The sequence below is a fragment of the Mixophyes fleayi genome, chromosome 2 (genome assembly GCF_038048845.1).
Source record: "Mixophyes fleayi isolate aMixFle1 chromosome 2, aMixFle1.hap1, whole genome shotgun sequence".
NCBI classification, from domain to species: domain Eukaryota; kingdom Metazoa; phylum Chordata; class Amphibia; order Anura; family Limnodynastidae; genus Mixophyes; species Mixophyes fleayi.
Genome location: NC_134403.1, coordinates 161,214,401 through 161,286,489, shown reverse-complemented (window position 1 = coordinate 161,286,489; position 72,089 = coordinate 161,214,401). Strand labels below are relative to the sequence as shown.

At 40.8% G+C, this 72,089-nt stretch overlaps 1 protein-coding gene across 1 annotated transcript; it reads right to left on the bottom strand.

The window, feature by feature from the left end:
- Window positions 1-30,630: 30,630 nt before the first annotated feature.
- On the bottom strand, window positions 30,631-37,562 carry NFKBIZ (NFKB inhibitor zeta). The gene is made up of 12 exons (XM_075194903.1): window positions 37,254-37,562; window positions 35,877-36,004; window positions 35,482-35,509; window positions 35,192-35,289; window positions 34,389-35,110; window positions 33,990-34,095; window positions 33,465-33,611; window positions 33,106-33,169; window positions 32,787-32,956; window positions 32,557-32,667; window positions 32,204-32,371; window positions 30,631-31,519 (listed from the first exon to the last, which is right to left on the bottom strand). Exons 1-12 carry the CDS (start codon window positions 37,465-37,467, stop codon window positions 31,466-31,468), a joined length of 2,010 nt encoding a protein of 669 aa, XP_075051004.1. The 5' UTR covers window positions 37,468-37,562; the 3' UTR covers window positions 30,631-31,465.
- Between the last annotated feature and the right edge of the window lie 34,527 nt (window positions 37,563-72,089).

Genomic DNA, 72,089 nt, shown 5'->3' with positions numbered 1-72,089 from the left:
TGCAGGATTATTTTCAAGAGGTAATTGATATGGAAATGTCAGACAGTCCCTTTCCTTACTGGGAGGAAAAGCAGGCCATTTGGAAACCCATGTACAAACTTGCTTTGCAATACCTAAGCTGCCCACCCTCCAGTGTGTACTCTGAATGAGTGTTCAGCACAGCCGGGAACTTAGTCAGTGATCGCCGTAGAAGGTTACTTCCAAAAAATGTGGAGAAAATTATGTTTATAAAAATGAACTACATCTTCCACGAGGAAGGCCTTCACCATCAAAGACATCCAAGCACTGACTGTTCTCTAATGGCGGATTGAAGCGGCGATGAATTGATAGTCTGTGATGATGACGTACACACTGATGAGGGTGAGGATGAAGCTCCAGATGATGATGATAACATCTTTTTAAAACTTTCTATTTAAGTCTAGGGTGCAATCGACCCCCAAAGAGGAAAGGGACTTGGGGCATTTCCATATCACGTACCGTCTTGAAAGGCTGCTGTTTGGGCAATTTATCCTTAAGGGTAGGGTATCATACACAGAGTGACCCCAAACTGGCTTTGTCCATTTCTATTAATATTGTACAGTCTATAACGGCTGAATTTTTTGGAATTTTATGCAAGTGGAGGGGGGCCTAGAGAGACAGAAACCAAACTAGCTTTCTCCATTTCAATTAATATTGTACAGTCTATAACGGCTGAATTTTTGGGTATTTTCGAGAAGTGAAGGGGGGCCTATAGAGACAGAAACCAAACTGCCTTTGTCCATTTCTTTACATATTTAACTATAAGTGTAGGGTGTAATATACATCCAAAGATGATTCCTGCATTGCCAATATGCATAGATGGAGAGGAAGACAATCTCGTTTGTGTGTAGAATTGATGAAGGCCTACCTACCAGGAATTAAACAGTTTTTTTGATAATTTATTAGCTTTACAATTACATTACTTATCCAAGAAACAGGTGGAGCACTAAATTTGGTTATTTTATGCCCAAAAACATTCATTTTCCAACAAAATAGCAAAACAAAACCAAAACCAAAACCAAAACACGCAATGGTGGTTTTGCAAAGCCAAAACACGACGGTAATCCAGATCCAAAACCAAAACCAAAACCAAAACACGGGGGTCAGTGAGCATCTCTAATGAATAGGCTCCCCCCTGCTACTTCCAGCATTAACCTCCTACATATATATATATTTACCAACTTTTACCAGCAATAGGACTTTTTACCCTTTGATAAATTAACCCTGACTGCCATCATTTTACTTTCCTCTAGAATGTAAGCTCTCTCTGTCTCATGGCTGTACACTCTCTGTCTTTCTAGCATTCCCCTGTCATATATTATACTGAAATATATACGTGTGCTAAGCTATTTGTTTACTCACATGATTCGCACCTGTATCTGTGCTAGCCATAATTCTTCATGCATGATTCATTCTTGTTTTTCTATCTCACCTTGTTATTATGTGTAAGTGCATCCCTGCAGGTCCGCCATCAGGAGGGTACAGGGAATACAGCAGTATTAGGCCCCACAGCAGCATAGGGCCCTCCTAGCCCTGAGCCCCAACAAAATATTATGGGAGGGGGGCCTCTGCAGTGAATTAAGGAAGGTAGCAGGCTTTTTTTTCTAGGCAGCAGATGCTCCTGATATGTGGGGGTCCGGGAGAAGCCACCTCACTGACCCTCAGCAGCACACTTCCTTGTAGGTGGATTTCCCAAGATGTCAGGGGTCAGGGCCCCATGGCTCCTGCTACTTGCTCCAGTCCCAGCCCCCCAGTTGCCTGGCTCCTGGACAGAGAGCTGCGACAAGACAGTGAGGCTCCCTGCAGTATCGCTGACATGTAAATCATAACATCTTAACGCTGTCAATGGAGAGGAGCTGAAAGGAGACAACAAGAAGAAGCAGAAAGGTAAGTAAACTACTGCAGGGGTTAGATAGAAAGGGGGTTACTGAAGAGAACTAGGGTATTAAAGTAATTCTATCGTTTTCAAATAAGCATTGCATAGCCGATTGTATTGTGTTTCCAACGCACAAAGTGATTTATTTTAGCAGATGTAAAAAGTTAACAGTACAATACAATATTATAATATAATACATTACAGTACAGCCAATACCAAAAGATAAATATATACCGCTGCTATCGCATGCGTTCGCTACGCTCCCACGGGTCCCAGTGAACAGTATATCTGTTTAGAATACTGTGGTCAGAGTAGACTGAAAACTGGGAGCGCAGCTATGATTATATATACATTCAGTGTTACAGAGAGAACAATGCAGATGACGTGGCTTGCTTCTATAGGTCCAGACTTCGGGTGGGTCCAGGGTAAACAGGTCATAGGCTAGTTAAAACAACCCACTCAATGGCTGAGGTCAACGTTCCAGATTATTCTCCCGCCCAGAAACCAGTTACAACTAGTCCATTAGCATTTTACAGTCTGATACCAATCTGACAATATATTGCCTAACATCAATAACTAGAGTATGCAATATGCGATCTCTTTGGCGATGGAACCGGACAGCTGCTGATGAATAGGGGATTAGAATGATATCAGACATGACACATTTCCTATAACCTGAACCTTAAATAACACTGAAGTGTACATATAATCATAATATATAAACTAATAATAAACTAAATACTATCTGCTCATAAATTACTGTGTAACGGAACCAATATGAATATGAATTATATAAATAACTAAATGTTGTAATGCGAAGTGTACGTACGTATTTTTACCGGGTGATCGCCGTATGCGACGTGTAGCGTGGCATACTGAGTGCAATCGACCAATAAAACAATATTAACCAATATACTTTCGTTTATCCAATTATACGACTTTGACAAGGGGGATGGCAAATGTTGGGTAGAGGATAAATTAAAAATGGGGGTGGGATGAAGGGAGGTAGGAGAGGGGCCCTGCCTGTTATGTTTGTACTGCCCGCTGCAGCAGTGGCTCTTAGGGGCATATTCAATTGTCGGCGGAAAAGCCGACAATCTCGCGGTCCGTGCATTATTACCGTTATTACGGTAATAAAGCGCAGAAAAACCGTTAATACGGTAATTTTCTCGCTGGATTTCAGCTCGCAGCTCCCTAATAATAATAACGGTAGTTGTTTTTACGAGCCGCGAGAACGGCACAATTGAATATGCCCCATAGATGGGAAAATTAAGCTTCAGGTCGCAAGAGGGAGTTTTTCCAGGCAACTGGAACCTCACCCCCCCACACCAAAGTGCACACCTGATTGTCATGATGACATCACCCTGAACCATCAAAGCCCTGGTAGTCCAGTTTGGGTTTAGTTTAAACGGTAAGAAAAATTAAAAATATATATATATATTCCCCACCACGCCTTTTGTGTGGCATAGGGGTTGAAGAAACTAAAACTAAAATATACACTTTAGATCATGGTTGTCCAACCTGTGGCCCATGGGCCACATGCGGCCCAGCATGCCTGTAAATGTGGCCCAGCAGGAGTTTTGGTTGTGGCAAGGGAGCAGCACTGAAAAAAAAAATCCTGCAAAAAAAAATAATATATATATATACTTACCTTGCGGTCACGTCAGCTGGCGCTCCGGCTCCCTCCCTGGTCTCCTCCTCCGTGTGGCGCTCGCAGTGAATGTCGGGGGTGACGTCATCACACCGGACATCCATTGCGTAGCGCAGCACAGAGGAGTCACCCGCGCGAACTATCAGCAGCAGTGAAAGATTATCCAGTATCTTATTGTTGTTACTCTGAATTTGGACTTTCTGCACAATGCAATTATGAACTAGCTGTGTTCTCTGTATGTATCTAATATAAATATTAAGAGATAATTGTATTTTTAAGATTTTAAACCATTTTAAATGTGCAGTGCTGAGTAGGGTGAAAATATCACCCACTGTTACCCTCATCGGAGGCTGCTCCATGAGCCATTTTTCCCGCCACCCTATCTTTAAATCTCTGTAGATCTATTAGTCCTCCTGATGCTACCTATATCGGTGACCATTTCAAACTGGTCAATAAAAAATATGATTCATGGGTGCAGAAAGAGAGGAAAAAAAAGTTTTTGCCATTTAATTCCCTGAACCCCACTAAGGGGCAGATGCAGGTAAGTTAAATTGTAGCTGGTAATGGGACTACTGCTTTAATCATGATTTTGCAACAGGTTTCCTAACTCTTACTAACTTCATTTCCAAGTAAGTTTAATATGTTAACTATGTTTTCTATGTTTTTTTCGATGATCAGCTATCGTTAGTGTTAGTATATTTTATGTGCGGCCCAAACCAACTCGTCGTCTTCCAATGTGGCCCAGGGAAGCTAAAAGGTTGGACACCCCTGCTTTAGATCATGGGTCAATAACTATGTCAATCCTTGTATAGCATACACAAATTTGATATCCCTATAATTGAGAGAAGCAATTGATACATTTTTGTGTGAATATCAGGCATTTTCATAATTATGTGAAACGAACTATGGAAAGAATTATAGATCGTTAATAAAATAGAAATATATTTATTCTAATGGGCTACCAAAAGAAATCTGTTTTGAAAAACAATATAAAATGCACCTGTGCAGGTTAAGAAAAGAGAAGTGCCCATTTTATTCAACGTATTGCAAAATGTGACATTTGGTCTGGTCTGATCACGCAGGAGCGAAAGCCATAAGCTTTTAAAGTTGTTCTTTAATAATCAATTTATTTATACAACAATCCTATATACATTCTGTTTGGTGAGAGCTGGGACTCCAGTCAGTTGTTACAAGTGAGTTCTACTTCCAGAAGAGAAATGTTTTTTCAACCTCAACACAAGCAGAAAAATGCTGTAAAATTGCAATACTGCAACAATTGCAATGTATTGGGTATATTTCTATACACACAATTTATTGCAATTGTTGCTTGTATCTGCAAACTCTGTTCTGAAACATAAACTGTGAACCATTAAGTTGAAAAAAAATGTTCCCAGCTTAGAATCTGTGCACATTTCAAGAGCTCCCACTTTGCTACTAATGGGTATGGTTAGTGAGGGACCAACAAAATGTTCTACAGCGACTAACATGATATATTAACATTTGTAGGCAGTTTTACTGACACTGGGACTAGTGGGGAGCAATGGGGGCTACATGTTCCAATTCCTCTATTTGTACTGACAGTGGACATGACATACAGTAACCCAAGCTATGGATTTATGGAATCCTTACAGGGGATGGTAATGTGTAAATGAACATGGAAAAACAGGTTTCAAAGCATATATATACAAAATTGGATGTTTCTAAAGGTACCTTTAGTAAACGTGATAACTATCTCTGCTATAAGATTTATACATTCCTTAAGCGAGCATTTTGACTTATTGCCACACGTAAGAAGCAAGTTTACATTCCAAGTCAAACAAAAGTAGTTCTTCAACAAGGAAATCAAGCAGCAATTATTTGTTCAGGGTCTAGCACATTATATAACAATTTGAAAAGAAGCTATTGCCACAAATTATTTAGGTTAATTTAGAAGGTGTTCCTTCTTCTGTCTGGACTGGCTTTTGAACGCTACCACATTGGTTGTCCCTATATGGCAGAAGGGACAATAGGACTTTGTTTTTTTATATTCAAGATCCAGGTTTGGTCCAGATAAGCTTGTTCTGTATATTGATTTCTTGTATGTGAAGTGATCAAAGTGTGCTGGTATAAGGTGATATTTCATACCACCAATTCTCCCCACTGTCTCCAGAGCATAAGCCATAGAAGATGAGCTGTTTGCAAAGGTGTAAGTGCATTTTGGCCTCCAGAAAAATGGCTGTCGCCTAATATAACTCAGTGGAGAGAATTCAATTCCCGGATAATACCACCGGACCAAGTCTGTTACCGTTAATAAGTCTATTACTATCAGGGAGCCGCGAGCAAAAAGACGGTGTTGCAATTACTGTATTAACAGTAATTATGCTCACTATTACCATAATATTGGTAATAGTGCGCAGGACGCATTACTTTTTACAGTAACGTGGCCAATTGAATTGCCCCCAGTGTGTATATATGAGATATGGGAGCAGTGGGCAAAGGTGTATTGGGAACTTCAACTGGCCCTGAAAAAAAGTCTAAAAGTGGCCTCATGTAGGCGGGGCCAAATAAATGGTAGACGGGCCCAGTATGTGTGCGTGCTCACTGTTTTTGTACGCTCACAGAATGTACATGAGTATCTGTGTCCTGTTCTTGTCATTTTCCCTACCTGTGGCTGCTGGTGTCTTTAGATCAGTTTCTGCTTGTTTGGATCCTGGAATGTTGGCAGCCCTATCTAGAAAAAAAATGGGTACATGAATTTTAGAAAACTTCCAGCATTAAATCAATTGCATACCTGTTTAATATTTAGGCCTCCCTCCAGCCTCAACATTAAAGTAATAGTATTCACATTTGATAAATAGATCTATTTCCCTCCAACCAGACCCAACATTAAATTAATAGTATTCCTATTTAATAAATAAACCTATTTCCCTACCTCCAAACAGCGCAGCAATAAATAGCATTTAAGTTTAATAACTAAAATGATTTCCCACAACCGTCTCTGGCATTTAATAATTCATATTCACATTTAATAAATATCCCTCCTCTCAAAACTCAGATCCACATTCAATTAATAGCCCAAACCAGAATTAAATTAAAGGTCCCACCACCTCATCTTAAATTAATAGGCCCTACTATTAAATTAAATTGCCCCACCATCACCCAACAAATAAAATAGATACACCCATTACTTACCATTTACCTCACAACCACATTATATTAGCATATACCCCCTTGTCCTAACTTCCATTTCATTTCCATAAGTCCACCTGTCTTCTCCCTCATTATATTGACAGAAGCTTGCCTGCCCACACACACACACATTACATTGCTATAACACACACATACACACACACTACATTGTCATAAGACACCCTAACACCCCTTACACTCCAGCCGCAGTTCCTGCACTGCACACTTGGAACTACTCCTGTCACGTGGTGAGTGTCCCATGTGACATATGTTTATTATGGGATAGGTCGAGGCCACACATGGGGGGGCAGGATAAGTTCTGTGGCCAGGGGCCAGCCACTACCAACAATGCTGCTCCTTCGCTCCCCTCTTCCCCCCTTGATCCATCCCTGTGTTAGGCTAACCATGATTGTCGGCCGGAGCTCAGAGACAAAAAAAAAAAAATAAAGCAAAAAAAAATTGTAATGAAAAATAAATATACATCAAGCGGTCTACAGACGGCCACATAAAGCCCTCTGGCCTACCAGGAAATTTTCCGGTAAAGCCTATGACCAATCTGCCCCTGGTGGCGGGGAATACAGAGTACATTACATACATTTGGAATGCTATTATCATTGCCCAAGATCTTGCTTCCTACTTGAAGGACAGGATAGATTATATCTGACTTGAAATGGTATTGTCTTCCTCGACAAATAACCAGCTGAATTCCTTCCCAGCACCCTCTGACACCCTCTCTTCAATTGATCCCACAAATGAAAATAAATTATCTACTCTCTTCTTATCCCCCTAATCTACCACATACCTTCTTGATCCTAAAACCTCACAAATGGATAGATCCCTGTCTCCTGTGCTCATCCCACTCCTAACTATTATCTGTATTTTCTCCCTACTGGTATCTTTCCGCCAGTTTGCAAGCAAACAATCATTACTCTTATTCTGAAAAACAAATTCTGCCCCAAATTCTCTCTCAAATTATAGTCCCATCTCTCAGCTCCAACACCCCCATCAAGCTTCTCCTCATCTCACATGCTCTATTTCCTCACACAACCTATTGGATCCTCTTCAGTCAGCTTTTTTTTCCACAGAGACTGTGTTGACTAAGGTTGTCAATGACTTGATCTAAAGGTCATTACTTGCTCCTAATGCCACTGTATATATCTGCTGCATTCCACTCTCTTCTCGTGCAAACACTACAATTCCTAGATCTACAGAACACTGTCCTATCCTGGTTCTCATCCTACCTATCTAATCACTCTTTCAGTGTTAGTTTCTCTGAATCCACCTCCGCTCCACTTCCTTTATCAGTACCACAAGGCTCAGTACTGGATCGTCTGCTATTCTCTATCTATACCACTAATACACTCCTTTAGTTTTCAGTATTCTTTCTATTTGGATGATACCGAAATTTATTTGTGCTCTCCTCATCTCTTGCCATCTGTGTTGGCCCGCATAACTGACTGTCTTTCTGCTATATCATCTTGGACGTTCTCTCACCAAATGAAACTCAATCTTTCAAAGACAGACCTCCCACCCACCAACAGAAGTTACCTACCTGACATTTTTATTTCTGTTGACAATAAAGCCCACTAATAGAAAGTACAGAAATAAAAGCCGATTCAAACGAAAATAAATTTGTGCATGTCCATGCCTTTTCTTAATCGGAACTAGTGTTGAGTTTTTAATTTTTTATTCACTATAGTTGGTTCATGTCTTCATGATTACCTTGTTTGTCCTTTGTGCAAAGAGTAGAATTTTTGGGAAAAGTAACACTATTAAAACATTTTTAAACAAACTTTTTCTTTATAATTGTGGGCTCCCCGGTCTTTCTGCCGATCCCCGACACAGAAAGCTGCCTCCTCGTTACGGCAAAACAGTGCTCCTAAAAAGAAGTTGTTTACACATAGATTATCCTCTTGCATGTTTGCCACACTCGAAGCCACAAATGATGATCCCTTCCCTTGTCTGTCTGTCCTGTTAATGTCACCAACTTGCCCTGCTGTAGTTCTGCTGTTCCTCATGCTATCCATATCCTGGGGGCAATGCAGCACCAATCCTGAGGGGAAAGATGGCAGTCATTGTCTCAAGGAGCAAACTGAGACTAGGACTTTCCTTTCCCCATTTTTGTTATTCCTGCCTTATTCTTGTCTGATAACCTTTGTGCCTGTGTTCTGTTTCATGTCTTAAGCAACTACTGAAATTGAGCCCTGCTTGGCTAGCTAGCCGTTTTGGTTTTGACTGGTTTACGCCAGTATGAGTCTAAACCACTGATTCTTGCAAAGTCCCCTGTAGACCCCATTGCCGGTGGGCCTCAGAGCCAGACTAACCATCTGACTGATGCGCTCATTGACTGACCAAGCCCTTTATGAAGTCCTGACGCTCCCATTGAAAAATGTTTCTGCAGAAGCCACTGCTAGCCTAGTACAGCACTGTATTGCAAAGAGTATATATACTACTAAATGAATAGATGGCTGTCATGTTTGGCACTACAATACTGTAGTGTGTTGACAGTGATTTCTGTAGAAACATGGAAGTGTGAATGGAAGTGGCACAAAGGCTGTGATGTGACATCAGGTTATTGCAAATTCATGATGTCTGTACTGCAGATGCTCAGGAACAGGAGCAGCAGTAATGGAGGAACAGAGCAGAAAAGAACAGCAGCAGGGTAAGGTAGACACATAGGGGCATATTCAATTGTTGCGGGTTTCCGCGTTAAAACTACTACCTTTATTACCGTTATTACGGTAGTAGTTAGCTGAGCCGCGAGATGAAATCCAGCAAGAAAACTATCGTAATAACGTTTTTTTCGTGCACTATTACCATCATAACGGTAATAGTGCGTGGAGCGCGAGATTTTCGAATATGCCCCATAATATATGTTCTATTACTTTTTATTTGTTTGCTCATGATATTTGCTGTGTATGTCTGAGAGCTAAGTATTTGAATAGTGAAGGGCTGGATATGGGGTGGACACAGGGAGCAACATAATATGTGTGTATATTGAGTGAATACATATTTTCATTGTTGAAGAGGATAACTGTATAAAATAGAGAGATATATAGCAGGATATTGGTTAAACTACCGGTATATACAATGTGTGGCTTTTGGGAATATATACATAAACTTGAAGGGTATTTAATCTGGGCAGATATGTAGGGCTATATAGCTTGACATTGGTGGACTTTATAAGAAGGATAGACTAGGTTACATGGATGGATAAAAACAAGTATATGAATGGAATGTGGGAGTTTTATTATATGGCTACACATGTGAGTAGAAGACTGAACATTATGGGGATCAGGAATTATGGCTTGACACTGGGACAAAATCAAACCAGTTCATTATGTGTGAGCATAAAGAAATACTAAATACTGTATATATTTTACCTAGACATTGGGGGACACTACTTAACATTACTGGACATGTGGGGGATATATAATATGCTATAAGATGTGTGAGTTAGAAGAGGAGATCAGAGTGTGGGGTACAACTAGCTTATAAACAAAACAGAAGCTGATTTTGGGGAAGTATCAATTCATTTATTTTGGTTTCTGTGCAGAACGTTTCTTTAAGATGTACACAACATGCTATATGTTGTACAATAGAAAAAATAACACTTGCTTAACAATTTGGTGCTCCAGGGCATAAAGTTATGCACTGACGCACTGTGCCTTCGCTCACAATGGTGTACTGTAACGTCTTGGTGTAATCTGGGTGTCATGATTGCATAACAGCCAGGACCCATAATAAGATCTTCCTGGTTGCTAAATAATTCCTGCAGTGTTCAATACAGAACACTCTACCTCTCCCAAAACTTCCTTTATGGTTGCAACCACGTCAGAGATTAGCTGAACATTTTTGCATTCTTCAATAAATCTTTGCTCTAGCTCTGGGTCTACAGTCCATTCTTACTGGAGCTTATGTTAACATATACTGTGTATACTAAAAAAAAGGAATTATTTTACAGTATTATGCCTATATGCAGTGGCTATTTAATGGTGGTGCTTAGACTGCTATACAGTTAGTAATGAGACTACATAAATGAATGTATGTCTCTATTTGCCCAGAAAAATAATCATACAGTAATAATATATCAGATTGCATATTTCACTAAAAATGAGTAATGTAATTGTAGTTCTTTCATTTAAGCACCATTGCTAAGCACAGCTATTGCTCTTTGTGGGCTGGCCGTGTCCATTTTCACTTGCTGGTTTTCTTTTCTTTGGTGAGCCCTTCATGCCCCAGTCTGAGACTGCTACATGCTGTATAGTGGTCCACTCTATGCTCCTGCACCTGGCTTATCTGACTATTCTCTTGGTTGCTATATCTATCTTTCCTATATCAATGTGTCAGTCTCCATCTCTATCATCTCCCAACCTACAGGGTGAATTCAGTTCTCAGCAGTAATTTTTTTAACACCGCAGTAAGTGATTTTAACGCGGTTTTCACTCATTCTGGAGCGTGTTAACTTTACCCGTTATTCAAATCTATTTTTAACGCACCGTTTTGTTAGCGGAAATGGTACCATCACGGACAACTAGATGATCCTTTGAAAGTATAGGGAGGGAGGGAGAAGCGTTAAAAGCTATTCAATTTTTTTTTTACGTGGCGCGGTAAACTTTCAAATCGCCAGTTTTATCTCGCACCTCTCATGGCTGTGCAAAAAATTAATAATAATAAGAAGAAAACTATAGAAATCATGTAATAATGTAAAAAAAAAAAAAAAAGAAAAATTATGTTTCTCTGTAATGTATAACATGGAAAAGGTGATTTTTTATAAAAAAAAAAATCATGTAAAAAAAAATTAAATTAATAAACACAAGAATCACTAATTAATGTATGTATGCATGTATGTATGTACTAATATGTATGTACTCATGTGTTTTGTCATGGTATAGATTATTGTATAGTAAATTAAAAAGAAAAGTATAGTAAAAAAAAGTACTGTATGTAGATATTATAAAATAGAAGGTTGTGAGGTTGTGTAATGCAATACAAATGCCAATGCATTTTTTTTATTTTAGATGACCCCGCTAAACCCTCACCTCCATTCCCTTAAAAATTCACAAGCACCAATGATTAACGCACAGTGGGCGGCCTTAACTGTTTTTAAATTGAATAGCACGATTTTTTACGCTGCGGTACCTAAAAAACGTGGCGCCCACGGGTCAAAACCTGCGCGGATAATTTACATTTTTTAACGCTGTAAATAAACAATTACCGCTGTGAACTGAATTCCCCCCTACGTGTCTATGATGGGATTCTGTTCTCCCTCAATTACTGATGAGTGATTCCCTGCTGATTTTTAAAGATATCAGACACAGAACAGGTCAAGGTACCCAGACCACTGACAGTAATCATAAGGGAAGAAAAGAAGGGCAGACTAGGTATAATAAATGTGTGTGTTTTATGTTTCTTGTATACAGTGTGCAGAGTAAATAGCAAAGATACAAATGTCTGGTTATTCTGTATGTTAGATTACAACAGTGATATTTTCACCGCGTCTAGTGTTAATAGTTACTTACTTAATTTAACTGGTTACTGCAGAGATGTTAGGGTTGCTAGGCAAGGTGAGCTAATGTATTACCTGCACAGGTCAAGTACAGTAAGGGCGTGTTCATGCAATCACGAACAGACGCAGACCCATATACACCTGTCAAAGCCATATTATTTGCAGTTGGTCAAGGGCATGTGCAAATAGCAGATGATGATGATGATGATGACAGCCAATAACAAGCAATTCACCTGCAATAGAGAACCACTTATGATTGGCTATTTGTGAATGCTCCACTGACGCACGTGTATATGTTAAGCTTTAATGTGTGTGTTTAGTAAAAAAAAAATGACGTACATAAGATTGAGAGTTGTTTTTCCTACTTGAGAGGTTTTTGCCTAATAGCGAATACGTCAATATGTCAATTTCTTCAGGACCTTTGAAAGAGAACGAACATACAGATATGTGTATGACGTTTCTAAAGCAAAGAATTGTATGCACATATGTAACGACACATATGTAACGATAAGCTGGACATAACTGAACTAGTACTGGCAAAACAACTAAAGATCAAGACCACATCATGTGCCCAACCTGTTTACACTGCAGTGACCTCAGTTTGTTTCTCATGTAGTTTGATGGAAGTAACTACTACCTTGGATGAAGTCTCTTTCTCCTTACACCAAAAGTAATTGTCAATAAGCATTTATTTTCACATCTGTTATAGGTTTTTGTAACTAATTTGTCATATTGTTCTTCTGTCAGCTTATAGTGTATTCCATAAAATAGGTAGTCTTTCATAGTGTACAACATTGTGATGAGCTGAGATAAGGGAAACCCATCAGGGGGTATATTTACTAAACTGCTGGTTTTAAAAAGTGGAAATGTTGCCTATAGCAACCAATCAAATTCTAGTTATCATTTACTTAGTATATTCTACAAAATGAAAGCTAGAATCTGATTGGTTGCTATAGGCAACATATCCAATTTTCCAAACCCGCAGTTTAGTAAATATACCCCCAGATGTTAATTGATATTAGTTTTAGGAACATTCCCCCAACCCAGTTACTCTTCAGTTTCTAGTTGTGATTAGCACAGATGCGATTGCAATATCAATACTTACTTACTCACCTTTGCCCACAACTACACCTAGGAAAGCATGAGAAAAACATTCAACCACAGACCAGTAGGTTACCTTTGTCTCCAACAACACAGTGCTAAGTAAAAAAATAATATACTGCCCAGTACATATATGCCACAGTACATATACAGTATAGCCGCAATTAAAGGAACTTCCCTAGTTTGTTTTCATGTAATTATTTATAGGTTTTTATCACACAATAACTGTTGTGTAGAAATTCCACTGTAAGTTATATTTACAAATTATGTAAAATGACATCTATTTGACTTCATACTCAGTAGACTTCATTTAAAAAACACACTGGATATGCACTGCATTGTCTTGATTTTGCATCTCTGTGCTTAAATAGACTACCCAGTGAACTTTACGGTGCCCACCTATTCTAAGCTTGTAGGGGCTAGGTACACCGTACAACAGTATGAATGTCACAACAAAGTCAAACCAGCTAACACTTTAAAAACACCTCTTTCATTGTTTTACATTTTTTCCCTTTTAAAATGCCATACAGCTGAGCCTAAATATCTGCCTCAATTAATCATGAAAGTGAGGTGACATCAGTACTAAATTTATTGAATGTGGCAATTTTGTGTAGCGCTTTTTTTTATTAGGCAAAGTGTTCAGAGAAATGCTCTTTCAAGTTGCAACTGTAATATACAAAAAGTGTCCCAAGTATAAGATGACACCTGGGGGTAAATGTATGAACCTCCGGATTCTTCAACTCCGGCGAGTTCAGCGTCTTCAGCGCTTAAATTTAAAGCGGCACTGCCTTGTAAAGAGTCTCCCTTTACAAGGCAGCGCCACTTTAAATTTAAGCGCTGAAGACGCTGAACTCGCCGGAGTTGAAGAATCCGGAGGTTCATACATTTACCCCCTGATCTCTGATATGGTGCAAAATTCATGTGTTCTTGCAGTGTTTACGGCTATGCACTCTTTGCCAATGCAAATTTTTGGAATATGATGGTGAATACTCGTGGTGGCAATGGACTGCTCTCTTTAAGTCCATCCACACATTTTCTATTGGATTTAGGTACTGACTTGGCTAGTCAAGGACATTCACTTTCCTATCCTTAAACCACAGCATTGTTTTCTTGGCGGCAACTTTAGGGTTGATTTTGTGCTGGAAGGTGAACCACCTGCCCATCTTCATCTGTCTAACAGAGGGCTGCAGGTTTTCTTCAAAGAATTTGGATGTACTTGGCAGCAATCATCTTCACTTCAATTGCCACCCCCACCCCCACAACATACTGTTGTCACCACCATACTTCACAGTAGGTATGCTGTGTTTTGGTTTGTGCCAAACATAGAGCTTAGAATTCAGTACAAAAAGTTCTATCTTGGTCTCATTTGACCACATTGTATTAGAATCTTCCAAGTATTTTTTTGCAAAGCGTGGACGAGACTGAGTGTGGCACATTTTCAGAAGAGACTTTGCCACCCTTGCCATAGTCTTCAGTGTGTACAGCTTGATGTCACTCACCGGACTGTTAGTGTCACTAAGTTGGGACATGGATCTCTCTCGCTCCTGCCGGCGCCTCTCCTGAGCCGCGGCCGTCCGCCATCTTGACGAAGATTGCGCATGTGCAGAAACCCTGAACTGTTAATACCTCGCCTCTAGTCTCATTGGTCAACTAATCACCTCTCAGTATTTAAAGCACCTGTTGCCTTATTACTGTTGCCTGTTCTTGGTTCTCATTCCTTGAGACTCTGAGGTGTTTCCTGTTTCTGCTCGTGTTACCAGCCAGCTCTTGGACAAGTCTCCTCTCCTCATTGTTAGTGGAAGTTACCCGCTGCAGTCTACTCCCACTACCTCCGTTACCTGCCTGCTCCTGGACAAGTCTCCTCTCCTCATCGTTAGTGGAACTTACCCGCTGCAGTCTACTCTCACTACCTCCGTTACCTGCCTGCTCCTGGACAAGTCTCCTCTCCTCATCGTTAGTGGACTTACCCGCTGCAGTCTACTCTCACTACCTCCGTTACCTGCCTGCTCCTGGACAAGTCTCCTCTCCTCATCGTTAGTGGACTTACCCGCTGCAGTCTACTCTCACTACCTCCGTTACTTGCCAACTCTTGGACAATTCTTCCCTTCACATCAGGTGGTACAACTTGCCTATTGCAGACCACTTACGTTACTTCATTCCATGCCTGCACCTGGACAAGTCTTCCCTGCACATCGAGTGGTACAACTTGCCAATTGCAGACCACTCACGCTATTCTGTTACACACCTGCGCTGGATAAGTCTTCTCTACATATCCGTAGTGAGACTTACCAGCTGTTGACCATTCATGTTTCCTTGTGATATAGCTACTACTCTGTATGATATCTATTGGCTGGACTAAAGTCTACAAGTGCCTCTGTATTGTAGCTGAAAGTCGCTGACTTTTCCATTATAGTTCCACGGTGCCAAGACTCAGCATTTATACTATTGACATTCCTTTCCTCTATTCCACTGTATGGTTCCATCAATTCACCACACTACCCAGAGGTCCGTACTTCTGGTAAGTGTAGCTACATCTGGTGAATTCTGGGTAAAACTCCTAGTGCCCGTGACACTTGAGAGATAGTTTTCATATGCACAGACTGAACAATCTCAGCCATAAAGACTTGTATGTCCTTCAAAGTTGCCGGTGACCTCTTGGTAGCTTCCTTGATCAATATCCTCCTGGCTCTGTCATCCAGTTTGGAGGAACGGCCCGATCTAGGCCAGGTGTTGGTGGTGTTGTACGCTTTCCACTTCCTAATAATGCTTTGAACTGTACTCAGAGGGAGAGTAAAAGGCTTTGAAATCTTTTTGCATCATTCTCCTACATTGTGCCTTCCACAACTTTATCCTGACGCCCTTTTGAAAGCACCTTTCCAATCTTGGTGAATAATTTGCCTTACCATATACTACTAGTAGTGGAATCCTCAAGGAACAGCTGATTTTACTCTGAAGAAATCAAAACCACTTGATATTAGGTGGTGACCAATTTGCCTGTTGTGTGATCTGAAAGGTCATTGGTTGTACCTGAGCAAGATTATAACGGTTTCTTTAAGGGTATGATAACTTATCAAAACCAGGTATTTTTTACATTAAGAACAAGAATTTTTAGAAATGTTATTTTCACGTTGATGTTGAGAGTTATAATGTAAATGTAAATACAGCTGGAAAAAAAGCTTGATTTAATTTATTTAAATTTCCATGGTGTAATGTGACAAAAGGAATTGATTTTGACAGGATATGATTTTCTATGGGCACTGTATATGTATACATCCAAGTCTACCTCAATTACATAAACACTCCCTTACTGTACATGGCCTACGCTTGCCTGTCCCTTTCTTCTCATGTTCTGCATCTCTTAGTGTAATTATTTGTAAATCTAGTATGTGTATACGGACATATGTGCATGTTATATTCTATTTACAAGGAATAACTGTATCCCTACAATCAGAGCATAAAATGATGAAAACGTATTTTTTGACTATAATACTGGTACTTTTAGAAGACCAACACTAACAGATAGCTATACGTTCTGTTTAAGCACAATTACCAGAATATACTAAGTTGCAGTTCACTGTGCTATTTTGGAAATATAAACCGCAATATGTATGAAACTGCTGTTTGCATGTAATCGCGTGCAATGTGTGACTGTCTAAATAAAACCCAAACCGCAGCCAAACCGCATGCTAAAACCTATAAGAATGAGACAGACAGTAAGCAGTTTTTGCAAAAATAAATAAGTTTAAAAATCAGGCAGTAGACTTCCCAGACTTAACCAACACTGATGCTTGACAGCTTGGACTGGTTCCCATTATAAGAGGGAAACCATGAGAGTGGGTGTAACCGTGTGAGGATATCGGGTTTTGAACCAATGTTCACTAGGTTACCCAGCTCTCCTTAGGTTCAGAAATCCCACAGACAAAGAGGAGAACAAAAGATGCAATGATATCTTTACTTTTCTTACAGTAAAAAAGATTATAACACTTAAAACAATAGATCAGCAGATCAGCAGTGTCAGTAGGAGTCCCAGCAAGGTTGACCAACCACCTCAGCCACGCAAAAGTTCCACAGGCAAAAAAGTCTGTCAATAGAAGGTCCAGGGAGTCTTGTTATCTTGCTGTTGCCAACTGTTTGGCCAAATCCCCACCAACATGGTGGGGCGCTGGGTATCAGTCTCTCCAATCCTGTGGGTGTACTAATTTACCCTGAAACTGGTGAGTATCTCCCAATAGAATGAGGTGATAACAAGATGGAGCAACAACCTGCCTCCCCGGGTACAGGACAGCGATGATCACTGGGTCTGCTGGTAGAGAACAGAAATTCAACAGGAATCAATCCTCAGAATATCCATGGTTACATTTCCACCGTGGGTCTCTCCTTCTTAAACATTGGTGGGTGCTGGGCCAGGGGTTTGGATTGGGAGTGGAGATGAGCTGGCCTTCCACAGTGGCCCCCATGCTGTGTTCCTGCTACAATGTATGGGCAGTCCTGTGGAAGACAATGGGTAATACTTAGCTTTCCCCACTTCCAGATCTTGGATTCACACAGTCCCTCCTGAAATTAACCTCTTCCATGCTTTTGTTAAGTGTCAGGGCTTCCAGCTGTCCCTTGCTTCCTATCCCTTCCTTCTTCCTCACCCATGTGTCCACAATAAGTTCTCTCTCTGTCCGTCAGGCACAATTCAAAAACTGGTCCTGTGGTGACAGTCCATGTAATCCCTGCGGATTGACGGGCCAGTGAGATATGTTATCTTTGCAGTGTGGCCCAGTCCCGCCACAGTGTGGTCCCCCTGCTATAATGGAAACCAGCCCCATCCCTCTTTGGTAAAGAGGAGGGGTCGCAAAATACAGTGTGTCCCTTCCCTAAAAGAGGTCACCAACCCTGCATTGAAAAGCACTGAAGCACTTCTCGACCCCACCCTGGGCTGCGGTGACAGGGGCAATGAAGAAGATTGGGACCCCTGACATTATTATCAACGCTGACACTAATCTTCCTGCACTCAAAGGCGCAATGGAAACAGGCACTGCCTCTGCATTACAGAAGCCTTCTTACAAATCATTGTAGAGACGGTGCCTGTTTCCATTCGTCTTTAAGTGCAGAAAGATTAATGTCGGCATTGAAAGTAAAGTCATTCCCTGCTGCCTGCATGTTAAAGCCTCTGAATTATTAGAAGTAATTTTCTTAATTAGTCAATATGGACATTATGTCTGGGATACCATGTTTCGCACTGAAAATGTAGGGGTAACTCATGTCGGCTTTCCGTCATCCCACACTTCGCACTGAAAATGAAGGGGTAACTCATGTCGGGCTTTCCGTCATCACTATGAGTACCACCAGGGATATTAACAGGCAAATGCTAGAAGGAGATAAGGTATTGCAAAATAAAAGAAGGTAAATAATAGACTGCACTAAATGGTGAAGTTTGTAAGCAACCTTACAAGCACCATCATGTAAAACAAGTAAATTCAAATAGCTATAATATTGTTATACATGTATGATAATATTAAAAGAAAAAAAGCATATAGTGGCTATTGAAATATATTATTCACATTCCTTTAAATAGAATAGTATGCATGCACTGTATGCAAATGTACTGGCAGTCAGGGAGCATATTTCTCTCACAACGGGAAACTTTCATCATTCACTGAAGTGCTAGGAAAGAAGACACTGGTTAGTGAATAAATGTGGGATGACATTTACGCTTAAATTTAACTTACATAGTGCACTCAGCACTATATAAGGCAACAAATAATCACAAAACTGAAAGATTATAAGTGGAATCCAGCCCTAAACACTGTATTGTCACCTGGAATGTTTGTATGGTATTTATGGCATGATGGCGTCTATGAATGAGCAGACTAGAAAATGGATTTGCTCTTTTCATAGGAATTCTTGTATTGCTATAAAGTAGATGCAACCCCCTGTCACTGTGTAGAGTTAGGCAGTGTGCCTCCTTTTCAGCCCTGGCTAGCTTCTGGGTATGGATGTAGATGACCAGAGGGTCCCAGCACATGCAGGTTATTTTTACAAAGTCTCTCTGAAGATGTTGGGACACAGTTGAAATAACTTGGGGTACAGTGCAATCAGATGTCTCAATAACTTGGGCACAGACAATCTCATTCTTAAACTGTTGCAGTGATAATATAAATATGTACAGTTATGGCCAAATGTTTTGAGAATGACACAAATATTATTTTTCACAAAGTCTGCTGCCTCATTTTATTATGATGGCAATTTGCATATACTCCAGAATGTAATGAGTGATCACATGAATTGCAATTAATTTCAAAGTCCCTCTTTGCCTTGACAATGAATTGTATCCCATAAACAACATTTTCACTGCATTTCAGCCGTGCCACAAAAGGACCAGCTGACATCAGGTCACTAATTCTCTCATTAACACGGGTGAGAGTGTTGAGGAGGAGAAGGCTGGAGATCACTCAGTCATGCTGATTGAGATAGAATAACAGACTGGAAGCTTAAAAAGGAGGGTGGTGCTTGAAATCATTTTTATTCCTCTGTTAAACATGGTTATCTGAAAGGACTCACGTGCAGTCATCATTGCTTAGCACAAAAAGGGCTTCACAGGCAAGGATATTGCACCTAAATCAACCATTTACCGGATCATCAAGAACTTCAAGGTAAGAGGTTCAATAGATGTGAAGAAGGCTTCAGGGCGCCCAAGAACATCCAGCAAGCGCCAGGACCGTCTCCTAAAGTTGATTCAGCTGCGGAATCGAAGCACCGCCAGTGCAGAGCTTGCTCAGGAATGGCAGCAGGCAGGTGTGAGTGAACCTGCACGTACAGTGAGTTGAAGACTTTTGGAAAGTGATAACTAAGTGGCTTGGGGATCAGAACACCAAAATTGTGGGTCCATTGCCAGGAAACTTCCCAGACCTTAATCCCATTAAGTACCTGTGGTAAATCCCAAATTCTGACAAACTCCAAGTATTGATTAGGCAAGAATTGGCGGCCATCAGTAAGTATGTGGCCCAGAAGTTGATTGACAGCATGCCAGGGCAAATTGCAGAGGTCTTCAAAAACAAGGGTCAACACTGCAAATATTGACTTTTTGCATAAACTTAATGTCAATAAAAGCCTTTGACATTTATGAAATGCTTGTAATTTTACTTCAGTATACCATAGCAACATCTGACAAAAAGTTATAAAAACACTGAAGCAGCCCCAACTCCTTTTTCCACACAGGTTATCTTCCCCTGTATGTCTCCTCTGGGTCCTAGTGTCAGGCCATATATTTAGTCAGTGGGAGGCGTGAACAACTACACCAGAGGGGGTGTTAAATACAGATGAACATGTCGGATTCTGAGAAATCCGACAGATCCAGATGTCGGGGTTGAAAAAAAGTATTACTTCTGACAGTAATAGTACGGGTATGATCCTGATCTATAGACTATCTATGACTGACAACAGGAGGAAAGCTATTTGAAAGCTATGTGAATGCCCAATGAGATAGAGAAAAGAGGGACTTTTAGGCTAGGTACACACTACAGAAAAAATAAATGATTATTGATATACCAACTACAGGATAAATTAAAGAAATCCTGCTCAGCGTCCCGATTGACGTGTACACACTCAGAGACTTAACGACGGCGGTGCGGGCGGTGCGACCGCCCCGGGCGCAAGCCCAAGGGGGCGCAGCCGCCCGATACCTGCCTTAGTGGCCAGAGGAATCGCCGCTCTAATTTAGCTCCCCTACAAGCAACAATCCATTCCCGGCAATGCAGTGGAACGCATGTGAAAGCAGGAAGTTCGGCATTTGGAACGCATTTGCAGATAATGGAGCAAACATTGTGTGTGCATTATGGCTGTGTGGTTTTGAACACGTACCATGATTTGTACAAACAATAAACTTGGTGGTTCAGAATTTCTTACAAAATGAGATGTCAGTGCAGGAGATGCTGTCTATGGCCCATAATATTTCTAGGAATTTTTGGCATTCGCATGCAGATCATTGTAGCAACTTAAAAAAAAGGACCTGCTATGCCACCAAGTGAAGCAAGTAATCAGGTAGAATTCCTCACTTTATATGCTTCAGCGACTGGAGGAACAACAAGAAGCCATTCAGACTTTCACATCAAACCATGCGTGGTGACACGTTACCTTACTCCAAGAATCCTTTCGGTTTTGTGGGCTTTGGTCACCTAGGTGTGTTTTCTTTTCTAAAATTACAATTTATTACGGCGGCTGCTGTTCCTCTTCAATGTGTCACACATGCTATCTATCGTTGAGAATAACAAATAAGTTCATTGTCTTTCTCAAACCATCTCAATTTTGAGTTAAGCCCACCTTAGTCTATGTTTTTTCTAAAATGACTATTTATGCTTCTGATATCCATTTAATAAGCTTTTATAACTACCTCTGCTGTCCCTCCATAACGTATCACACATGCTATTGTTGAGAATAACAAATATGTCCATAGTCTTTCACAAACCATTTAACTTCTGGGTGAGGCCAACCTTGGTCTATCTTCTTATCTAAAATTACCTTTTACGACTGCAGCTGTTATCCCTCACCATGTCATTCATACTGTATAACATTGAGAATACAATAGGACGATTTTCTCAAACCATTTCAGTTGTGGGGTGGGTTTACTTTAGGATATCTTCTTTTCTAAAATGACCATCCTATCAGCCAGTGCTCTGCCTGTATTTTTAAAGGTGTCCTTTACTTTATTAAACTGCCATCCTGTCTGTCACAGCTGTGCCACTATATGTTATAGGGATTGTATCTTTTATTAAACTGCCACATATTTGTGCCACTGTTCTGTCAGTAATTTTAGCCAGCCATCTCCCTGCAGTCTTTGGCTAATGTTGGTGAAAAGTTTAATAGTTGTGAAGACGTCATTAAAAAATAGACTGTAAATAAATGATAATGATATAAATACTAATGCAGGACCAAAAACAGCTCAAAATTACATAATTTTACCTGCTTTTACCAATTCTTAATGAAATCCAGATCCAAAACCAAAACACGAAGATGGTTTTAGAACCAAAACCAAAACATGAGGGTCTGCACACATCTCTACTATAAAGCAGTGATGGGCAACAGATGGCCCTAGTGCTTAATGCAGCCCTCTGAGCCTTCCCTTGCGACTCCCATCTCATTCCTGCTTTAATGATAGACCTGTTTATTATAGCTTGAAACACTTGTGTGAAATGCCTTCTGATATGTTACTACAGATAATTAATCATCTCTTAGATTAAATGTATTGTTTTAATTTATGGAGATTAAGGTGGCCCTCGAAGCTTTTGAAGGGTAGATTCCAGTGGATCTCAGTTCAAGGCACTCTTAGGGTCTCCATATTTTTTTCAAAGGGACCACCTCTAGTTTTGCAGCGAAGAAGTGACCTATTGTTCTCAGGAGTCGGGGATAGAAGAGCCGTTCCTCTTTTTAGAAGAGCCTGAAGTCCTGCACCCTTGTGTATATTTTGGTTTTACACCTTTTCTTTGCACTTGAGCTCGAAAGAACTCATCCAAGGCTTTCAAAATAAACCAAAAAACTTTTTAGACCATAAAATATACTTTCGATTTTGTATTTGAACCAGTATCTGGAAGTATAAAATGAGAGAAAATCTAAAAACACCCAAAGTTCAATTTACAGTTACACATAGTTGTTTTTTTGTGTTAAACTGTTTATACCAGCATGTAAAGTGTCCACACGTAGTGAATTTTGCACAAAATTCCAATACAGTAAAGTAAAAAATATCTTGAGAAGGGAATCTGTAATTTACGCTAATGTGAGTTAATGGTCCAATATATGCTATTGTCAGTATTTAGGAATTGTTGCATTGCTAAAACATGGACATTTAAATAAATTATTTATTGATTGTCTCAAATTATAGTGCTATAAAAACACAAAGGGACATAGGTGAGGATAAGGCACACCTAGAGAGATAGAGGAAGAAAGATGTACACATGAATTTGGAGACAGAGAGGCAAACGCAACAAAATGGGAGTCAGAGACAGAGGGGTGACACAGGCAAACATATTGGGGGGTGGGGCTGAGAGATGCAGACAGCATCACTTACATTTACTTCTGCTTTGGTTGTGTGGTGCGCGGTAATAGTTCCGCTCAATGGATAAAGCAGGATAAGATGAAAGGTACTCAGTCATCATACACTCACCTCCCAAAGTCCCGATTTAGGCGGGACAGTCTTGAATTGAGGGCTCTGTCCCATAGTTTTGTCCCGATAGGTGATATAGTTGGGTGGTTTTCTGTTCACTGCTTCTCTGCATGGCAGAGCAGCAATGAACGGGTGCCGGGCACAGCAATGAAGGACTTGGATGGGAGGATTGAATGGGGCAATCTAGCGCTTCAAAATCGCTAGGCAAGCCCCAAGGTTGTGTGGCCATGCCCCATTTGCCCGTGACCATGCCCCCATTGTGGCATGCCACAGCCCCTATCCCAATGCTGCCGGCCCAAGTGTTGGGAGGAAAGCACTCCATGAGGTTGAGGAGGGGGAGGAGCAGATGTGGGGTCAGAGTTTATATCTATGGTTTATGCTTCCTCTTTATAGTAGTTGAAAATAGGATTTGTGCGTAGGAAGAGCGCTGGTCCTGCTGCAGCCTGTGATATGACACCAGAGAAGACAAAGGGAACTGGTCATTACACTGACACCCCCAGCATGTTATTTCCCCAGGGTCTCATTACTCTCCCTCTGGTACTATTTGTGGCCCCAGCACTAGGAACCAGAAGAAACACATTTGTAACAGTTGCTTAGCAACATAAAACTGGTATGAGCTGATGAGTAGTGTTTGGTGAGACAGGGACAGACAGGGACCTGCAAAGAAGGAGAGAAGTTACTGCTCCAGTAGCAGGTCCATGGCCAATTAATAGTAGAGCCAATTAATAGTGAGGATCTGCCATATAAAGTTTCTGGCCTGATTTATTAAGAAACGTTAATGCCGATACATGCTGTATTTTGCATAAAACCGCTCTGTGCCCAGAAACTAACCATACCGGAGAACACAGCAATATCCAATTCACTTTGTCCCTAATATAGGCTACGATTTCCTGGGCAGAACGGGGAGGGGAATGGGTGTATACATGTGTTTAATGTGCAGTAAGTACGTGCACGCAGCAGTGTCCAAGTCAAGCTTTGGGCATCTCAAAAGTACGTGTTTATTTGTCGTATCACATGCAACAGCTACAAGTCTGGTGTAAGGATTGAGTGATAATGATGACGGTCGAGTATGCAAACTAGAACATGTGTGTGCAATCATGGGCAACTGTAAAAATGCATTTTATATATAGTAAACATTGATAACATTACTATGGGGACCTACAAGTGGGTACCAGGTAATTCCATATGCCAACAGTTCACCAAACAGTAACTATCAGAAATATATATGGAATAAATTAATGGTTCTAAATTGAGAAAGAAGTATGGTAATACATACATTTTTACTGTAAAATGCAGAACATATTTTATACATTTCTGGAATCTGCAATTGCAGAACCATCATTATCCTACTGAAGAGGTATTAACTATTGTCATAGCTGCTGTGACTAGGCTCACAAAGACACATGTCTACTATGCCAGACGTACATCCCCTTCTTCCCTTAAGGTAGCACACATTCCCTTCTCATTAGCAAAGCCCCTGGAACCGCAACCTGTAGCAGTGTTACCAGGGGGTCTTTTGTTTCTGTGAAACAGGTCCCAGTTTATTTAACAGTTTTAATCATTATAGAATTAAATGTAATAATACTGACAATTAACTATACTATGCAGTATTTCCCTGTGTATTCCAGTGCTCAGAGCAAACAAAGATGAATAACACATGTGTAGCCCAATGAGAATGTGAGCAAGAAACATCTACTTGTCTTCAGCATAAACAGAGATGTTCAAATAGTGATGTTCATTATGTAGAGACAACTTAGTCCTTTAATTATAGAAAATGTGTTTATTACACTAAAACACTCACAAATGTGCCAAATCCCTACTTGGGGAGTGTATAATACCTTACCAGACTTGTTGGTAAAAAGAGCATGAAAACTCAAGTCCTTTGTAAGATGATATTTCAGGTAAAGTTCTCCAGGGTCGTCCACCGACACGTGTCAGTAATATGCTTTAATGAAAGTAGTGGGGGTTAAGTTCACTGCATGCTAAATACCTCATGAGCAATTATTGGTTATTAGAATTATAACTATGCTATACATTATTATATTTAAATCAATTTTGCATATAGTAGTATCTAGAACAATACTCATGATTGTCTCCTGAAACAAGACAACAGTTAAAACATTTTTACGTAAGTGTAATAAAACTTGTTCAGCGGTGTCATGAAGCTACTTCTGCATTGCGGCTCAGAACCCATTACCACTTATGGCTCTCGCTGGAATAGGCTTCCTTATTTGCAATTCAAGAATCCTTTTTCGCAAAGTTCATAATAAATCTCTGTGGAGGTGACTCAGAATGTGAACATTGGCAGCAATAATGATTGGTTTAACTCCCTAATGAGCTAAAGACAGAAACAAAAACACCTCCATAAGGTATACAGTGTGACTCCTCCTTCCCCTGGTGTCTTTGAAAAACTTCCCAATCTGTTCCTAAAAATTATAAACAACCAATACAGGTGGGAATATTATTCAAGGAATTGAAATTAACGATAATAATTCTCTAATTTCCTTCTAAAGCTCAAAAGACTTGGTACAAGCAGGGGCAAACGCAGGAATTGTAGAGGGGGGTTTCCACACCACCAGTGGGCGTGACCAGCATGCATGGGGATGGGGGCGTGGCTATAATATTAGATAGTGCTTGGCTGCTCTCCAACTCTTCCTATCCCCATAATATACATGGGCAATGCTGCGTGCGCTACTGTTAGTTGCACGCAGCTCTCCCTTTTCAAGCAGAGACATGTGAAGCGGGAGCAGGGTCCAGCCACCTCAATTATACAGTGTCCCAGGCTTGGAGGGGGGTTTCCAGACACTAAGAAATCCCCCATCGGTTTGCCTATGACAAGGTCTAGTTCTCTTTACTGCTTGAGAAAATAACAAGTCTGGTTGGCTAACTGTTCTCCTTGAAAGCAGCTGAGGTCAAACGGATTGAGAAAGTTGTAAATTGTTTGCTGTTAAGACCAATCAGACTACAACCGCAAAAGTCAGCGATCTTATTAGACTACTTATACTCTGAAGTACTTACCGTATGCCTAAAATCATATTGTAATTAAGGCTTGGTTTGAATATTGACTTACATAGTTATTAGCCCGAACATTTCTGAGGGGAGCAGGCAAAGGAAAAAATATATAGGTTAGTAGTTAGTGGTATTAGCCACATGCTTTACATAAATACAATTCAAAGGGAGAGCTTGAATCATTATACATTTTCCTATGCATTGATTATTTTGAACACTTGACTGTTGACCCCCATATAGCTTTGCAAATAGTAAGTAACTCCACTGGGTAATGGAAACGTGTATGCAAATCAACAGGGAAGTGGTCTACAAATAAACCAGAGTTAGTGAAAATGGGAAAGGAAAAAAGCAGAACACTCCCCAACCGTCTCACATCAAGACACTTCTGATATGGGAGAAAGCTCCCCACTAAATCAAGACAATAATAATCCAGCAGCTGAGACAGCATTCTGATGCCAATGACTGACAACAAGCTGGAATTGCATTAAGCTTCTGTTTAGTCAGCCCTTACAAAGATTTCAGTAAACACCGCAAGGAAAGACACACTAGAACTAGTGATTCAGATGATAATCTCCTCTCCTTGCAAAATAATGTAGACACTCAGACTGAGCACTTACAACAATTTACTGATAAGATTGATGATCTTGAAAATGGAAACGGTTTCCTTGCCATACAAAAACAGATCAAAGGCATAGCTCTGCTTATTTTCTTAAACCTATATTCAATCTCAGTTTTAAATCTGCAGGGCAACTAGGCACCCCCGAAAACAGAGAGGACACACCAAATGGGAAAGGAGGAGCGGGGAACACAAGTAGATCACACCTGGTTATTGCAAAGCTTCTTGACTTTACGATCAAGGGAAAAAATGTGGTTGTATACAGATGAAGTAATTGTTTGTATATAAGCATATAATTTTAATCTTCTAGGATTACTCTGTGGTAGTTACCCAAGTATGGAAAGACTATTCACTACTTTGCAAATACTTTGGATTACATGTGGATAAAACAAACACTGCACGTTACTTTATCCAGCAAAGCTGAGGATCATTGTTAATGGTCAGACATATATTTTTGAAGCTCCTGCTGAAGCTAGGCACTATATCCAGATCATTACCACCCTGCCAATAAGGCTAAATCTGTGAAATGCAGAAGTCAAAATTGTCATCCTAAAACATGAACAATCTCATACACTCAAAACAAAATCAGAAGAAATAATATTCCTTGGATTAGAAGTAAACACAAATTTGGAAATGCTTTCGACATTTGGTATGAAACTTGATGGTGCGCACAAGATCCACTAATACGCTTGTGCCACTTTATGCTGCCTTGCCAGTTGTTAGAAAAATCTTGAGATGTTTTTGTCTTAAAAATCGTTGAAATTGCTGAATAACATGCCATACTGCCCTCATCTCCAGAATCTTTGCGTGCAGCTGCTTCTCGTACTGTAAAAGAGTCATTGAGAGACCCCTGGCCTTGTCCTACCTTATTTACCCCTGAAGGGATGAAAAGGCTGATAGACATACTGTCACCATACTGCCGAAAAGAACTGCTTGCCTTACCGATAGCTCTGTGCTTCTCTGAAGTGCTGGCAAGGGGAAGATGAAGGAAAATGCTGTGATATCTTTTCCTCCCACAAGTAATGGGATTTACCTGAATCATTCAATCAAGTTTATCACCATACCAAAAACTACTTTCGGCATTGTGCAGTTATACTAACTGCTACTGTCTATTAAATTCCTGTATTTACTATGATAGCTTCTTGTATTTGATTCATGCCTATTTGTGCTAATATATTATCTGGAACTATGTATTACCTTCGTATGTATTAGTCGCTCAAACAATGATGATGATGTCAAATCAATGACCTCTGAACCAGAAATGATGACACACACCGAAGGCCCAGAAGCCAGGCACCACTTTTGCTAAAACATTATAGCAACTAGCTTCCCCAGGTGAGTGACCTACCTGCACTCCCAGATGTGCATTACATGGACCTCCAGATCCAATGAGAAAAAGGTAAGCCCCAGTAAGGAAAAACAGCAAACTACTACACCAGTGATGGCTAACCTGTGACACTCCAGGTGTTGTGAAACTACAAATCCCAGCATGCTCTGCCAGCTATCAGGTAGTTATCTGCTGGCAAAGCATGCTGGGACTTGTAGTTTCACAACACCTGAAGTGTCACAGGTTGGCCATCACTGTACTACACTATACTCCCATTGCTTACTCAGCAGAGACAGGAAAACGACACAAGCGGAAGGAGTCAACATTATATACCTTCTGAGTGTTTCATTTTTTTGTCTCTTCTCAGAGGGTTAAGCCATACGGTATGGCTGCCATTGAGTTGATAAGGAAATTTTATTTTTTCAGGTATAATTTTTGCTATTACTGGATCTTTAGTGCTTATATATAAATATTTTTTCCAACTTCCTTATATTGCTTCTTTTAGATAAAGGGAAAGTTCATTTCCTGTTGTGTATTCATAAACGGCTTCAGATTAAGTAAGATTTATCTATATTCTCCATATCTTTGTCTCATTAATTATCACTTCTTGATACCCCTTCTTGATGAAATGATCCTTTGGGCTAGATTTACTAAGCTGCGGGTTTGGAAAAGTGGGGATGTTGCCTATAGCAACCAATCAGATTCTAGCTGTCATTTTGTAGAAGGTACTAAATAAATGAAAGCTAGAATCTGATTGGTTGCTATAGGCAACATCCCCACTTTTTCAAACCCGCAGCTTAGTAAATCTAGCCCTTTATCTTTTCTACTTGTGTTAAGATTCTTTTTTTATCAACAGTTTCTTCTAATCTATTTTATTTGACCCCTGGGATATTCATGAGCCAATTTATATTATGGTTGCTGGAGACATCAATGTATGAATTACAATCTGTGGGTTTTGTGTAGTTTTTGATGCATATTATTTTATGTTCAATGTATATAACCAAGTCCAAAAAAGTTGACCTCTTTGTTGACAATATCAAATATTAAATGAATATTGATTCTTATTTAAATACAAAAATGATCCAGATTTTCTTTGCTACCCTTCCATACCAACACAATGTCATTAATAAATGTATATATGAGATTGACTGTATATTGGCAATTATTCCATAACCAATAAACCAATAAACATGTTGGCATAGTTAGGGACAAAACATGTGTCCATAGTTATGACAATCTGCTGTTGTAAGAACAGATCCTTGAACCAGAAAAAATATTTTTATGTATCAACTATTGAGTTGATACATAAAAAATTATGTAATTTATTCAAATTTAATTACAATTTTAAGAATTTGCTGGCGCTACAAAAATAAATGATAAATAGTATTTTATTAGAAACCTCAAAACAAAAATGTGAAATGTGAACATGCTTAGCTTGTTCTTAGCTTGTTCTTAGCTTGTTACATACCTGTTTCATTACCAAACATTTACTTCAGTTTATTGTACAACTGTATAATTTTCATGTGTCTGCAAACTACTTATAAAAGTAATGGTCAACCTGGCAAATTTTAAATTTAAATTTCATTTGGAAAATGCTTGTCTTTTGGACACAATTCTTTTTTTAAGCACATTTAACTCATTTTCATTACCTATATATTGGAATGGAACTATGTTTTAAGTGAGTACAGCTAGAACAAGGTGTATACAATGAGATCAAAATTCTCTCAGCACAAAACATTTCAGGAGATCCAAAAGCTGATGTTGCATACAAATGTATCAAGCGGAGAGATTTCTGGCGGGTTTGAAAAGTGGCAATATTGCCTATAGCAACCAACCAGATCCTAGCTATCATTTTGTAGAATGTACTAAATAAATGATAGCTAGAATCTGATTGGTTTTTCAAACAGGCCAGAAAACGCTCAGCTTGATACATTTACCCCAAGGAAGGGCAGTGACTTGATGTGTGGAGGAGAAGACAGGAAGGCAGAGTTACATAGCGAAAGGCACAGGGTCTACAAACAGTACAGGGATGTGATGCATGGATCCTGTGATACTACTGCTCCTGCTCCAGGTAGTGCATCTGTGGCATCCATTGGCCACTTAGGAAAATAAATAAATGTACTGAGTATGTCTAGTGTTGATATATTTCTTAAATATTTACAACAATTATAAAGCACACAAGTACTACTATTAAAACGTGATGCGAGAGAATGAAATTTAAAATGTATAACTTTATTAACATTATTTTTAATACAATCTGTAATTCCAGATATCTCAATATTTTGTCTACAAGACATACTATGAGCAACTTAAACCATTAATCTATAAACAAACATACTTAAATATAAAAGAAGTATTCAATAATTGCTTTTCAATACACACAATGAAGAGATAAAACGAATTTTGTATTCTTCTAATTTTCCATTTCTGGTGTGCAAATCTACATATCTTAATACATACATGGATGGATGGATGGATGGATAAAGAGTAGTCAGTTTTAAACTTTAGAGATAAAATGTTGCAAGTGCTTATCATAAAATCGACCATATTGAGTTTACACATTAATTACTAAATATTTGAGAATATATAATTATAATCCGTCACTAAGTGCATTTATCTGTAGACATTAAAAATACAGATATACTTACACAATAAGGATTCCATACAAATCATACAATTTTTTTTTTTCTTTTCACAATTTTAAAACTACACAAAACAATAAAAACAAAAGTAAAGAACCAATATCAAAAGTTAAGTGATGAAAGGAACTTTTTGTAGCTCCCCATAACAGTTTTATTAGTTGTTGGTTGTATGTAGAACATGAAAGATAAAGAAATAGTGCTCCCAATCCACTATAGTAACAAGGTAAAAGAAAGTGAAGGATTTCATTGCAGTGAGTTGTATTTTTAAGGTCACTATATAATAGTGAACAATATCACATAGTTTCACAGAAACAAACTTGCATTTGCCCTTGAACAAGACAAATGTATTTACATATTAAAGACTGCCTAACTGGCGTGAGTGTAGAAGTGGATTACAAGGGAGCCTAGTAAGATGGTAAGCGTTGTTGCATTGATTTTCCTTTGAGAACCCGTCTAATCTGAAAAAGACAACAAAAAAACTAAATTAGAGGGTAAACAAAAAACAGAATCTATTTGCTTTGCCGCTTTTACTGGAAATTGGTATTGCACAATTTGTCTTTTATCAAAATGATAGTTACTTAGCTTAACTAGCTGTAAAAAGGCTTACTGATCTGTCTGATCTTTTATGCCTATATACTATTCATCCCAACTTAAAAACTTAAATATCTTGAATTGTAGTCAAGTCTTATCTATTTGTCCATCATCGCATTTTAAACCTCCGAGTGCAGAGCTCTGTCTCTAATTGGTCCAAAGGCGTGAAGGGACGTTAGTTTGGCCTGTAATCTTTCCATGCTTGCACAGCTAAACAGAATAATTTGGACACATTGAGTGCACCTTTTACATCACTAGTATGAATACAGCTCCAGAATGGCATTCTGATGAACATGCTGTGATAGAAAGGATAACATAACTACATTTAGGTGTTTCTGTTTATTTATGCAGCACTGGTGGTAAAAATACACCTAACACTTAGATAAATATTAAAGGTGATTTCCAACTTATAGAAATAAACAATTGAGTACAGCAAGATATAAAAGCATAACCAAAAAGACTGAAAGAGCTTTCTGCACATCTGCAGGAATTCTAATTTCTTCCTGAACTGAATGATAACAGAATGTCAGAAATTCTAAAGAGAATATTACCTCTTCCCCTACGGGTCCATCGGATACAAGGTGTACAGGCTGCTCATTCTCTAGGTTCCTAACACTTGGGTCAGCCCCCTTCCTCATCAGAAGTCTCACAGCACCCACATGGGCTCTTCTGTACTGAAGGCTTGCTGCAACATGTAATGCTGTGTTTCCATTGTAGGCCTGAAAAACATACAAGGTTTCTGTTGTCAAGGCGAGATAAAACCTGCTCGTCAACATTTCCCTCTGCAAATAACCACATAAATCTTTATCAATGTTAAGCATGAAAAAATGAAACTGAAAACAAACTTATTATTGACTCATACCAAAGAGTAACTGCAGTTTAGAGAAAAAATGAAATACCTTACCTTGGCATTGATAAATTGCAGACTGTTTGGCAACTCTAGGAAGAGACTCATTAGTTCAAGGTTTGCTTCTTCACAGGCCAAGTGTAGAGCAGTGCGTCCACTTTTGCGATCCTATAAATAAAGATATAGTTGAGACTCCACATAATCTAGTTCCATTGTTCTAAAGTCAGCATTATTATCTGAAAGCCAACTGTTTCACAATGTGAGGAAAAGCTTTCCACAAAACTTACTCTTGCATCTACAGAAGCTCCCATCTGTAGCATTGTCTTAACAGTGTCAACCATAGCCTTATTCCTCATCACCAGATCGTCAGTCGCAGGAGTACCAAGTTCACGAGTTATCTGCAGTTGTTGGACGATGGCATTGTGCGCAATTACAGCACAGTGCAAAGGAGTCAAACCTATGTAACACAGAACCAATGAATGAAACCCAAGAAAACAGACAGACATTCTAACCAAACTGAATCAAAATAACACATTTTATACAGTTGGTCACGATTTAAAATAAATGTACTTTATAACTCATGTAAATAACAGTTAGTAGACCTACCATCATAATTTGTTGCATCCACATCAATGTATTGATTGCTTGTAGCTACTCCTTTTTGAATTGCCTAAAAGAAATGTACACAGGATTTAAAGACGGGATCCAAGATTAAAACTACAAAAACAAAAATTATCTGGAACACAACTGCAAAAGACTAATGCTTACTTACTATAAAATACTTAATAAAACTGAATGCACACTGACCAGCTTGTCTTTGCGTTTAATGTCACTGACCTTACAACCTAAAAACAATTCCCAATATTTGTCTAAAGCACTGTGTAAGTGCCACCAGGCTTATCTAAAGCAAGTCACCAACACCATTATGCACTCTAGAATATGTAGATACAATGCGTAAAGCTCACCTCAAGCACTTGTTGGTATGCTTTTCCAGCGCAGACATGAAGTGGTGTCCTTCCCCAATAATCTGTAGTGCTGACTTGTGCTCCAAGGCTGATCAAGTCTTGAACAATAAGATGTTGGTTAGCAGCCACTGCTACTTGTAAGGCACTCTGAAATATTAGAATAGGAAAGGGTTACATATATTTTTGCTCCATACACAAGGAAACAAGAATGGGGATGAAAAAAAAAAATTCTCCTAATTCCAAGAAAGAGAGAAAAACTTGATAAGAGCAGGGTGAGGCAGTATCATACAATTACATGTACATGTAGTTACCAAGCCCTATAGAATGGACTTTGATTTTTATTATCTGAATAATAAAAAAAAGCTGTTGTGTCAATGTCTACTTGATTACAATTTCTGATTGACCTTGTAGACTTTCAAAATAACATTGGAAAGAGGAACTGCCGGTTCTGTATTCAAATTTCCTACGTCACCATGCTAGCAATTATGGTCGTGTGTGTGTGTGTGTGTGTGTGTCAATGCTCACCTGATTGTTATGTTCTTTTATATCCAGCATGTTCAGGGCAGCCATCTTGCTTGCAAGGACATAGGACAGAGCTCGTCTTCCTTGTGCAACTGCAATGTGAAGGCACCTGAAGAAAACAGTGACGCTTTAGGCACACATTTTTAAACACCACCTAAGCAACTTTGTACATCTGGGTGACTATGTGTCTATCTACCACTGGAATATCTAAGAACCACCATGTTTATATGACAGCTATTTTGGTTGGAACAAAATGATATTCCCAAAGGGGTGCTAAAAATCTGCTAAAAGTATGTCTAAAAAGCAGTTAATCTTATTCTGTATCAAAAGAAGCTAGGAGCTCAGTATCTATTACATTTGTATAACACAACAGTAATAGGGAGAAGATGTAAAGACACTTACGTATCACCATCTGCATCTTTAGATAGAAGACGCTCAGTGGAGACATTGGCCAACTTCTTTTCTTCTTGTTCTATTTGCCAATGGAAGAACGATTTACCAATCTGTAAGGGGCTTGCCTGGCTTCTCTCTGTTTGGCACACTGTTGGGGAAACATTTGGGGAAGACTGGACCACATTATGGTCTAAAAATTGGTTGCAGGGTGAATGTACAGACGGGCTGAAGTTCTGAGCTGGCATACACGAGTCGGTGGACATCTTTGCCGGTGTATTTTCAGAGGTGGATTCAATGAGAGACAAGAAGCCATCTATGGAGTAATTCTGAAACCCTTCATTTGAACAAAGAGATTCCGCATTATTCTGGATTTCGGTGTAGTTGTTGTAGTCTGTAGCACACTGTGGAGAAAATGTGTGATCTGGAGGGCATCTAAATTGATACTGGTCATTTGTATGCTGTGGAGAACAGCCACTGTATGCCTGACTGGTCTGGGTTGGGGAAAATGTCTGAGCTACAGGGGAATCCTGATAAAATTGCTCTTGGGAAGAATTATTATTCTGAGGCAAGGAATTCATCCAGTTTACTTGCACTGTGTTCAAGGACAATGGTTTGGATTCATTCTTTATGTTCATTATACTCTGAAGCAGATCCAAATCAGATTCTTGTCTCATCTCATTTTTTGCATTGTCATCCATCATTTCACAGGAGTTTGGTGTACCGGGTGGGGTCTGTGGGGGGAATAAATAAATTGTATAACAATTTAACTATAAAGACTTGTGCAATATTGTTTCACATGGAAAGGTATTTACCAAGAAAGAACTGCACTGGAAGGAGCAGGGTTTCTTTGAAGCTGGTGCGTCCAACATGAAATCATTAGTCCGTTTTTTTCCCAATATGTTCTTCAACTCTGAGCAAAAACAAAAAAAAAGTCAAATTAGAGAATGAATTGTTTTGACACTTGAAATATCCTGACAAAATTATTCTGAATGTATACTTAAGAGTTACATTGTGTAACTTGCTTAAAAACATATAACCTAAAAATGTTACAATTGTAGAAAAACAAAATATTAGTTAGATATAATATATAAAATATACATACCACCATATTGATCATGACTTTGTGATTTCTAGAAAGAAAAAAAAAAAAAAAGTTTCCATCAGAAATATTATTTTACCCATATATAATATACTGTATAACTAAACTATAATCCCACTTTTGCACAAAGCATAATTCAATTGGAATGTCCAAAATTACTGGGTTATGTTTACAACACACACACACACACACATTATCGTCTAACTAAAGTCAAACTGCTTTCTGTTCTCACAAAACCACAACTACATGGGGTCTGGTCTTTTCTTTATATTTAACATTTGTTTTGTACTACCAAATGTTGTATTCTAACCATCAACAGTCCCTTGCGCAGAACAGTAAAACTGCTACAGAGGCTTATTGCACACTAAAAGGGAAAAAGGCAATACTAGAAACCATACCTGGCACTCTTCTATTATTTGGCCTGTCTTATTTCTCATCTGGTTAAGGAGTTCCCGTACAGGATTCTTCACTCTTACCCCTTGAAAGCTTCCCTTCGTCTGACGTCCTATCCCACCGAACTGCTCGGCTAAAAGAACAAAAATATATGCATTGGTAACAGAAATAAATTGCTGGTAACTATTTAAATAAAATACTGTCATCATATAACAGCAGATTTACAGTATGCACACCAAGATGTCAATATCGACACACTGACATAAGTAGTATGTGCTCATTTTAAATCTACATGCACAAACTAGCAGCCACTAAAAACAAAAGATTAAGCAAAGAATTTTAGAGTACAATATTTCAAAGCGGTTAAAATGAAAACCACCAGCCAATAGACTTGAAAAGAAGTCATTGGAATATACAGCATTCTACAAAATAAGAAATGCATACAAGCACTAAAAAATATCCATTCACAAAATCAAATGTTTTATTGGTTGAAAAGTAAAAATAATCTAAATTATTAGGTAGAACATTCCAAAACGGCATATTTTCATTAAAAATGCATTTAACAGAATACGTTTACCGCACAGAAACCTGTAAACAGTCACAAACAGTATATTTTAATGTCTTAATGCAGGTGCACATTACTTTTTTTCCCAGGTTTTTTCTTTCCCTGGGTTCTTTCTTTTCTAACCACAGTCCTGATAACATGTTAAAATAAGGCAGAATATTGTATTCTAAAACACAGCAGGGCATACTGTAAACACAGAACAATGCCAAAGTAAACCGGTCTATCAGCATAGCTTGGGCACACCTTGACACTGAACGCACTCTGACGTCAATAGACCAAAAGCCTGGCGAAGAAATAAACTTCCTTCTAGTTTAACTATAGATGTGCCACCAATTTTCTTTAACCAAATAAGAGAACTTTGAGGGCATCGCCAACCACTGAAAATAATGGTCATATTTCAGTAACAGTATAACTAGAAGAACCAGCACTAAGGCACCAAGAACAAACCCCCCAGTAAAACAATTTACAGTCAAACAAAGAAATAAATAACAAAAAAGATTATGTCAATGCCAACAAGAATAACGTTCAACACATTATTGCTTAGTATAAATTAAATAAACATCCTGTGTAACGTAATTGAAATGACAAATATAATCATTATAAGAATAGCAACCAATGTAGACTACAGCATGGTCATCATTACCAGACTACTACGACCAAAGCTTCATAATAACACCTACTACCACCAAAGGATGCACTAATCCCGTGCATTAAGCACAGAGAAGTGTATTAAAGTCCTGCAGGTGTAACCATCTGTCACCAGCATAGCTGATGGGCATAATTTGTACATTGCCAGTGACATCTGCCCCATCCTTACCCTTCTTGCTGCGAGGCCAGGACACACTCAGGCTCCCCTCGCTGTCAGAGGTGGGAGAGCCGGGGCTGGACGAGATGTAATGGGATGGGGAGGATGCCGTGTCAGAGACCGGGGAGCCGCCATAGAAGTACCCCAGATTCATGGGGCTGCTCATGGTGAACTCTTGTTGATCCAACAGGTCCCAAGAGTCCTCGATCACCCGCTCCACGATCATGACAGCCGTATAGAGGGGGTTCTGGGTCTGGTTGTGTTTAGCGCCGCGGAGTGACACGCGCTATATTATATCACTAACGATTAACTAGATGGGAAATTCCGCAGCGATTAAATATAATAACAGCTCACAGCGGCTCGCCCCCGCTTTCCGGGGACTGACCAATCAGACACCAGCACCCCCGTCGCTGATTGGCTGCTGCCGAGTAAAGGAGCAGGGAGGAGGAGGGGGGGGAAGTGTTGTCCAGGGCGGGATTTACCGTAATCGCACAAGAGAGAATTGCGAAATATCACTCAATTCTCACCCTCTGACAGTGATCTTAAGCCAAGAGGAGGAAGGCGTGTACGTGTCAGTACTAGCAATAATTCCGTCACACGTCAGAAGCACACACACACAAACATCACGAAGTTATACACTCAATTAAAATACATAGGGGATTAGAAAGCAATAAATATATTTATAATATATAATAAAGAATACTGCACAGGTCAAGCATGCCTACTAAGGAGGTGACACATGCACTGCAAAACAAAAGAATGCCAATTCCATGCCAGATATATACTCTCAGATTTAATGCAATGATAATATGTCCATGTCAACATCCTAATAATAGCAATAATAAATCCAATTTAATTTCCTGCTTTATTTCTGAGCATATGGCATGCCACATTATTGCAAAGCAATCAGGTTTACTCATCATATTAGACATTACACAGAGTCTAAAAAAGTCCCAGCTAAAAACTGGGGACACATCTATGCAAAGATCCTGCAGATCACAGAATTCATGACCACTTGTTCAGATATTGCAAAGTGTGTACGCTCCCACCAACATGTTTTATGGTATCAAACACATCACATCTGTAGATTTGGTTTTCTAAGCTCCCTAGAAATCACGATCAGCGATGAAACGATGTCTGGCAAGTGCGGAAGTGTGTACGCACTCACAACCAGCAGAATAGGCAGATATCTGTAGAGTGTGTACAGAGTCACAATCTTCTCAGCAGATGGTTATGAGAGATGAAGATCACAGATCTGAAGGTACATCATGTAGGTGTGTACACAAGAATCAGCATGCTCATCAGACTTTCAATTGTTTGTGAAATCATTACAGAAAATTGCATCTGAAGTAAGATTACATAGGTGTGTACCCAGCTTTAATCTGCATTTTTTTTCCTGTATATTTACTTTGGAGCAATTCAGGAGATATTAAAAAAATAAGTCCCCTGTAAGTCATCTGCAGGGATTCATTATATTTTTAATGAAAATGCTGAATTGTATTGCGGACTTTGTAACAAGAACGGTTTAACTTGATCCACAACTATGTAACTATTCAATATAGAAAATGCAAGCAAGAAAAAGTCACGTAGAGGAAAGTAAACAATTTCACAAAGCTAACTCTCAGTGCTGAGATTGTAATCATTTGTTTCATTTTAAAAGCTTCTGCTCCTTTGTCAAGCCAAATAAACAGATCTAAACTGATAACCATGTTACTGAGACCTGTACAATAAACAAACTTGAGAAGCAGCATTATAAATATTGCACGCACGTAAAACAAGAAGATCATTACAAGAAACAGTTATGTGATGCCTACTGGTGGCTATAAACGGTATTGTAAATGTATTTGATTTAAAATGACAAGGCCCCAAATAAATGGAGTGATCGAATGATAGCAACATTGATCTAACGATAAGGTATTGTTGTTACAGAGTTTCATAACATACTTGACATTTTATACAAACAAAAAGATCTGATGAAAAATATTGACTGTTGCATTTAGTCTATACAAAAGTTCACCAAGATGAGGAAATAATATGACTGTTTCATGTGTCAATGCAAAGAACATTTACATTCCCATGGCCTGTACTCCCCATTTTGAGTCTTTATTTAATACAAGCAAGACTGGCATGGTTGCTGTGCTGGAAGGCTAATCTAAATTTATATATAAGCCAACCAGGGCCGGACTGGGACTAAAAATCAGCCCTGGCATTTCAAGCATACAGGCCCATCTCTGTTGATGAGCAGGACAAAACGCCAGGGACGTGCCCACATTATGTTGGGGGCGTGGTCAACACGGGGCATTGATACATACATTATGAGAAAACATTACATTTATCAGGCCCTCCCTATCATACCACAACCCACCCGAGAAACACATTACAACACCCCCCAGCACTTATCTATGCTTCTGATGCTGTTGACATCCAGCAGGGTGGGAACTTCCTGTAGAGTGAGCAGGGAAGCACTTAGTCTCACAAGATTAATAAGTCTCATGAGACTTAGGGGGGTATTCAATTGTTGCTCCGGCCGCTGGAAGAACGAGCGCGTTAAAACTATTACCGTTTATACTGTAATTACTCGCTGAATTTCATCTCGCAGCTCCAATTCAGCGAGTAAACTACCGTATTAATGGTTTTTACGCGCAAGTTTACCGTTTAAACGGTAATAGTTTTAACGCACTCGTTTTTTTGCGGTCCGGAGCAACAATTGAGTACCCCCCTTCAGTTGCTCCTCGTCTGGATCCTGGAATGTTGGGGGCCCTATTTGGAAAAAAAAAATGGTTTAATGAAATTTAGAAAACTCCAACCAGCAGCGGTGTTAAATCAATATAACACCCATGTTTTAAAATTAGGCCATACTCCAGCCCCAACATTAAAATGATAGTATTCACATTTGATAAATACATCTATTTACATCCAACTAGTCCTGACATTAAATAGTATATACATTTAATAAATAGACCTATTTCCCTACAACCAGCCCCAACATTAAATTAATAGTATTCACATTTAATAAATAAACCGCTTTCCCTCCCTCCAAACAACCCCAGCAAGAAATTAAATAGCATTTATATTTAATAAAAATAACCATTTCCCACAACCATCTCAGGCATTAAATAATTCATAATTTCATTTAATAAATATACCTAATTTTCCCCAAACAGCCTCACATTCACTTAATAGCACACATTATAGTCATATACTGTCCCCCACACACATTACAGTCATAAACTGTCCCCCCACACACATTACAGTCATATACTGTCCCCCCGCACACATTATAGTTATATACTGTCCCCCCCACACACATTATAGTCATATACTGTCCCCCCACACACATTATAGTCATATGCTGTCCCCCCACACACATATAGTCATATGCTGTCCCCCCACACACATTAGTCATATACTGTCCCCCCACACACATTAGTCATATACTGTCCCCTCACACACATTATAGTCATATACTGTCCCCCCACACACATTATAGTCATATACTGTCCCCCCACACACATTATAGTCATATACTGTCCCCCCACACACATTATAGTCATATACTGTCCCCCACACAGATTAGCCATTTTTTTATTTTCCCCCTCCTACAGCCATTGCCACCCATGCAGACATTTTCACCCCCAATTCCCCCTGCAGACATTGTCACTCACCGCCCTTCCCCCTGCAGACATTGTCACACACCCCTCCTTATCCCTGCAGCCATTGTCACACACCCCTCCTTATCCCTGCAGCCATTGTCACACACCCCTCCTTATCCCTGCAGCCATTGTCACACACCCCCCTTCCCCCTGCAGACATTGTCACACCCCCCCCTTCCCCTTGCAGACATTGTCACACACACACCCCCTTCCCCCTGCAGCCATTGTCACACCCCCCCTTCAGCCATTGTCACACACCACCCCTTCCCCCTGCAGCCATTGTCACACACCCCCCCCTTCAGACATTTTCAATCACTTCCTCCGTGTATTTTTACTCATTCCCCTCCCTGTCATTATCCCCCGGACACACGAACTCACCTCAACAATCCCGCGCGCTCAACAGACTGCTCTTAGGCGGCTGCGTGACGTCATATCGTGCAGCCGCGCGGAAGTTAAAAAAAAAAGAAGAAAAAGCTGCGGGACATGAAGCGCTGGGACCGGACCGGCCCATACAGCCATCGGCCCTTCTGGCAAATGCCAGAAGTGCCAGATGGCCAGTCCGGCCCTGAAGCCAACTTTTAGACGTACATTGTTGTAAATCAATTTTTACAGACGATCAAACAGGCCCAATTCATTAAGGCACGCAACACGAACAGGCATACGCTCATCTCTATCACCTAGAAGCGGATCCAAAGAAAGCGTTAAAAAACCTAGGAGCGAAACGCGCGATGGCGTCTCGCCTCCCTATACTCTTGTAAGCTGTGGTTCTTCTCCTGAAACGACCCCCAATGTTTGTTATTAGGCAGGGTTATTCACAAAATCCCACAATTCTAGGAGTTTTCTGACCACCAGTTATGAGCTTATTGATAGCGCTCTCACAGCATAACTTATTTGGGAGAAACCTAGCTTATTTTTTCATCTCTATTTAGGGAATCTCTCTCACATATGGTTATTTGGTCTGAGATAGGAATAACCTTACCATTAGGGAGAAACTGTTTTAGTGCATTGGATTATGTTTGCATAACTTTCAGCTCTTGAGAAATAGTGAGGCTCTGCAATCTATTTTGCATTCTTTAAACACTTTATTCACTGTTTTTATTCTCAATGTTTTTATCATTTCGCTCTTTTGTCTTTCCAATTCTCCTCTTTTTTTATTCATATACATTTAATAAAAGTTATGTTTTAATGTTACTGCTACCCCAGAGTGCCTCTAGATACACATTGCTTTTCTTTCCCTATTTGATGGATTCAAAGAAATGTTTCTTGTTGAATATGGGTCTAGGTCTGCCCTGTTCTGACAGATAATACACTGCAGGATATGTACAATACATATGTGTAATATAAAGTTCCAGCAGGATGCGCAGCAAAAAAAAGTATTCAATTATTGACACCTTTGGGCAATACGGTGGCTCAGTAGTTAGCACTTCTGCCTTACAGCACTGGGGTCATGAGTTCAATTCCCAACCATGGCCTTATCTGTGAGGAGTTTGTATGTTCTCCCCGTGTTTGCATGGGTTTCCTCGGGGTGCTCCGGTTTCCTCCCACACTCCAAAAAAACATACCGGTAGGTTAATTGGCTGCTAACAAATTGACCCTAGTCTGTGTGTCTGTCTCTGTCCATCTGTGTGTGTGTGTTAGGGAATTTAGACTGTAAACCCCAATGGGGCAGGGACTGATGTGAGTGAGTTCTCTGTACAGTGCTGCGGAATTAGTGGTGCTATATAAATAAATGGCAATAATAATAATATAGTAATTAAATAAAATACATTTATCATGATATTACTAATGTCTACTGTACATAAAATCCATTTTGCATTTGCTCTTGATTGCAAACACAAGTTCTAGCATGCATATGTGACCGACATGACTATCAGTCGGCACTAACACCTGCCCTGTAGTTGGTGCAACTGTTACAGCAGAAATAAAACATATAATCTAGAGATGCCCAAAGCTTGAATCAGGCTTGGCATGCAGTTACTGTAAATTGACTATGTGCATATGCAGAGCCGGATTAAGGAAATGAAGGCCCCTGGGATAAGGGGGCCTCCATTCCCCCGTGAGGTCCCACCCCCTCCCCGCTGGATCCGAGCTGCCCATCCCCCCCCAGCACTTACCTCCTTCCCCGGCACGCTGTACGCTCTTTACTGCGGAGATCTCGTGAGAGTGAGACTCACGAGATCTCCTCAGTAAGGAGACTACAGCGCGCCGGGGAAGGACTGCAGCACTGATCGCGCCGGGGCCGCGCCCGCCCCCGACCGATCAATACTGCTGCTGAGCACTTTCAAGGGCCCCTTGGATGCCATAGGCCCCTGGGCTGTAGCCCAGTTAGCCCTATGGTAAATCCGGCCCTGTGCATATGCCCAGTCTCCACCCTGTCCTGCCCATAGAACCGTAGACTAAGTGTCCTTTGCGCTTGAAGATGAATTGCATATACTTGGGCTCTCTGGCATATAATTCGTTTCTGGGCATGCACAGAAGAAATTAATGCAAAATAGCATTTACATTCCTTAATCAATCAGGCCCAGCTTCTATAAATGTGTCACAATAGAGGTAAAATCACTTAGTTTTGCTGCATTAAAAAGTGTAAACCATGTTGAGTGCCTTACGGTGTTGCTCACCTTAATGATAAGATAAACCTGCATTATTTCAGCCTCAGTAGCAGGACCCCAATATGCAGCGGGATCAGGTGTTCTCAGTGACATATCAAATCACACAGGTTCCAAAGGAATTCCAGGCAGCAAAACTATTTACCTTAACATGCAGGTACCAGTGAGGGATACTAGTAGTCATCTATGGCATATAACTGAAGAGACTCTTTTTGGGACAACCCTTGTGCATAGGGAAGAAAGTTGCATTTTGATTTGCCATTTACACTTTTGCACAGTGCACTTACAAAATGTTTGTTTGCCCAGCTAATATAGACATACTTCTAGTTTGTGGAAGCATCTCCAGACAGTGGATAGTCAGGGGCGCACGCAGGGGGGGTTTCTGGGTCTCCAGAAACCCCTCCCCTCCGATAAAAAAAGTGCCCCACATAGCGGCACTGTACTATACAGCAACCGCGGCACTGTCAAAGAAGCGTCCGCGGCGGTGCTGTATTGTACAGTGCTGCAGAAACTAAGCTGCAGTGCTGCCGAAACGGAGCTGCTGCGCCTTAAAATTAACTAGATGGGAAATTCCCCCCCTTAAAAATCCTCTGTGCGCCCCTGATAGTAGTTGTGCACCTTGAAAGCACTGCATGACTCCCCCAGATGCAGCGGTGTAACATCAAGGCGTTTTGTGTTGCACAACTAGTATTCTTTGTAAGTTAGGTTTATAATCGTTCAGCTGCCGACATCTGAACACAACTTCCAGAAATACATTGCCGATGGGCAGATCTATAAACATCATGCATAATTCAATCTGTAGATATCATTCACTAAGATATGTAGAGTCTATTGTATTTCCAGATCATTGTATATTACATTATGTAGCCTACAAATAATGCTGAGAATTACAACAAGTATACTAAAGACAAATAATGCAGTCCACAGCAAGTCAAATATGGAATATGTCACATACAGATCCTTAAAACCTGCTAAGGCCCCTTGTTTGGTACAGCTGTTAACTACTATAGCATTATGCATAATCAAGTATTAATTTATAGTAAGAGCAAAAGTTGTAGTAGACAGGAAGAAGCCACATTTGTCAAAAAATGCCTACTACAATAAATCAAAGAAAAGTTCAGTTGCTTGCAGTCTAAAAAGGAGCATGAAAATGAAATGAAAAATACTTATAAACCATACAGTGATCCTCTAACGTGTTACTATACAAATATTAATGTGCCAGTTTACAAAATGGAAAATACTAAACATAAAGGTGATATACTAACCTGCCTATTTGTCTAATTCTAGCACACACTTCATAGTTTGGTGAATACCTCCAAGTAAATGATACACACAACAATTTAGAGCAGGGGTCCTCAAACTGCGGCCCGCGGGCCACATGCGACCCGCTGAGGACATTTATCTGGCCCGCCAGGCATAGCCGGATTAAGGGTTTGTTTTTTTTATTATTTTTCTTTTTTTTTAATGGCGGTGGGGGGGGGGGTTTCGGGGCTCCCTTCGTTGGTGGGGGGAGCCGGGTAGTAAAAAAAGGAAAAAAAAAAAGATACACTACTCACCTCACCGCGGTGCTGGCGTCCCTCCTCCTCCTTCCTCTCTGCACTGTTGATACTGAATGACAGGCGTGACGTCATGGAGTCACGCCTGTCATTCAGTGAGGAGCAGCGCGGAGAGGAAGCAAGAAGTTAGAAGACAGAAGAGAGGAGAAGAAAAGAAAAGCTAATAGAAAGGTAAGTAAAAAAAAAAGGGAATAACGCAAAAAAGGCACAGTATGGAGGAAAAAGGGGTAGAAGAGGCACAGTATGGAGGAAAAAGGGGTAGAAGAGGCACAGTATGGAGGAAAAAGGGGTAGAAGAAAGGCACAGTATGCAGGAAAAAGGGGTAGAAGAAAGGCACAGTATGGAGGAAAAAGGGGTAGAAGAAAGGCACAGTATAGAGGAAAAAGGGGTAGAAGAAAGGCACAGTATAGAGGAAAAAGGGGTAGAAGAAAGGCACAGTATGGAGGAAAAAGGGGAAGAAAAGAGAGGCACAGTATGGAGGAAAAAGGGGGAGAAGAGAGGCACAGTATGGAGGAAAAAGGGGGAGAAGAGAGGCACAGTATGGAGGAAAAAGAGGGAGAAGAGAGGCACAGTAAGGAAAAAGGGGGAGAGGCACAGCATGGGAAAAAAGGGGGGAGAAAAGCACAGTATAAGAAAAAAAGGGCGAGAGAAACAGCATGAGGAAAAAGGGGGGGGGGAGAGACACAATAGTGGGGACAATTAATTAATTTAAGATGGGGTGGTTTGGGGAGAATGAGGTCCCTTTATTAAATGTGCCTATAAATTATTTAATGGCAGTGACGGATGCGGGAAATAGATATATTTCTGAAATGTCAATACTATTAATTTATTGCTGGGGCTGTTTGTAGGGAGGGAAATAGGTTTATTTATTAAATGTGAATACTATTATTTTAATGTTGGGGCTGAAGGAAGGCCTAATTATTAATCATGGGTGGTACTGATTTAACGCCGGGGGTGGCTGTAATTTTCTAAATGTACCCATTTTTTTTTCCAAATGGGGCCCCTAACATTCCAGGATCCAGACAAGCCGCAACTAAAGAAACCTGCAGCACAGGTGGTGAAAGTGAGAAGAACAGGTAGGAGAGAGCAGCAAAGTCTGTGAAATGTTGTGATTCTAGTGGGATAATCCCAATTTTTGGTGACCGTTCAATGGTGTACACAACAATGCAGTTTTTTTGTCTGTAGGAGGGTGGCCTGGCCATGCCCAATGATGCATTATCAATGGTATTTTTAATGTGTGTTATCATTGCTAGTTTTAATGTGTGGTGTCAATACCCATTTTAATGTGGTGTTTTGATGATTGTTTTAATGTACAGTATTTTAGTTTGTGGAAACAATGATTTTTCTTATGCAGACAACCTAAGCGAGCCCTCTGGGAGAGCTGTAAGTGTCATACTGTGGGCTGTAGGTGATGTAATGCAGGATGTGTCACTATGCCCTTCATTTTAGATCTTAGGGGCCCCCCTGTCTTAAGTGCCCCGGGCCCCCCGAAGCCTTAATCCAGCTCTGCCGCCAGGTGTTTATGCCGCCGCTGCCTGTCTGTCATTTTTTTTACATGAGAAGGTCATTGGTGGAAGAGGGAGAGGGGGTGCCGGCCACCGCCGATTGGCTGGCCGGCTGAAGCGCTGGATCATAGTTTTTGTTTTTACTATAGTCCAGCCCTCCAACTGTCTGAGGGACAGTGAACTGGCCCCCTGTTTAAAAAGTTTGAGGACCCCTGATTTAGAGCATTGAAATTCCATATGGAAACGTGCATGGTAGAAAGTGTAAAAACGTCACTTCCAGTAGTCACTTCCAAGTCCTTCCATAGCACTAAACAACCATCACCTTCATTCATTATCATTTTCATCTAAAATGCTGCTCACACAAGCCTCCTTTAAGTGTTAAGTAATGGAGGACATCAGAATTGTTTATTTGTTTTGGTTTTTTACGTAATTTTTTTTTCTTTAGGACCAACTGTGAAATTACATCACACCAGTATAGTCATATCTGTTTACAGAGGTGGTGTACATTTTTGTAACAAAGAACCAACATAAACATAATCCACTAAGAGTAAAAATAAATACTATGGGGCATATTCAATTAGCTTTTGGATTCGCGGTAACGCGCCGGAACAGCCGCGAAACGTAATACACGGTACCGCAATAACGTGGATTTTCGTTCGCAGCCCATAGGGTTGCGAACGAATATGTGCTAATTGAATATGCCCCTATGTGTCTTCATTACATTTATCCCTAACCTACTTTTGTTTTATTCAACAACAAATGTTTATTTGGTTAAATTGCACATGACAATTCTGGGCAGAAAATATAGTGTACATACACAACATATAAAATACAACAATTAAGGGTGCACATAGCATGGATGGTTAATAAATATATTATAGAAATAGAGCAGATATCTCTATGGATAGTTGGAATACACACTAGATGAAATCCGGATAGGATTCAACAGCCACAAAACAATGATTTATATTTTATTTTGAGGTGCCAAAATACCACTTATAACCTCTAGGTGGTGCAGGCCAGAATAGAACAATTCTATGCAAGCAACAACATTAAAGTATTTCTAAAGGGGGCTCTCTTTGGCTGAAAGTATTACAACTGAATTTTATAGATATGTATTAAAATAAACCACCCTATTTATGTATTAGGCAAAATATTACAAACCGTGAAAAGGGATATGTGATTTATGAAAGTGAGAGAGAGTTTTGTATCTGAAAAATATAGACTGGCATTTATTCTTTTATTATCTCCTTGTAGAATATAATCTTGGACATATCTAATCCCTTATAAATGGTTTTCTCTATATAGAGCCGCATCCTGTATCATAAGTGTATGCTGTTTCCTACTGAATAGATGTACACAGGATGTTGATTGTCAAGTACCACATAAAAGTCATGTGCAATATGTGGGCTGTGGAAGTGTCCTTAGTCACAATATCTGTACCTTGTAGTAGTTCTCATATAGTAACTGAAATTACTGATTCAATCCCACACAATGACCTCAGCTCACATGGTTTCTTATAAATATATTAGCCTCGCTCCGTGATTGTGACCCCTATAAGTAATGATGTGAACACTAGTACCCACTGGGTTATGTACAGACATTATAGTAATTGCACCGTTCGCACTGATTCGCACATGATATCTCATGATGCAGAGACCGACAGATCATTAGAGATATAAAACAGTATACAGCAAAATGCTCTTCGGGTTAATGTCTGGCACGACTCTTTCTAATGATTGGGTCGGTCTCGGCAATAAGCAGTCTCATAGAGGAAAAAAAATATATATATTTATTTTATTTTATTTTTTTTAACATAAATCACTGTGGCAGACTATAAGAAACAATATTTAATGCAAAATTATTCCCCATCCTTCTTCCCTGCCTTCACATGACATGGTGAGAGTGGTGAGTCTGTGTGATGCATGCTTAAAAATGTACTTAACTTGATATTTAATAAACCTTCTATGTGGCATTACTGCTTTAACCAGGCAAACTTGACCAAGAGTAGACAGGGGGAGCCTATAACACACACTATCACCGTATATCTGATAATATCTATAAAGATTATTATCCACACTGTTACTGTCTAAAGATTATTTAGACAGTAACAGTGTTCTAGAAAGTTGTACACCAGGCATGTCTGTTGGCCTGCCTACCTAAAAGGTGACTGTGCTATCAACTCTGATCAGGACCATTAAGCTATAGGCATCTGCATGCAGAGTCACCTTTCCAGTGATTTAAACTTTATAAAGACCAATCACTACAGCCAATTTGAATGGCTGGGGCTCAACTGTTATTGCGTATAAAACGGGATACCAAAAAAAAAAAAAAAACTTCCTTGACGCAAACCCCTAAGATAAACAGAATCAGATCAGAAATCCAGCTTGATTGATCAAAAATAGAGTTCCAAATGCAAATGGTCTAAAAATTAGGTTCTGTGAATCAAAGAAAAAGAGGGCAGAATGTAATCATACACTGATTGTGGCTGATCTGAAATGCATATGATCTATAGAAATCTAGGATTAAAACCCTGGATCAGATACCGAACATTAACTGGCCCTCCTCTTAGAAACCTGCTGCTTCTTGCCAACTTTGAATGGAAATTTTAGGTGAAAAAGGTGTACCATATGAGGGACATGGACATCTGAAGCTTTGTTCTATAAATGTTCCTTAAGGCCTTAGCCCTTTCAAGCCACCAGATACTGAATATTTCCAAGAGATACTCAGTGTAAAATGTGTTTGATTTTAAATTCTTGCTGACTATCAACTGTGACAGGTTTAGGTCAGGTCAGCTATAAAAACTGAAAGAAGGAACTTTTTTTTGGATATTGATCAAATTGTAGAAAGCCATATTTTGTCTCCAGGTGTCTCACGCCGGGCGATCAGGCTGCATATCTGGTCCCCGACACTCTTACATGTCTCTCCGGTCCGTCCGCTCCATCCTGGCCGTTGCCATGTTCGTTTCGGGTCTGTGCAAGCGCAGAACCGTCCTATTAATTTTCCCTGCTCCTCTCCTATTGGTTGATGATTTTGGCTCCAAAGTTTAAAAGACACCTTCCCTGGATGTTTGGTGCATGTTCTTTTAGTTACCTTCTTGGTGCTAATTGTGGCTCCCCTGTCCGCAGAGCTGACACTTTATTCCTGCGCTCCACCTACGCACCGGTGGAACCTGTTGACTTCAAAACTGACACTTCCTAGTGTTTCTGCCGCCATCCCAGTGGTAACCTGTTATCCGCAGAGCTGACACTCAACCTCTGTACTTCACCTCCGTTCCAGTGGTACCTGCTGACGTCAGAAGTGACACTCCATTCTTTCTCTGGCATCCCAGTGGCACCGGCCTTCTATGCTTCTCCACATGTTGTCTGACACCGCTGACCATCTTTTGCTAAGTTCCTCTAAGGGGTTTCGCCTGGTACTCCTAGTGAGGGCTGCAACCTGTGAGATAGACGCAGCAAAGGCCAAACCGCCTTGCGGCCTGTCCCTGGTGAACACAGTCTCCACGTTTGTCTCAGCGCATTGCTTGAGTTGTGCAAATTTAGGCAAACCATATTCAGCGTGATTTCAAGCAATTCAGCCCATAGAAGCTAAATCAATCTGGAGTACAGAAATACATGAAATCAAATTTTGCTCCACAATTTAGTTAACTCTTTTGGTCTGGCTTTTAAATTGTGGATTATGGTGTAGAAAATTTTGTTTGATCAGTTCCTTAAAGACAACTTTCCAGATCTTGGCCATAAACTTTGAATGAAGCCATCCCATAAGGTAGTGGTTCCCAAACTTTTTCAGTTCGCGGCACCTTTAGGTTCTCCATAATTACTGAGCAGTCCTGTTTTATAAGTAGTTGGGTCAAAATAACATAATATGTATTTAGGTCAAGACAGAAATACTCATTAAGGTGTTTGCATAAATAATACGAATAAATCCAAGTGAAACGAATATTTTTATATATTTTTTAAAATGATATTTATGTCAAAGAACAAGTTACAGCTATCATTAAGGGAAATAAAATCAAACAAAATAAAAAAACAAAATGTTCAAAAATCATCACACTGTGCCCCTTCATGATAACACTGCCAGTTCATATCTTCACATTGCCCCTTTATGTTCTCACACTGCCGCCTCAAGTCCTCACATTGCCCCTTTATGTTCTCACACTGCCGCCTCAAGTCCTCACATTGCCCCTTTATGTTCTCACACTGCCGCCTCAAGTCCTCACATTGCCCCTTTATGTTCTCACACTGCCGCCTCAAGTCCTCACATTGCCCCTTTATGTTCTCACACTCACCACTACACTGCGCCCTCCATTGCTGTTTCCTATCACCATTTCCCCTCCGTTCCTTTACTTACCTTACTTGGTCTTCTTTCTTCCGGTTCCTTTCTCCTGCCGCTCCTCATTGAACATGTCGGACGTGATGACGTCACACCTGACATTCAGTGAGAAGAGAACAGGGAGGAGGATGCTGGGTCCCGGGTGCTGCCAGATTGGTAAGTTTTTTTATTTATTTTTTGTCCTGGCCACGGCAACCCTGCGAAGCGCCACGGCACACACTTTGGAAACCACTGCCATAGGGACAAAACGGAACATTTGAAAAAAAAATATCTACTGTGGCCTAAATAACAAAAAGTACATTCTTATGTATTTATACATTTGTTGGTCAGTAATGAAGACCATCAAGATGTGTGTCCAGTTTTTGCTTGGAATTGAAAAGGGCATCAGAGGTCCAGCAGAAGATAGATGAAATACCTTGTATTGTGCACATCTTAAACAAGCTGTAGCATATTCTGCAACCTGCTTCAAAACACTGTGCTACTAATAACTGTGACTAATAATTTCAAAAGGTTTTCTTTTATTTCTTTTAGAGTATTTAGTTTGAAGTTCCGCAGCTGCAAAGGTTTTGCTTTGGGGAATATTTGAGGAGATAGAGGTATCGGCAAGTATCCTGGTCAGGTCAGCTATAAGAATTATTCCTGTTGTTACTGTTAAATAAATGAAAAAAGACATATGCTATATATTTTTGGAGCCTGATGTCAGCAGACAATAAAACCAAGAGAAGAAAAGTGCACCCAGTGTGCTTGTCATGGGTGCAGATGTGTGCTGTCTGGACGTATTGCATATTTATTTGGCCCATATAAATAGGGACAAAAAATATTGCTCTTTCTAATTGATATATCTAATTTTATAATTCAAGTTTAATAGCTAGATGCTCCTATTCTCCAATGGCATACATTTTTGTCCGTAGGAACTTTTTAGGGGGATATTCAATTGTTAGCGTTAACGGAAAAAAACGAGCGCTCAAAAAATCTTAGCGTTAATACGGTAATTACTCGCGGAAATTCAGCTCGCCGCTCCCTGAGCTGAAATTCCGCGAGTAAACTACCGTATTAACGCTTTTCTCGCGCAATATTACCGTATAAACGGTAATATTTTTTGAGCGCTCGTTTTTTTCCGTTAACGCTAACAATTGAATACCGCACTTAGTCTTTTCCCCAGAGCCGAAGGTGATGTAAGTGAGTTCTCTGTATAGCGCTGCGGAATTAGTGGAGCTATATAAATAAATGGTGATGATGATGATGATCTGTATGCCTACTTAATAGCTCATATTAATGTATCATTCTTGTGTCAGCCAGGCGATGTGAATTTTATAGGTTTTTATGTTGTATATTTTATTTTAACATATGAGCTCATATCAGTTGTGTATCAATATAAAAATATAATATAGGAGTGTAATAAAATATTATTAATTTCCCACTAATCACTTTTTTGTTTTAAGTGATCTCCAGAGCGCTATTACAATTTTATTTATTTGAATTTGGGTGCCTGCGCCCTCGCGATGGCCTATGTTCAGCTGTTGCAAGTGGCACAGTCAGTCCACTGGCAGAGAGAGACCAAAGACAAGTTGGCAAGTTCAAGCAAGAAGAGTTGCAGAGAAGCAGCAGCGCCGAGATCAAGCAGGAGGACGACAAAGCAAGTCAGAAGAGCTGCAGTTGAAGATAGAAGATGACAACAGGCATCAGAGAGCCAGGGAACATCGGGATCAAGAAAGAAAAACAGCTAAGGGAAGGCACTGAGCTTTCACAGCTTCCCCCTGCTGCCGACGAAAGCTGCCAGAGACAGGTAGGCCAACAGATGGCCTCCAGCCCCAACAATAAACAAAAATTAAACCTACCTCAAAAAACAAATGTATTATGGTTTGTTTTTATAAATAAACGGCAGTTTGTCAATCAGTTCTAATTTTCCACAGGTTTCCTATGGTCATATTTAATAAATGTACAAAAACATGTTATGTAATGTTTAATGTGCTAATCATTGCTGGCTTAAATATGCTGAGTATTCTATATACGTCTCCTTTGAATGGATATTTGTGTTGATTAAATACAAAACCTCATGTAATGATGAAGCCTGTGAAAGCTGCAATAATTTCTCGCACGTTTTAAGTAGGGGTGTGCACCGGCCACTTTTGGCGTTTTGGGTTCTGATTAGCTTGAAGTTTTGGGTTCTGATTGGTTTTGCCAAAACACCCCACTAAAGGTTTTGGTTCTGATTTTGGGTTCTGATTTTTTTTTAAAAAAAAAACATAAAAAGGTGCTAAAATCCATGGTTTTTTTTTTGGTTTTTTTTTTTACTCCTACACTATTATTAACCTCAATAACATTCATTTCCACTAATTTCCAGTCTATTCTGAACACCTCACACCTCACAATATTGTTTTTAGTCCAAAAGGTTGCACCGAGGTAGCTGGATGTCTAAGCTAAGCGACACAAGTGGGCGGCACAAACACGTGGCCCATCTAGGAGTGGCACTGCAGTGGCAGACAGGATGGCAGTTTGCAAGAGTTTGCTAGAGGTACAAGATGGAATTGTCCTTGGGCCCTCCCACCCACCCTGATGTTGTAGAAATAGGACATTCGCACTTTAACAAACCAATCAGGAACAGTGAACGTAGTTTAATCTCTGGTACTAATATTTCTGGACTGCAAGAGAAGTGAACGTAGGTAAATATTGCAGTACTAATATTTCTGGACTGCAAGAACAGTGAACGTATTTTAATTTAGCAGTACTAATATTTCTGGTCTGCAAGAACAGTGAACGTAGGTAAATATTGCAATACTAATATTTCTGGACTGCAAGAACAGTGAACGTAGGTATTGCAGTACTAATATTTCTGGACTGAATATATTGCACTAGAATTTTTTTTATACTTTTTAAATAATTTTTTTATATTTTTTTTAAATTATTTTTGTATAATTTTTTTCATTTGTTTTTTTACAATTTTTTTTATGATTTTTTAATAATTTTAAAATAACTATGGACTTAGCAGGACAGAGCACTGGCCAAAGCACCACTGGACTCAGCAGGACAGAGCACAGGACAAAAGCACCACTGGACTGATCAACAGGACAGAGCACAGGAGAAACTAACCACTGGATTAAGCAGGACACAGGAGCACCACTACACTACTACCTCCCTCTTCCCAGATCTCAGCCAGAATGAAGATGGCGGCCGCAAGCGGGGAATTTATGACATCTGAGTCTCGCGAGATCCGACGCAAGACTTGGATGTCATAGCCTCGTTTTGGATTATTTTCGCCGCCGGAAATACCTGAACAGTGCTCGGATCCCGTCGGATCCGCACTGTTCGGGTGGGCTCGGATTAGCGAAATCTATAGTTTTAAGCAGGAGGTGTCAGAAAAGTTGCCACATAACAGGAATGGACAACCGTGTATCAGCCAAAATGCCTATATTACCTCTCTTTATTTATTATGGCATCAACACTGCATGTGTTCTACAGCTTTTCCATGTTTATAATAAGGCTGGAAATTATGATTGTAAAGGAGCATTAGGCATATTTTGGAGAACATTAAAAAGTCTACCTCTTTGTAAAAAATCATTAGTGTATCTCTTTGGCTAACTGGAATGTTGATGGTTTATGTGGTGTTTGTGGTAGACAAAGAAAATAATTTACGAACCTCGAGAGCACATTTTGTTTTGAGTAAATATCTTTATGTAACCACCTAACACATGCATAGGTACACATTCACATTCTGCTTCACGGAACTACCCCTGGAAATTCATTGTGACAAAAACTAGGATAACACAGGCCAGCACAACACTCCCAAGATGAGAAAATTCCACCCCACCCCAGGTCCAGACACAGTAAGAAGCAGGGCACACCCAGTGGCGCGCGCAGGGGGAGTTTCTGGGTCTCCAGAAACCCCCCCTCCGCTAACTAAGTGCCCTATATAGCGGCACTGTCCTATACAGCAGCCGCAGCGCTGTCAAAGAAGCGTCTGTGGCGGTGCACCGCAGACGCTTCTTTGACAGCGTCACGGCTGCTGTATAGGACAGCGCTGCGGAAACGGAGCTGCTGCACGCGCAGCAGCTCTCTCACAGGGTTTTTTTTGGGGGGTTTTTTGGGTCAGCCCTGACAATCCTGTGTGCGCCCCTGACACCTAAGCCAAGTCCAACATGGGGGCGGCTTTGGCACAAGTTCCATCCTTGACCCTTACTAACAAGAGAACATCCCAGCATGATTTGTATTTAAATATATTGTCCCACAAAATGTAGTCTTGTTTTTCCATGGGGGCCCAGCACAAGTTGAATAAAATGCTATGCAGAACTTACTTTAGTTTAAACTGTGTCACTATTTATAGAACAAGGAAAATGTTAAAATTAGTACACTGAGAGTTATAAATACACACAGGAAGTGGTGATTATCCCTTAAAGGCAGGTAAATTGTCTCATCAATTATCAGGCTTGTCAACTATTTTCACAGGAGTTTAACAAACTACATAAATAGGGCAGATGGCTTTGACGGAGGCCCAGTATATAACAATCACATACAGTGATAAGCACGTGCCCCTGATATTCCATTAAAGAGACCAAAACTAACACATTGATAAACTACTATCAACTGATGTGGCAGAATACTGTGTTCAACCAATCGTGAAATATAAAGATGAATCGAGAAAGAAATGTCCTATTATAGAATAGTCACATACCTGCATTTTGATAGTCCTGATTGTAAGTCACAGCCTGTAACAGGTGGGAGGCTCAGCCAGGAGCACAGCCTGGAGCACAGCAAGCTTCTGCTTCTCAGCTCTCTCAGCCCCAGCCCAAGCTCTCACGTGTCTGTACACCCAGCAGTCCACTGTAGACTCAAATGACAGCAGCAGATTTTGGTGACTGGTTAAAAGCCCTGGGGAAATTTGTAACACTGAGAGAGGCTAGATCGGGGCTATGTATAACAGCCTGGAATTTCCCATGTGTTACACGTGCAATGTGGGACATTCCCAGAGCACATGTGCTACTAGTACAACTGGAGCTGAATGAGGTGGTGGTGTACTTACTGGGCTGGACCAGGAATTGGGGGGTACACAGTAGAATGTTTCGTGTTTAGAAAATACGCACATATGTATTTCCCACTCTCAGCCACTTTCATACATGAGATAGCAAATTTACATCAGTAATTTATAAAACACAAATGTTCTGTGCTGAGAACGGTGACTAATCAGCCTAAGCAGTATGTAAAGGATATAATTAGTGTAACAGAGGGAAGGAATTAATTCGATTTTAGTTTTTGGTTTTAAGTGGAGAACCATTTTAACATCAAAATCGGGTTAAAAAAAACCTACTGATTTTAATCTGTTTACCCTAACAGCCCTTTATAAAGTAGTGTTTTTACCTATAAGACATTAACCTCTTTTGCTGCTCATGTTATTTAGCTACAGTCAGGGCCGCCGAGAGGGAGGGGGGGGGGGGGGTACTAATGGCCCGGGCATGTCAGGGGGCCCAGGCCGGGCCCTTGCGCCGATGTTTTTTGTTTTTAAAAAAACTACATTTTTCTCCTTTTTTTTTTTTGCGGCGGGGGGGGGGGAGGAGGGAGGGAGTGTCTCGGTCGTTAGTGGGGGAGCAGGGTAGTTAACAAAAAACAAAAACCATACTCACGTGATCGCGGCGCCGGCGTCCCTCCTCTCTGCTGCTCTGTGCTCCATTCAGACTGAATGCCCGGGTGTGACGTCATCATGTCACGCCCAGCATTCAGTCAGTCTGGAGCAATGGAGCACAGAGGAGCAGAGAAGACCAAGAAAGAAGAAAAGTTAAGTGAAGGGAGGAAAACGGGGGAGGGGGCACAGAGGGGTTAAAAAATGGGGGGCAGCATGACACAGAGGGGTTAAAAAAACAGGGGGGCAGCATGACACAGAGGGGTTAAAAATCAGGGGGGCAGCATGACACAGAGGGGTTAAAAAATGGGGGGCATGGCACAGTGGGGTTAAAAAATGGGGCAACATGGCACAGTGGGGTTAAAAAACAGGGGGGTTAATGTCACAGTGCGGTTAAAAAACGGGGGCAGCATGGCACAGTGGGGTTGAAAAAGGGGGGGGGAACAGCATAGTATAGTGTGATGAAGGGGAGCCAGGTGAAGGGGGCAAAATCAGCATGGAGCAGTGTGATCATAAGGCATGGCAATGATGAAGGGGCACATTATTGTAATTATTTTAATATTGGAGCTGGAGGAAGGCCTAATTATTAATCGTGGGTGGTATTAATTTAACGCCAGGGTTGTTTGGAATTATCTAAATGTAGCCATTTTTTCCAAATAGCGCCCCCAGCATTCCAGGATCCAGACAAGCCACAACTAAAGAAACATGCAGCCACAGGTGGTGAAAGTGAGATGAACAGGTAGGAGAGAGCAGGACAGTATGTGAAATGTTGTGATTCTAGTAGGGACAATGGCAATTTTTGGTGAGTGTTCTGCCCAATGTAAGGTGCAGGCCAAGACTGAACTCTTTGTGTACACACTGCATTCTTTGTATACTACACTGTGAGAGCCTAGTGATTTTGATGTGTTAGCCACGCCCTAATGGCGCATTTGCCACACCCCCAAATGCATGACCACACCTCCGTTGTTTTTTTTTAAGCATACTCGACTATAAGGGGGACCCCATGAATTTGTTGTATCGGGGCCCTGAATTCCTGAGTCTCTTATGATCACATCAGGGGGGTACAGGGGGTACTGTTGTATAACGTGTTATCATCACCAGAGCATATAATAAAGATAATAAAGTAACAGCATCTGGAGACTGTGAAAGTCTCCCATCTAGTTGGAAGCCATCAAATGCATTGAAGGAACTGTGTAGATTGTTTAGAGGTAACAGTAAGCACTAGATCGCGATTACAAGGCAAACATTTTCAGTACCTCGTACTTTTTTGTAACAGGGGCCGGGAAAACAAAAACAAATACAACAAAAAAATAAGCGGATATTACCTTTAAATTACCAACTACCTCACTGGGGTTTTTGTTCTGTCTTCCCCTGAATTAAAATAGTCATGCACTAGAAAAGGGATTAACTTGATGTATATAATATATCACCTTTACTATGTAGAAATTAACAGGTATACTATATAGCCCTCTTCCCACCAGGAATCGCTCTATGCCACCCTCTCATGCCCATGATACCACTAGAGAGCTTACCCTTCAGCCAGGAACTCTCTGATATTATGTTCAGACAATGAAAAACTGCACTGTCACTGTTAGGAAGGGTGAAACGGGATATGTATCAAGGTAATCTCCTTTGTAAATTGTAACTATGTTGACCCTGGGGAAGACCAAATAAATTCTCAGTGAGGCAGTTGGCAATTTAAAGGTATTATCCGCTTTTATTATTATGAAACATAGGCATTTTTCAATCTGGTGCTTTTCCAGCTGCAGGAATGTTCACGCCTACTATGTAGTGTTTTTATTGCAAATGGAAAAGAGCAGAGATTATACACCTCACAGTTTATAAGGAGTGCTTACAATGCTGTTTGTGATGGAGTCTGCTTAAATCTGGCATACCTTAAAAGTACAAGTGTATACCCTATCTGTGATGCTTTTAATAGACAATTTGAATAAAAATGTAATATGTTTTTATATATATATATATATATATTATATATATATATATATATATATATATATATATATATATATATATATATATATATATATATATATATATAAAATTAGAGATGAGCGCACTCGGATTTCGTGAATCCGAGCCCACCCGAACGTTGACGATCCAAGTCGGATCCGAGACAGATCCGGGTATTGGCGCCAAATGAAAACCTGAAACCGAGGCTCGGAGTCATAATCCCGCTGTCGGATCTCGCGATACTCGGAACCTATAAATTCCCCGCTAGTCGCCGCCATCTTCACTCGGGCATTGATCAGGGTAGAGGGAGGGTGTGTTAGGTGGTCCTCTGTCCTGGTAGATCTCGTGCTGTGCTGTTTAGTTCTGTGCTGTGCTGTGCTGTGTTCTGCAGTATCAGTCCAGTGGTGCTGTGTGCTGTGCTCTGTCAATTTTGAGTTCAGTGGTGCTGCTGGGTCCTGTGCTGTGTCCTGTTCAGTCCAGTGGTGCTGTGTCCTGTGCTCTGTGCTTCTAAGGGCATAGTTATTTCCCCATTATTCCCAAGTTTTTAAAAAATACAAAAAAATAATAAAAAAAAAAAATTAATTACAACTAAATTTGCAAAACCAATCCTGCAGTATAAGTGCATTGGTACTGCAATATTACCAAGTTCACACATTCTGCAGTATCTTGTGCTACATATAATGGAGACCAAAAATTTGGAGGATAAAGTAGGGAAAGATCAAGACCCACTTCCTCCTAATGCTGAAGCTGCTGCCACTAGTCATGACATAGACGATGAAATGCCATCAACGTCGTCTTCCAAGCCCGATGCCCAATCTCCTAGTACAGGGCATGTAAAATCCAAAAAAGCCCAAGTTAAGTAAAAGTAGCAAAAAGAGAAACTTAAAATCATCTGCAGAGAAACGTAAAGTTGCCATTTACGACACGGAGTGGCAAGGAACGGCTTAGGCCCTGGCCCGTGTTCATGACTAGTGGTTCAGCTTCACCCAAGGATCTTAGCCCTCCTCCTCCTCCCCCCCCCCTACAAAAAATTGAAGAGAGTTATGCTGTCAGCAACAAAACAGTAAACAACTCTGCCTTCTAAAGAGAAATTATCACAAATCCCCAAGGCGAGTCCAAGGGTGTTGGTGGTTGTCAAGCCTGACCTTCCCATCACTGTACGGGAAGAGGTGGCTCGGGAGGAGGCTATTGATGATGTAGCTGGCGCTGTGGAGGAACATGATGATGATGAGGATGGTGATGTGGTTATTGTAAATGAGGCACCAGGGGGGGAAACAGCTGATGTCCATGGGATGAAAAAGCCCATCGTCATGCCTGGTCAGAAGACCAAAAAATGCACCTCTTCGGTCTGGAGTTATTTTTATCCAAATCTGGACAACCGATGTATGACCATATGTAGCTTATGTAAAGCTCAAATAAGCAGGGGTAAGGATCTTGCCCACCTAGGGACATCCTCCCTTATACGTCACCTGAATAACCTTCATAGTTCAGTGGTTAGTTCAGGAACTGGGGCTAGGACCCTCATCGGTACAGGGACACCTAAATCCCGTGGTCCAGTTGTATACACACCAGCAACACCCTCCTCGTCAACTTCCTCCACGATCTCCATCAGATTCAGTCCTGCAGCCCAAGTCAGCAGCCAGACTGAGTCCTCTTCAATACGGGATTCATCCGAGGAATCCTGCCGCGGTACGCCTACTACTGCCACTGCTGCTGTTAGTCGGTCATCTTCCCAGAGGGAAAGTCGTAAGACCGCTAAGCCTTTCACAAAACAATTGACCGTCCAACAGTCGTTTGCCATGACCACAAAATACGATAGTAGTCACCCTATTGCAAAGCGTATAATTGCGGCTGTAACTGCTATGTTGGTGTTAGACGTGCGCCCGGTGTCCGCCATCAGTGGAGTGGGATTTAGAGGGTTGATGGAGGTATTGTGTCCCCGGTACCAAATCCCATCGAGATTCCACTTCACTAGGCAGGCGATACCAAAATTGTACAGAGAAGTACGATCAAGTGTCCTCAGTGCTCTAAAAAATGCGGTTGTACCCACTGTCCACTTAACCACGGACATGTGGACAAGTGGTTCTGGGCAAACGAAGGACTATATGACTGTGACAGCCCACTGGGTAGATGCATCCCCTTCCGCAGCAACAGCTGCATCAGTAGCAGCATCTACAAAACGGCTGCTCGTGCAAAGGCAGGCAACATTGTGTATTACAGGCTTTAATAAGAGGCACAACGCTGACAACATATTAGAGAAACTGAGGGAAATTATCTCCCAGTGGCTTACCCCACTTAGACTCTCATGGGGATTTGTGGTGTCAGACAATGCCAGTAACATTGTGCGGGCATTAAATATGGGCAATTTTCAGCACGTCCCATGTTTTGCCCACACCATTAATTTGGTGGTGCAGCATTACCTCAAGAGTGACAGGGGTGTGCAGGAGATGCTTGCGGTGGCGCGCAAAATTGCTGGACACTTTCGGCATTCAGCCAGTGCCTACCGCAGACTAGAGGCACATCAAAAAAACCATGAACCTGCCCTGCCATCACCTCAAACAAGAGGTTGTGATGCGCTGGAACTCCACCCTCTATATGCTGCAGAGGATGGAGGAGCAGCAAAAGGCCATTCAGGCCTACACAGCCACCTACGACATAGGCAAAGGAGTAGGGATGCGCCTAAGACAAGCGCAGTGGAGACTGATTTCCGTGTTGTGCAAGGTTCTCCAGCCGTTTGAACTTGCCACACGAGAAGTCAGTTCTGACACTGCCAGCTTGAGTCAGGTCATTCCCCTGATCAGGCTGTTGCAGAAGCAGCTGGAGAAAGTGAGGGAGGAGCTGGTAAACCATTGCGATTACACCAAGCATGTAGCTCTTGTGGATGTAGCCCTTCGTACGCTTTGCCAGGATCCGAGGGTGGTCACTCTTTTAAAGTCAGAGGAATACATTCTGGCCACCGTGCTCGATCCTCGGTTAAAAGCGTATGTTGTGTCTCTGTTTCCAGCGGACACAAGTCTACAGCGGTGCAAAGACCTGCTGGTCAGGATATTGTCCTCTGAAGAGGACCGTGACATGCCAACAGCTCCACCCTCATTTTCTTCCACATCTATGGCTGCGAGGAAAAAGCTCAGTTTTCCTAAAAGAGCCGCTGGCGGGGATGCTGATAACATCTGGTCCGGACTGAAGGACCTGCCAACCATTGCAGACATGTCTACTGTCGCTGCATTGGATGCTGTCACAATTGAAAAAATGGTGGAGGATTATTTTGCCGACACCATCCAAATAGACATGTCAGACAGTCCATATAGTTACTGGCAGGAAAAAAGGCAGTTTGGAAGCCTCTGTACAAACTGGCTCTATTTTACCTGAGTTGTCCCCCCTCCAGTGTGTACTCGGAAAGAGTTTTTAGTGCAGCGGGGAACCTGGTCAGTGAGCGGCGAAGGAGGTTGCTTCCTCAGAACGTTGAAACAATGATGTTTATAAAAATGAATTATCAATTCCTCAATGAAGTACAGCACTGCCCTCCAGATAGTACAGAGGGACCTGTGGTTGTGGAGTCCAGCGGGGACGAATTGATAATGTGTGAGGAGGAGGAAGTACACACTGTAGGGGGAGAGGAATCAGAGGTTGAGGATGAGGACGACATCTTTCCTCAGTAGAGCCTGTTTAGTTTATACAGGGAGAGATGAATTGTTTTTTTGGTGTGGGGGCCCAAACAAACCAAACATTTCAGCCACAGTTGTTTGGTAGGCCCTGTCGCTGAAATGATTGGTTTGTTAAAGTGTGCATGTCCTATTTCAAGAACATATGGGTGGGTGGGAGGGCCCAAGGACAATTCCATCTTGCAACTCTTTTTTTGGCATTATGTGACCATTCAACAGTCGTTTGCCATGTTCAAAAAGTAAAACAAAATGTCAACAAATTAAAAAAATTAAACCAAAAGTAAAATGCCCTGTCATAATTTAAAACAAAAGGTATTGACGTGCTAGAACTACTGTAGTGTTTATATGTTATAAACACTACACTTGGAAGTTGGAGGAGGTATTGTGGCCCCGGTACCAAATTTAGTACCGGGGCCACTCCACTATGCAGTCCAGATAGAGGTGTATCAGATATTAAACAACGTTGACTGTTGCTGCAAAATTTTTAAATAATATTCTGGGGAACACTAGACAATGCAGTCCATAAACTTTTTTTTTGGAATTCAGACCCGTGGAGGGTTTTTTAATTATATTGTGGTGACCACTCCTCTACGCAGTCCAGATACAATTTTTGGTGTAATTAAGACCAGTTGATGGTTTTCTTATTATATTGTGGTGACCACTCCTCTACGCAGTCCAGGTACAATTTTTGGTGGGATTCAGACCATTTGAGGGTTTTTAAATTATATTGTGGGGACCACTCCACTACGCAGTCCAGAAAGATACCTCGTTGCAACGTTTTGGACTAATAACAATATTATGAGGTGTTCAGAATACACTGTAAATTAGTGGAAATGATTGTTATTGTATGTTATTGAGGTTAATAATAGCGTAGGAGTGAAAATAAGCCCAAAAACTTGATTTTTGAACTTTTTATGCTTTTTTCAAAAAAAATCCGAATCCAAAACCTTAAATCCGAACCAAAACCTTTCGGCAGGTGTTTTGCGAAACAAATCCGACCCCAAACAACAAAACACGAGACACCAAAAGTCGCCGGTGCACATCCCTAATATATATATACACATACATACATACATACATATACACACATATGCATACACACTCAGTGGCCACTTTATTAGATGTGTGCTTTCTTCTCCCCTCCTGATCAGGAGCCCTGATCAGCTGGAAGCTAGCTCTGTCTGAAAAAGCTAGAGGCTTAATACTGGGAGTGTGACTTACTGGCACCAGGAGCAGGCGTTAGAAAAATGTACACTTTTGCAATCATTATGCTTTTCTGTGGTGGAGGAAGAAAAGTTAATAAAGTTTATGTTTCCTGTTTCAAACTGAGAGGGCCTGGTGCTCAATATTATTGTCACTGCACCAAGGGCTGCCAAGAGGAATTCAGGGCCCCCCTTATAGTCGAGTATGCTTAAAAAAAAAATCAAGGGGTGTGGTCGTGCATTTGGGGGCGTGGCAAAAGCACCATCCATTGGGGCGTGGCTAACACATCAAAATCACTAGGCTCTCAATTCGCCGGCTCGTCACATATGTCCAAGCCCTCCTGACTTTCAGGACATCTAGCACCACAGTGTAGTACAGAAAGAATGCAGTGTGTACACAGAGAGTTCAGTCTTGGCCTGCACCTTATATTGGGCACAACACTCACCAAAAATTGGCTACTAGAATCACAACATTTCACATACTGTCCTGCTCTCTCCTACCTGTTCTTCTCACTTTCCCCACCTGTGGCTGCATGTTTCTTTAGTTGTGGATTGTCTGGATCCTGGAATGCTGGGGGTCCTATTTGGAAAAAAATGGCTACATTTAGATAATTCCAAACAACCCTGGCGTTAAATCAATACCACCCACATTTAATAATTAGGCCTTCCTCCAGCTCCAACATTACAATAATGTGCCCCTTCATCATCGCCATGCCTTATGATCACATCAGGGCCGCCATCAGGGGGGTACAGGGGGTACTGTTGTACCAGGCCCGGACTCACTAGGGGGCCCGGTACAACAGCACAACACAAACTTACCTGGGGGCCCGCTATCTTGCAGTCCTCTGGTCCCCGCTACTCTGGGCTGATGTCTTCAGCCTGGCTGTCACCGTGACGGCCAGGCACAAGAATGCGAGGAATCCACCCCTGCGATCATGTGATCTGCCTGTGACAGCCAGATCACATGATCGCAGGTGAATGATTCCTCCACCACTGCAATCGCATTCTGGTGCCTGGCTGTCACGGTGACAGCGAGGCTGAAGACATCAGCCCAGAGTAGCGGAGACCAGCGGACTGCAAGACAGCGGGTCCCCAGGTAAGTTTGCGCTGTTGCTCATCGGGGGGATGGGGGGGGGGGGGGAGCGCCGGGCGCTCATCGCAAAGGGGGCGCTCACCGGTGAGGGGGGGGGCATGACTTCTGATGGCGGCCCTGGATCACACTGCGCCCTCCATGCTGCTTTTGCCCCTTCACCTGGCTCCCCTTCATCACACTATACTATGCTGATCCCCCCCTTTTTTCAACCCCACTGTGCCATGCCTTCCCCCTTTTTAACCCCACTTTGCCATGCTGCCCCCGTTTTTAAACCCCACCGTGCCATGCCCTCATTTTTTAACCCCTCTCTGCCATGCTCCCCCTCGTTTAAACCTCTTTGTGTCATGCCCGCCACCCCCTTCCCCCCCCCCCCGTTTTTTAATGAGGGGGGCATGGTCTTCTCTGCTCCTCTCTGCTCCATTCACACTGAATGCCGGGAGTGACATGATGACGTCACACCCGGCATTCAGTCTGATTGGAGCAGAGAGGAGGGACGCCGGCACCGCGATCACGTGAGTATGTTTATTTTATTTTTTTTAACTACCCTGCTCTCCCCACCAACAACCGGTTTAAATTTCAGTGTACAAATATGCTATCAAGTATTTGTGTGCTACATGAAAAAACAGTCAGTATTTAACTTATGTGCAAAACAGAATACTAATTTGCACCCCTTGCATTGTAACATGGTTTTGTCCAGGAGACTGAAATAAGAAGTTTCTGCAGTTAAGATCCTTAATGAATCAGGCCCAATGTCTTTCCTTGCCCTGCTGTAGCATTATTACACATTTATCTACTAGCTACTGGGCATATAATCATTGCCACTAGCACAGCTATAGCCCAACATTGGAAGTCTCCGCTTACCCCATCCCTTCCCAAAATTATTTCCAAAATACAACATAGCTATGAGATGGAAACCATTGGTTTCAGATATTCCCCTGCTGTATCCTCTTCATTGATCAAGTGGTCCCCGTGGTATGAATATTACTCAGAACATTGGCCCCTACAGGACCCTTAGTAATCAATTTCAGCTTCCTGAAATCTTAATACTTTGATGTCTCTAAATGTGTCATTCTAAAATTTTGGAATGTTGATTGCCTCTAAATATGTCTAACCCCCCCCCCCCCCCCCCCCCTCCCCACCTTTTCTGGATTATGGGTTTTTTCTGTACAGTGTCTTTTTAGATGTTAACAATGTAAATGTACCATATTTCATACAAATGACTGTAGCCTTAATATATTGTTATGTTTGTTGTGCTTTATTTTATAAATACAATAAATATCTTTATAAGTTAAAAAATAAAATCAAAAGAGAACACAATATATTAAACCATTCATGCTTCACCAAGATCAAGAAGTGCCGATACGTGTTACATTACCATTCATCATAATCACCGTACTAATGGCATTCCCTTTTAGCTGTTATGTAACTAAAAACCACACTCACATGGGTCACATGCCTTGAAATGCCATGATTAATATATTTCGGAAGACGTTTGTGGATGATGAAACACAATTACTCAAGTAACTAGGTCAGTGGACTATTTTAATGACTTATTGTTTGAGTTTATGACCTTTTAGGAATTTATACAATTTCAATAGTGGAAACTGAGGAAAGTCAAAGATTGAAAAACTCAAAGCACAAATAAATGCATATAATTAAAATAGTTATAACGATTGCAAATGTCATCTATGTAGATTTTTAATGTGCTAACAGACCATTACCTGGATTGTACCATTAACTGGACTGTACCATTCCTACAGTAATGTTGACTTAAGGAGCCATTAAAAACTCTCATACTGAACAGGGCCATCTTAACAACATTATGGGCCCCCAGGCAAAGCAGTGCACCGGGGCCCCTAGATCTAGATATATATAGATATAGATATAGATATATAGAGATAGAGATAGATAGATAGATGTACTTGCTCAGTGACCCTTGAAGGTTTTTTTTGCAGGTTTTTTTCTTTTGCAGTATTATTTATTCTCATTTAAGAGCCGTGCCTATTGGGCCCCTTTGCCCGTGGGCCCCCCGGGCAGCTGCCCATCGTGCCCTATGGAAAAGATGGCCCTGATACTGAATGTCATTTTGTTCTATATGTGTAAAGCAAAGAAGTTTCTAATGTATGGATGTGGTGCTCTACACAAGTAGATGTGTTCCTTATTTTATGCTCAATTTTTCCTCTGTCCAACAGATTGGGAGACATTTCTGAAAACTGTTCAACTGTAGAAGAGGTGGTGATATCCATCAAATGTTAGATTTTATTTTCTAGCTTAGAAAAATTACAAAATACGGCTAGTTGCTTTCGGCAACACCTCATTTTCTACAGTTAACACCAATAACCAGAACCAAAGGAAGTTATTTTTAAAAAGAATGAAACAAATGACATTTTAAAGGGAGATGAATAATAGAAATTATTTTGAGAGGAATCCTTTCTATTAGACAGCAAAGGATAGGTTAGGTAGTGTTCTTCACCATATATCAGGCTTGGCTAACCTGTGGCACTCCAGGTGTTGTGAAACTACAAGTCCCAGCATACCCTTCCAGCAATAAGCTGCAATATATTGGCAAAGCATGCTGAGGCTTGTAGTTTCACAACATCTGGAGTGCCACAGGTTAGCCAAGCCTGCACATATATTATGAAACCTCAAGATGTTAGTGGCATATGTTCTACATTGCTAGGACAACATCCAACACAAAAAAGACGTTATTTTACAAAGTACAAAAGATGTGCACATTTATTTTCCCCACTTCCTCATTATAAAAAGCGTGGTAAAGCATGAGGATTAATATTTGACATTTTTATAGTATCATTGGAAAGAGTTCAAGAAATAGTTCAAAACTATAGTTTCTCATAAGTAATAAAATGTTACAACAATTTAAAAAGCCGACTTGGGCTTCCAGTTTCAGCTTTATTTAAAAAAATTAAGAAAAAAGAGGAAAAAAAAACCTATTTAAAAAAAAAAAAAGAAAAACAGTTAAGAATGCTCTAATCTATTAATAAAACATTTTGTCCAGTATTGACCCCTGGCTATTACCATCCGGAGATGGGGACAGCTTTAGGACGACAGCAACATGTCCCGCGCAGTTCAAATTAAATAGGCTTCCTCGTGACATGGGGAATATCTAGATACCATTATCTATAGGTAAAAATTGAAATTATCTGTAATTCAGTGCTCCATATTAAAAGTCCATAAGTCTGCAGACCAACTATTGCCCTCTGTTTATGGCCTTGGGGGAATCATCACCAATTTATGACATACTTGCCAACTCTCCCGGAAAATCAGGGAGACTCCCGAAATTCAGGTCAGTCTCCCGGGCTCCCGCGAGAGTTGGCACTTCTCCCGCATCCCAGAATTCCTTTGTTCATTTGACGCGATTCTCGGTGAATCGCGGCATTTTTGCCCCGCCCCCGCAATAACCGTCATTTCCGTTGCAGGGGCGGGGCCAAAATGCCGCGTTTGGCTGTGCCCCGCACCCTAGTCACGCCCCTCTCCCGGAAACTTGTTCCCGGGAGTAGGTAAGTATGATTTAGGATTGCATTTTTTATTTTATAAGCACCAAAATTGCATTGATCTAACTTCTTGCAGGATATGAAGTAAGTGCTGCGGAATTAGTGGTGCTATATAAATAAATTGTGATGATGATACAGCACTGCATCAAGCCTCCATTGGCTAATTGATCTCACCTGTACTCACTCAGTGCAGAGAAATGGTCACCCAGCAGAACTCACTTCGAATTCCATTGTTAAATGCCTGGCTATCTTTATCATTGTGAATTCAGCTACTCATTCCCCACTCCCTTGTTGTTTCAGCATTACCAGGACACACGTATTGGCGTTTGTCCATCAGCCTCACCGATTAATTTGTTGGTGCTTGTTAAATCCTTTTGCATTTTGAAACTGTGCTTGAGTCATGAACACTCTCGATTGGCAAGTAATGTGGCTATGAATTACATTGGATCCTGTTTATGCCTCATTAAAAATATATATTTTTTTACTAAACACAGGCCTTAGCAGTAAGTGATAGCCCATTTTGTTTTGTATGTGCTTTATGATCATGTCACAAAAAATTGTTTTGTTTCTGTATAGTGCTTTTAAGGAACCACGGTCATATTTATTGCTTGCTTTTTATATGTCCAAAAGAATTTATTCTGTTTTCTTTTTCTCCACACTTTTCCTAGTCTTTTTATAAATGAAAGCATTTTGATGTTTGAAATTTTATGTGGGATCAATAACCCCAGAACTATTAAAAATAGTAGTTTGAAACCTGCTATTTAAACAAAATAGTACAACAACATTTATTTTAAAAAAGGTGCAAGTGTTTTTGGGGCTTTGGTTTTCAGAAAGGAGAAATGCCCCATTATTTTCAACCTATAGGGCTGTAAGGCTTCTTATTAGGAAATGTATTTTCCCCTTTATCATACGTCTTTGGGAGGCTTTTTACACTGGAGACAGCTATGGCTTTCCAACTCCTCAAGATGACGGATATTCTGAGAGTAAAGGGGATCATCCGCATCACCACTAGGGAGCAGTAGCCCATGATGGTCCTACATTCCAACTGTGCCAAAAAAAAATAATAAAATGAACAAAACAGTGAAAAACAGAGATATGGTTTAATAAACAAAGTGTTAAATGCACATAAGGCCCCAAACAATGAAATGGAAGTCTTGGTACATGTGAATTATATGGATACCATTTGAAGCCCACATCTCATTCCTGGGAGTAACTCAAGTTAACTGAAATGGGCAGAGTAACAGATTGTACATGGTTAAATTTCCTGGCCCCTGTAACTTCAGGAACACCAGCGTGGGTGCAGTGCCTCGCAGAATCACCAGGGCAACAGTATGGCTATAGAGCACACTTATAAATAAGAAGTAACAAATTCTTCCTACTTGGTCAAAAGACTAGGGTAAAGTTTTGCTAGTATTTTTAGTGCATCGTGCAAATGTTTTATACTAGCTCTATGCTGTCCACGCTCACCATGCAAGCTCAGACACCTACAGAGTGGCATTATGGGTAGACAGGAATGAACTTTCATGGGTGCAGGGGGTGTGGCTGGTAAAAGGCTCGGAGGTGAGTGGGCCCAGCAATACCTAGTCACCTCTCTACCACCAAGGTGTGAATGATACCACTAGAACCCTAGCCGAAATTTGTTATGTGGCCCAGCAATGCACTGTTCCACCCCTGTGGACAGAGTCATGCAAATTGCTTTCTACGAGCATGTATTGGTAAAGCCAGAAGCACTTGTTTAGTAGCATGGATGCAGCCTGGGGCAAAAATCCAACTTGCAGACAACATTTTTAGCAATCTTGTTAGATCTCATTAGTGCAAAACATGGAACAATGGTTTCTGCAGTGCAGGGTTTGGAGGATACCCGTTTCGCTTATAGTGAGGGGGTTATAAAGGAGCTGTCTGTATGCACAGTTGAATCCCGAAGTCAACTATTAAAAAAGAAACTATCATACGTAAAGAAAAAAAACTAGTAATGGAACTGTCTGGTTTCACAACAGTTTTTTTTAAAAGTCAGTTTTTTTCAGTAACTGTTTCTTAAAACATATGGACATAAATTATACTGAACTTCAATCTGTATATTCACATCTGTTCAGTAATGTGAATGGGAACTGCTAGATTCTTTGCTAAGAAAACGAAAAACAATATATCAATATATCCGTCAGAAGCGGACATATACAAAGGACAAAAATTATGTGAAACACAAAAGCTGTGGTGTAATTGTACCTGTTGTGCAACATGTGCCTGCTTATGTGTGATATTGATGCATTTGTATGTGGCATACATGATGTCATATTACCAAAGTTGTGCATCAGTGATACCGTGGATAAACAGGACAAATGCAGCAGACAACAAACTTTGCGTATTATTAAATAACACACTTAAACTGAAAGATAGTACCTTATTGCACTACTCAATGGAAAGAAAACCCTTGAATTTAATGTTGTGCAATTTGAGTATCAATCCAAGTACAAAAAAAAATATCCCTTTGTGAGAGAGACACTGCATTAAAACTCAGGGGGCCATTTAATAGAATAGTAAAAAATATGTTTTGACTAATAACACTTGACAAATAGCCAATCAAATGTTATTTTCTAACCTATAATAGAAGTTCTTATTGGTTGCACGCATGGGTGATGCAGAACAAAGATACCTAAAACACCATAAAACCTTAAAGGTTTACTCATTGAGAAAACCTGCATATTTTAAACCCACATTTACCTTTTCTTATAGCACACTGGTCCATGTCAATAAATAAGGTCCAGTGACAATGTGTAAGTCCAGCAATATTACCATATACAAGAATGATATGCAGACAGCAGATTGATCTATCCATTTTTTTCGTTAGGCAGCATAAGTTTGTACACTTCAGTTTTTCTTTTTTTTATATGTACATATTAATTGCACTGTATTAATTATACCGTTTAATGTTGACGTATGTATTTCTGCATTTAATGAATTTGGGAAAGTTGCAAGTGGCTCTTAAAAGGGAAGTGGGAAAGAGAACATCGGCAGTGTTATACGTAACTTTGCATAGGTGCATGCAGGGCCTGATCATTAGGCTGATCAGGCTTCAGCCTAGGGCGCTGGGTCCTGGTGAGCTCATCGCCGGCACATTAAGAAGCATTTTTTTTTTGTTGCAAATGCCGACGATCGGCTTCCTCCATTATTGGGGCCGCCCTTGGTCTCAAGGGGGCGGCCCCAACTGTCATTGTATCATACCCAGGGCCAGGCTGGGCTGGGCTGGGGGGCAGGGGCCATCTGCCTCTCGGGCCGGCCCCATAGTGCACTACCTTGGGATGGATTACTGGGCCACCTGCATTTTTCCCCATTAAATTACGATGCTAAATAGAGTCTTGCCCCCCTAGGCTAAAATTTGCTAGCCCTCCCCTGATCATACCTCTCAACTTTCCCGATTTAGAAGGGACAGTCCCGATTTGAGGGCTCTGTCCCGCCATCCCGATCAAGATAGATGTGTACAGATAGTTGGGAAAGTTGGGCGATATCCCATGGTGAGTAAAGTGCCATTGGTACCTGCGGCAAGTGAAGGGTGATTTTTGGAGATTGGAGGGGTGTTGGAGGTGGCCTAGCGCTTAAGAGCATAGGACACAGCCCCAGGTTGTGTAATCATGCCTACTGCATAATGACCACACCCCGTAACATTACCTAGACACGCTCCTTTTCGGAGCTGTGTCCCGATTTGGATATTCGGAATGTTGAGAGGTATGCTGTATTCAGTGAGGCTGATGCAGGCAGCTAACAGCAAATCTGATGCTGTTAGCTGCCATGCCAGTGCGGTTGTTATATGCTGCTTAGTGTGGTCATGTGAGATTATCACATCTCACATGACCACACTAAGCACACAGACGCGCCTGCACTGACAGGGAAGCTAACTGCATCAGATTTACTGTTAGCTGCCTGTCAAGAAGATAGATGTGTCGGAGCCTGGAGAGAAGTGAAGCAGAAGACAGCCAGGTAAGTGCAGTTTGTTAAATAACGGGGGGGGAAGAGGAGGAGGTGATACATTGGCTGTGGAGTGGAGTGGAGATGACTTGCGAGGGTTAATGAATTGGCTACGGGGAGATTAATGAATTGGTTAGGGGTGGTGGGTGATGAATTGCCTCGGGGAGAGGGGGGCAGCAATTGAG

Coding starts and splice junctions, on each gene's coding strand:
- NFKBIZ (XM_075194903.1), bottom strand. CDS start 37,467: ATGATCGTGGAGCGGGTGATCGAGGACTCTTGGGACCTGTTGGATCAA. Junction 32,372..32,556: donor TGCAATTTATCAATGCCAAG/GTAAGGTATTTC, acceptor TATGTTTTTCAG/GCCTACAATGGAAACACAGC. Junction 31,520..32,203: donor ATGGACCCGTAGGGGAAGAG/GTAATATTCTCT, acceptor TGTCTTTTTCAG/ATTAGACGGGTTCTCAAAGG.